The 72,089-nt window shown below is 32.0% G+C and overlaps 2 protein-coding genes and 1 long non-coding RNA gene across 3 annotated transcripts; 1 reads left to right on the forward strand and 2 right to left on the reverse strand.

Annotated features, from left to right (window-relative positions):
- Positions 1-17,705: 17,705 nt before the first annotated feature.
- On the reverse strand, positions 17,706-22,546 carry LOC143048922 (uncharacterized). Its single transcript, XM_076222783.1, has 3 exons — positions 20,610-22,546; positions 18,481-18,996; positions 17,706-17,732 (listed from the first exon to the last, which is right to left on the reverse strand). The coding sequence occupies exons 1-3, from the start codon at positions 21,990-21,992 to the stop codon at positions 17,706-17,708; spliced, it is 1,926 nt and encodes a 641-aa protein (XP_076078898.1). The 5' UTR covers positions 21,993-22,546.
- A 19,797-nt stretch (positions 22,547-42,343) lies between these two features.
- LOC143047393 (uncharacterized) lies at positions 42,344-48,038 on the reverse strand. The gene is made up of 2 exons (XR_012969542.1): positions 45,732-48,038; positions 42,344-44,174 (listed from the first exon to the last, which is right to left on the reverse strand). It is a non-coding gene; the product is annotated as an uncharacterized LOC143047393 (long non-coding RNA).
- A 15,827-nt stretch (positions 48,039-63,865) lies between these two features.
- Positions 63,866-69,489, forward strand: LOC143049467 (uncharacterized). The gene is made up of 2 exons (XM_076223085.1): positions 63,866-65,268; positions 69,486-69,489. Exons 1-2 carry the CDS (start codon positions 64,166-64,168, stop codon positions 69,487-69,489), a joined length of 1,107 nt encoding a protein of 368 aa, XP_076079200.1. The 5' UTR covers positions 63,866-64,165.
- The last annotated feature ends 2,600 nt before the right edge of the window (positions 69,490-72,089 follow it).

Below are 72,089 nucleotides of genomic sequence, written 5' to 3' on the forward strand. Positions count from 1 at the left end.
AAAGTAAAACTCTCCTGTCACACACATATGAAATAAAAATAAAAGGTCCTTGCAAAGTGTTCGTTAACGATATTGTTGTTGAAAATATAATTTTAGCTCCATTAGTCGTGTCTGTTAATAGGAATCTACCATTTGTAACAGCCATCCAATGTCCGTTACCGTGAATAACTTCACATAAATGATAAATTGTGAACTATTGTTTTGTATATGTTGCTCTTTAACAACTACCGTGGTCCTATGAATTGTCCTTGTTGTCATAACAAAAAAGAAATTATGTGATAAACAGATGAATATTATTGACGATATAAATGTTACAATCAATCATATTGGCTGATTCAAAAAGCAAATGTGCCGTCCATATCCAATATTGTTTTTTAGAATAAATGTTATTCCAGCGTTTGATGAAACTTTTATAAAAGGTATACAATAAGAATAAAGCACGTAAAACAGAAACGTTTTCTCTTTAAAAGATTCTGAATGGTGTATGGCGCTCTTTAAGACTCGCTACATGTGAAAAGAACAGACACTGATGCACCCAAATGTAGCCAACCAAAAATAATTTATGCATACACCAATTATTAGACATATTGTAATCGAATCTGTTTGAGTTAATCCAAACTGGTACAATAATTGTGCAAAGAACATAGCAAAAACCAAACACATGTTGTTTTTGCCTGGCAGGGTTCGGATACTTTTATATGCAAGAAATGTTAGAAAGGTAAACAACAAACACAAGAGTGATATACATGTACACGCCATTAAAATAAAACAAATAACATTTTCGTACGGTATTTGTTTGTCAAGTTCGGTGCATTCAAAGGAAATTAATGACTCGAAACGAACGGCACATATTCTCACTTTGAATGTTGGCATTATGTGGGTCATTTTCAAAAAATGTCGAATTTTGAAATTGAAAAAATTATTAAAAGTTACTTATTCAAACAACCCTCTACATAAGATAATCAAAACAAACAGTACTTTAAGAACAACATATTAAAAGATGCAATCTTAATGATGTCATACAAAAATATGTTGAAACATTTTTTGATCGGTGGTACATTATTTTGTCTATCCTGTTACCATTTTCAAAAGAAATTTTGGGTTATTAAGAAAAGGTTTAGATAAAATGTTAAGCTTGTTTTACGTAGACAATTAGATGGTTTTAAAGAGAATAAACTTCTATATATATTCATTCTGTAATATAATAGATTATTTGCCAATTTAACAGGTTGTACTGAAAAATGCCTCTAAAAATTGGTTTTCAAAGGTTGTAAAAATTACCACCAGTAATGCAAGTCTAAGATAGCAATTTATATTGTTCGGCATTTTTTCACCCTTTCAAATAAACCCAATATCAAGTAAATCCCTCATAAGTTAGTTTACTTTTCTCTATATTTCATTGGTAACAGGAACGTACGTTTCTGATATATTACTATATAAAAGTCTATCCTGTTACCTTTTTGTCTATCCTGTTACCGATATCAGTATTGCACCTGCGAATGCTTAATTGGGAAGAATAATACGTTATAACCTTAAGATGACTTCAAACAACGAAATATTTCATTCGTTTTGCACCTATATGTTAAGATAAAAAAAATAACGACGTGTTTGTCTACAATTGTCTATCCTGTTACTGTAACCATAGCAACAATAGTAACAGGATAGACATAACAGGATAGACAAATTTCTTCGTTTTTGATTGCTGTTGTGAAATAACTACTCCCTTTGGTGGAGTGATTACGTTTTTCTATTGTGAATTTGGTTTCCAACACGTTATTGCACTTTTTATAAGTATACTGTTGGTGTATTTAATCAAAATTGGTGGTAACAGCATAGACATGAAAAAAAGTACGCTATATTTTTTTTCACTATATGTCTTGAAATTTCTTTTCTCTACACTGTCGTTCAAGAAACGAGGCGTTTTAAATGTAAAGATTACTTTGCACTTTTGAGATCAACACTGACTGATTCAATATTCATAGGGAGAATAATTTCACGGCTGATTTAAGTAGCGGTAACAGGAAAGACATGAACCTCCTGTACGCAGATTCAATTTAGTTTGTAGATAATATGTTACATACAATGATATAGAAGCTACGATTTTTCGTTAGAGTAATATTAAACGTTCTTAAAAAGTCCCTTTTGCAGATATCAAGGCGATCGGAAAATCGCAAAAAAATCATTTGAAATGTGTTTTTCTGACACTGTACGCAGACAAATACCCCCAAAATGGGTCTTAAATGCAGTTTAATCTTATCAAAATAGATGTAAGGTGTGTTTATTATTAATGTTCTGAATCACAAATCCGACAAGCTTTCATTTAAACCATTACAACTGAAATTTCCATTAGAAATAAAAAAGTTAGCATGGGTGTACTGAAAATTCGACATTTTTTGAAAACGACCCATGTCATAATCCATTATATCCAGTTCAACTCCTAAAGACTTAATAGTCAAACGGAATGTTTTATTGTCGATATCGGTGTCATTTTCTTGCAGCTCTATTTGTTTACACAGAAGCAACCTTTTCACATGCGAATATCGTTTTAAATGATTGTGGTTGTCATCCATTGTGATACACGTGTTTGTAAGCTTACTTTGACTTTATAGTGTCGACAACAGATACATATCTTTGTTAGGCAAAACAGATAAGTTAAATGTCGTATTAAAATAGTGCACTGGTAAACTAAAATTTGTGAACGATAAGAACGAATCTTCAACTGAAGTTCTGTTAACGTAGTTTGGAAACGAAATGTTCATATTTACTGGTAAAGAGATATTCCAGGAAATCCTATTTTGACATATCAAATTGACTCTCTCTCATCGTCCATCTATACAAATTTTTATTTAACATGACTGAGTGTTAACCAGTGTTAACATCATGTAAAAAAGATATGACATCACTTTTTTCTGTACTGAGCTTTCCATTTAATGCAAAAGTAAGCATATAACCAATGTCTTTTGTCATTTCTAGTAAGGGTTTGCATCTCTCTTCTGTAAGAATTCGACCTGGATAACATTTTAAGTCTATGTAGATTTTCTGAAATAGTGAGAAGAAAAACTTTAAAAAGTGTTAATTAGAACTGAATGAAAAGAATGATAAAAATATTTCTCACGTTTTGAAAAGCCTCAATCCATACGCCATTCAACCAATGTAATTCCAGCGAGTAATTGCGAATAAATGGTCATTTTCCGGAAAAAGTGGTATGAAGTATGCATTGTTATAAAAAATAGGTCCGCAGGCAAAGCGAGACAGTTGGCACCCATAGAAATGCCGAATGTCATTTGGAAAAAGACATTCAAATGCAATAAATATATATTGAAAATTAAGTAATATATATCATTTTTTACGATTTTAGTTTCAGTGCAATTCCTGTTGAAATCAGAGTACTTTTACTTCAAAGTTCGCAGTTGGCCCCTCCTGAAATAAGATATTGTTTCACGCGTTGGTCATTTTGATATATGAAACAAAGTAAGAACCATTCTGTACTCTGCCCTAGATCGAAATAAGGCTAGTGTAATGAGAAGATCAGTCAAATGTGTTTACACTACTGTATTTAAATAGAGACTTATTTCAACAGATCTTTTGAATTCTACAGTACCTAAATGCAAAACACGAGAAATAAAATAGATAAAGAAACGAAATAAAGATTTCTAACATCTCTTTTTACTTTAAATACCAATAGATGTGTGCCCTTTTTCTAGTAGGACATGTTTGACTGCTTAATGACAACAGAATATGTTTCACTGCTTATATCAGTTTATAGCAATACATTTCTGACTGTTTATATCAAGACATGTTTGACTATTTATAGTTTCGTTGCTTTTATCAGGATTTGTTAGTCTATTTATAGTAGAAAATAATTAACTGCTTAAACAGGACATGTTTGGATGCTTGTGGTAGGACATGTGTTTGGTTGTTGTAACAGGACATAATTCTAGTATGTTAACTTGCATTTCCCAAATATTTTTAACACTTATTTTTAACGGATGTCAAAATGACAAGGTTTGACAAACAGGCAACACAAGTATTCTTAACAATGTAAGCTGACCATCTATTCAAATTTGTTGATTGACAAACTATCGTTGTGTCAAGCTTTAATGATTTCAGTTGTTTGGTTTGTAATCTCTACATTTGCATGTCTTTAACAACTATCAGTTTGCTTAGCTCTAATTTATTTTTTCGTCTTGCAAGACAGTTTTTTTACTTGACTGCATTATTTCGGATTTTTTAATTTTTGTACTATTTATAATTGAAGAAAGATCCATCAATCAATCAATCTTTAATATTCAAGTATTTTTAACATTAAAAGTGTTTACTATGTGCCATATCATGCCTTCAGTACGGAAGGTACACTTAGCTTATAACACATAGAAGTAAACAAATAAAAAAGGAAATTAACAACATTAGGTAATATTTTGTATTCTTTTGATTGTTTTTTTTATATATATTATTACAAGTTTGATCGTTTATATCAATATACAATGTTATTTCCATTGTTTTATGCAATGCAGGTCTACATATTATATTAATGCTGCAGCTGATTTAATAAGTTTATGTAAATAAATCTAAAAAAACTTCGGTTTCTTAATAGTACAATCTGAATAAAATTCGGATCTATCATAATTTTCATTCGTATAGTTCTGGACAAAATATTCAATTTCATGATGTTTTATGTATAATGTGTCTCCCCCAGTTCCACATAGTGCTGTCCAATGGTAAGGTTTATAATGGTAAATCCCAGTCACAAGTGTTTTAATTAACCGTGTCCCACATTCTTAAACATGCACATGTGATGATATAGTTACGTATAATTTCTATACCTTTTTCATTTATTGACATTACTCCACGGATTGATTTTCAGTAAACGTCATTTTTCCCCAAAAAAAATCTGCTCAAACCTTTTGCTAAAAACCATCTTAAACTTGCAACGGTGTGAGAGTTTTTGCTCTATGTTAAATGCCTTGTTGTGATTTTGAAATGAAGAACAACAGTAAAAGCGTACCGCTGTTCCCTTGATGTGAGATATATGCCCTGTGTTCTTGATCTGATTTCTTGTCATGGATTGATTCCCTATCTGCATACATCTGCATGTGCCATGTCAGCAGTATGTAGCTCACGATAAATATTTTAAATATTTTCTTTTGTTTTGTTTTGTGGTGGATATATGTATTATTGAGAGACAATTATTTCTATCCCAGTAACATGAATGTGAGGGGTGTCCTCCCGATTTTCCACATAAAGAAACAGTGAATCCCGATATCTTTACAAATGTAATCATCCATCTCCGCATTCGCGATAACTCGAATTCCAACAAAAAATAAATCCCCAAAGAAGGTACTTCCGCTTATAACAAACTGTATACACTGGGTAGATATTTAACGTTAATTCAACACTAACATAAAAATTGTTTACAGAACATGTATTATCATTGATACCCCCTCAGCATTCAGTCATAATATTTAAAACTACACATTGACAACTGCGGCGATAAGGAGAGTACCGTGACTAGATTATTCGGGTTATGCTATAAAACCGTGCACTTATAAGGGCCCGGTCAGAAGGAACATACCTGAAAGTAGTACATATTTTGAAAAAATAGTTCCTATGCATAGCTGTATCTATATAAATAGGTACAATATTTGATAACGCATGTATCAAATGAAAGCTTAAGATATGTGGGATCACTTGAGACCTTGTTGAAAGTTTATTATTGATAACAAAAACCTATGAAATTTAAATAAGAGGGCATATTTTGCCTGCTACCAAGATAGGATAATATTCCTAATTGGCCTTGAGATGAGGAACTCAGATAACGTAATTAAAAAAAATTAGTCCGCCATACAATTGTGGATGCTGTGATTTTATAAATGGACATAAGTGAACAAAAAGAACTGTTTTATAGAGCTGATGTGATGAGAGAGAAATATGTAAATTTGACCGTGACTAAATTATTAGAAAGGACAATTTTTTCATTGAATTTCATGATCATTATCTTCTTTCGGGGTCACGCAATTTGTAAAAAAAGGTATTTTCACTTGATACCCCGAAAATTTAACCAGACATGTATAAATGTTTCAGCTTCGATATGAGCCATCATACATATTCAAGTATATGATATGGACTGAACAACAGGGGAAAATGTTACCATTACCACCTTTGGAAAATCAATTAAGGATCTTGAACCAGATCAGAAGTATACCTGTTCAAGAAATAATGAACAATGAGCGAAACCAAATGCATTATATTTAGAAGTTGTTTTAAAAAATATGTAAAATGAAGCATTTTCGACCTTCGCCAAATAGCAAATAGCACATGTTGCTTAAAGAATGTTTTGATGAAAGTCGCGAATTTCTGTATTCTTCCCATTATCATGTCATTGGTCTGTATTCTTTATTTTTGTTTTAATTATTCTCTTTAAATTTCTTTATACTTAACCACCCTATTAGCCTCTATTTTTTTATATTGGGGTATAAAAGCGTATAGTATGCATTTACAGTTTAAGATGCCATAGATTAATATAACATCTGACACTACAAATTCTGTTAATAAGATATTTATTTAGGCGCTCCATATAAATAACATGATAAGAATCAATCAAGTTCATATGGACAGGTTACTCTGACATTTTTCTATAAATAGAGAATCAGGTGAAAGCTGCATGGGTTCTTATTGTAGGACATTAATCACGGCCAGGTCAAAAATGTTGCATAATTAGTAAAGGTTGAATCAAGTGCATTTGGTTACTATGCAATTATTCTACAAATAGTAAAATCACGTGAAGGCTGCGTGGAGTCTGCATGCACAAAGCGTGGTAGATATAATTCGGAACCAAATTGCGTTCGGAAATTCTCTTGACTTTTTATTACTTTAACGTATTCCCAAATCATTTATTTATTTAGAATATTGATATATAATTATTATGTCTTTCCCTAGAAAAATTATTGTAATCATTGTATAAAATTAAATACACGCAAGGATCATTAATTAACAATGATTAATAAAGAATTATATTTCTACTCTCTATACGCATCATACTTATATTTTCGTGTTCTACAATATCGATCCATCAATAAATAAATAAAATCACTACTTCTTCCAGCCGTTCCAAGCAGAATTGTTAACTATAACAGTCGTTATTACGTAAATCGTCCTTCCATACTTTTTCTTAACTATCATTTACACAGTTTATCTCTATCCAAATCACTACCGTACGGATCGGCTGAATTAATGTACAATTATTACAATACGTTGCATGTAAAATAACATTTTCCTTTATTCGTGTTAGTTTGACCCTTCGGGTGCAACTTAAAATGTAATTTTCACGTCATAATAGTATACAAGTGGTTAATATCATATCATCTAATTGCACAAATAAATGATTTCATTCATCAAATTGACATAAATTAATGTGCTAACTAAATTCGAGTTTTTGATATGACAAAAAGTAAATTATTTCGTCTGGGGTTCATTCAAAAGTTGAATTTTGACTTGAGATTGCATCTAGTAAAGACGAGTGAGCTAAGATTGGTACGTTATGTCTTTTGTCCTTTTTTTAGGTTTGCTTCTGACTAAATACAGATCTGAGGAAGAAAGACTGCCTAACTAAGTTTTTAAAGTATGCTTTTATAATGTGTTGTAACATGTGTACACCACTGTCTAATATTCGAGATAATAGGGTTGAACGCTCAAAATATCTTAAACTTTACCCATGTGTATCTGTTTATCATTAGCCAGGAACAGTTAATTCATTGGTTGTAATTAGTTGCTGTCTGTTATCTTTGTTGGTCGCCCATTGATATAGTATAAATCAGACCGTGACTTCTACTATTAACTTGTTTCGCATTTTATCATACCGGTGCATTTTATAGCCAGATTTACGGTATTTTTTAAGTGTTTGCTCATGGTTAAAGGGCGTATGGTAACTTGTTATTATTCAAATTTGAAAACTTTCCTCTTTATGAATAGTTGCCTAACCTTTAGTTAGTTTTTTGTAGTCATACCACATCTCCTTATTTTTATACCAACTTTTAAATATTTCCACGGACATTTAATTTAGATTTGACTGTATATTCTTTCGACCAAAGAAACGATTTACCGATATGTCGGCAGGTGGATATCTAGATGAGATAAAAAAAAAATATATAAATGTAATTATAGAAATACAAAAAGTAATAATGGCCAAATTATCATACGTGGACTTTTAACATCTATTTCTATGACCTTAAAATATAGGGGTTAAGTGAAATATTTTTTTAACGAGTCATCTAAACCGCTGAAGTGGTAGTCTTGGACGGTTTTCTGCACTTTGGTCGTTGACACATTTCCCGTTTCCCAAATTTATTGAATAACAAAAACAAAACCTACTAACACTTGTTAAATCTTGAAGTGTAATGCATACTCGTATTTTTTTTCTCATTTTTTTACGTTCACTTATAATCTTAGCTAAAGACTCCCACCCAAAACTGGAGGTGATTTGAGGAGCTCCGAAAGGTTAAACAGATCTTGCTGCACACCGTCGTTTTGCTTATGTAAGTTCAAACCCAGTGATAAGTCTAATTCGATAGGTCACATTCAGGGATAAGCGGACGGTAATGTTGTTACGACAATTGGAATTTTTCAACAATCTATCCATTACTGAAATAAAACATCCAAGTTTTAGACGAAATTTACGGTTTGGTGCATTCTTTTGTCTGTCTGTTTATTTTTATATATTCATTTTTAAAATAGAACAAACGCAAATATATTTTTTTCTCATTTTCTACAATTTCTAGAAATCATGGTAGGCTACAAATTGATGCATTATCAATTCCTAACGTCCTTGTATACAGTAATTTCTCTACATCCTCGCATGCTACATATATTGTTTTCGTTCATTATAAATGTTTGTTTTCATATCTAAACTATGTCAACTCCAACTGTCCTCCTCCAATTGCAACTAATAATGTTAATTTGTCATGTCAAGTTGAATAATTATCATGCTTATGGCTATTAGACAGCCGGGAATATCATTAAAGTGTATGTTATTGTGAACTTAGTTGATATCGAGGAAAAAATGTTAGAAAAAAACCCGCCTTGATGAAAAACACGCCTTAATCGTGGAATTGACATCCTTAAGTATATACCAAAAATGGGATAAAATTAAACAGGACTTACTGTATAGACAAATAGAATCAATTAAGGAATCAGAGCTATCCATGAACGAAAATAGTTCTTAAATCAAAATATTTTCAAAAATTATATAACAGCAAATTTCAATCTTGTGTTTTATTCAAATATTTATAACGCATAAACGTAGACATATGTGTGTTGTACATTTATACGCACAAGGACTTCTTCCTTCAGTTGGTATCAATTGCCACAAATTACTATCGAACTTTGATGACATTATACTATTTTTATTCCATTTAGGAAATATAGTTGGTGATTTCCCTTTCATCGAGCCTTGCATTTACCTTCATCAATAAAGCTGAAACCCAAACATTTTACTGCTCGAAAAGTATAAAACCAAAACACATGTAGAGGTATATTAGCAAAAGGAATCCAAAGAAAAAGCTAAATTCATCCAGCGCTAACTTTGTCAGAATGAGTTTATCTTTTAGTTTCTTAACAGTATCTGAATTTGTCAACGGAGAAATTAAAAAACAAATAAAGTTAATTGTATTATTGAAACGTTTCTAATCCATATTTTAAAAAAATATATACCTATATGGTCCAAATACTCATATGGTCATGTCCGTTAGGAACCAAACGAGTATATACTCATATGATCCGACCATACGCATATGGTCGGACCATATGTGTTTACACATACACATATGGTCATGACCATACGCGTATGGTCCACATACTCATATGGTCCGGAACATATGCATATGAACTGATTTTATAAGGATTTATGTATTCATCTATGATATCATCTTCTCGACCAATCTCCGGCGCAGAGTTCATATCCGTTCCATACATGCTCCGCAATACTGCACTTAATATTGAGTGTAGTGTTACAAAGTATTGAACGGAACGGAACGGATATGTGATCTCTGCGCCGGAGATTGCTTCTCGACAAGCTGTGTCATTCATCAGTTTCTTAATAGACATGTTACGAAATGGTATATACTCGACGCTGAGGTTGACAAATTAGACTTTAAATGCGGGTATCGTATCAAAACACAAAAGTGAATTAAATCGTATGCTGAAACTACATAGTAAGGATGTCCGCGTATATTTATTTCTTATAACAAACGTCCCTTCGAAATCTTTATCATGATAAATAATTTCATTATAAATATTCCTTATAGAACAAATACTTCATAATAATTATATTCCATGAAGAATTCAAATAATAACACCCATAATATTATTTCCTTTTTATATTTTCGAACAGTCATAGGAGGCGAGGGTATAGCAGAAAAGATATGAAACCCGTAAGGAAAGCCGAGACAAAAGGAGTAATGAGAGAAAGAAGCCCTCGACAACCCTTAAAAATTAAAGCAAATTGTTATTTTTTAATTTTTTTAGAACTCAATATTGACGGACAATTAATTATACTCCCGCTTAAAAAAGTGGGGGTATACTGGTTTACCTAGTCCGTCAATCCGTCCGTCCGTCCCATAATATTTTTCGTCGCATCTGTGGACGACGTGTTTTTCGACAGACTGTCAAAAATTCCAATGGGAACCAATTGTGCCCTCTTCTTGCCGACTTGTTTCTTTATTATTGTGAGGCTGACTTCTTAGGAAGAAAGATAAGAAGTTAGCAATATCCTTTAACTTTACGCTCCGCTATTTACATGATGTTCTCTCATTAAATAATACAAAATTTGGTGACTATGTTGAACGAATCTATTCCATCGAACTAGAGATAAAGGATACTACAGAAACAGTTTAGTTTGCCTCATATCTTGACGTACATCTACAAATTGACAATGAGGGTCGGTTGAAAACAAAACTTTACTACAAAATAGATGATTTCAACTTCTCAATTGTGAACTTTCCATTTCTATGTAGCAACATTCCAGCAGCGCCTGCATACGGAGTATATATTTCCCAATTGATACGGTGTTCCCGGGATTGTATTTCCTATCATGATTTTCTTGATAGAGGATTGCTGCTCACAAGGAAGCTATTAAACCAAGAAATCCAAATGGTGAAGTTGAAATCATCCCTTCGTAAATTTTACGGACGCCATCACGAGTTGGTTGATCGTTATAGAATAACCGTTTCACAGATGATATCGGATATGTTCCTTATGTCGTAACTACAGTACCCTTCCCTTTTCACGAATGTGACCTACCGAATTAGACTATTTACCGGATTTATTATAACATAAACAACACGACGGGTGCCACATGTGAAGCAGGATCTGCTTACCCTTCCGGAGCACCTGAGATCACCCCCATTTTTTTATGGGGTTCCTGTTGCTTAGTCTTTAGTTTTCTATGTTGTGTTATCTGTATGTTTGTCTTTTTATTTTTGGCCATGGAGTTGTCAGTTTGTTTTTGATCTGTGAGTTTTACTGTCCCTTTCTCAGGAACTACATTACAAGGATTTCTGAAATTCAGTTCCAGGGTTTATATGAGTCAGTTATACCGTGTGATGCGTTTTCCAATTCATCACTCAACAACTTCCTGTATTGTCAAGTATTTTGGCGGGGGTATCATCAGTGAGCAGTAGCTCGCAGTTTCACTTGTTAAAGGTGTGTTTATCCTTGATCAAAACTTTAGGACGGGTTGTACTCAATGCAGAACCGACTTATCATATAAAATAATAAATTTCAGCTTGCGGGCTGGCAGATGTACAGGCAAGAAGGAGAAGAGGGTATCCGTTTTAATTAATAAACTCCTTGCTTTAGTGCTTCACTAGTCCTTATTAGAAGTTAAACGTGGTTTTATATATAATAATCGGATAATACCTTATCTAGGAAAGAAAAAAATCCCTTATATTATTTTCATGTAAAATGTGACTGGTTCGACCCAACGAAATAACTTACAGGATCTTTGGAAAAAGACATCTCAAACATTTACATGCAAAATTTCAAAACATGCTGCATTGAAATTTCTGAGGTCTGAAATTTTCTTACCCGTTTAAACTGCCTTTCAAACTTTCCGAAAAGTACTCGCTGTCATATACACTCTAACGCATGTTTTTTCTTTGTTTATTTATTTAACTGTTACCAAGTCGTTACAAAAACAAAAACAAACATTTTTAAACTTTAATTGTGAATTCTCTTGTAAGGGTCTCTGAAAATGTGACTCGCTTTTCGCAGGTTGCACCTCATCGACTACGTGGAAGAGTGGCATAAAATACCCGAAACGTTAGCTGTACTTGACAGCAATGTTCGTGGCATTTTCAGACCAGAAAAGAAGCCTCAGGCACAATTTTAACCCAGATAGCGGCATTGCATACCTACGCAGGTTTTTTGTGGACAATAGGAATCATATCAGGTTCACACGCAGTAGTTTCCTAGGACAACATAATGATTCTCTATAGATAAATTGAGAAAACAAATTGCCTTAAAATTGACAAGCCTTGAAATTAGATTTCCTCATGATTTTGTCATTTTAGGTCAAATAAAAATAACGCATGTCGTTTTCCGATCAGTTTCTCTATTGGCGCCATTACTTAGAGCTACGTGTAGAACAAGATCAGTAAGAATATAATGTAAAAATAATCTTGCAATTATGGTATAATCGTGCAGATGTCAGATATATGTGGAATATGCTATAGGGCGCTTAAAAACTTTCCAAGTCAGTGGAAGCTTATGGAGACATCCGAAAAACAAGAATGTATCCATTGTATATGATAGCCCACTCACACTGTCATTTTCTATGTTCAGTAGACCGTGAAATTGAGGTTGAAAACTCTAATATAGCGTTCAAATTAGAAAGGGAACATCTGAACTAAGTTTCAAGTTGGTTGGACTTCAACTTCATCAAAAACTACCTTGACCAAAAACTTTTACCTGAATCTGGACAGACGGACGAATGAACGCACAGACCGAAAAACATAATGCCCCTCTACAATCGTAGATGGGAGCATAAAAAACAACCAAACTGAAGAGCTTAGTGTGGGTTGTGCATGGATCTATTGAATGTTGTTTGTTTTTCGTCCAGTGACAAATATTTCATACACTTTCAGGACGAGGTTCAGTAGTGGAGTGACAGATTGATATCGTAATTAATAGGGTAAAAAATCAAACTAGCTAATTAGCTATTTTTTTTTCAAATCTAGAACTTCATACTGAAAAAACATTGTCCCCATCTCCCACAAACACGTATACCTTTCCCATCCTATAATTACAAGCAATGATATCAGAAAATGGTTACTCTAAATTTTTGTATAATTTTTAATGAACCAAGAATTGTGTAGGATACCTGGTTAACATCACTCAAATTTATTTCTTTAATCGATAATTAGTGTTTTGACACAGTCCCCACATTTAAAGTCTAATTTGTCAACCTCAGCATCGAGTATATACCTGTTCGTAACATGTCTAGTACACTGAATCATTTCATCTTGTGAAAAAGGCGATTTTGTATATTAATTTGTGATTATACCCCACGGAACACAAACTCTATTTGACCGACTTAACTGTTAAACATACGGCTTGTTTCCCTATTGATTGAGAAGGACGATTGGCTTGTTTCCCTATTGATTGAGAATGGTTTATAAAAAAGAACTAATTTTTTTTACAAATTCCCTGAATTTAATCAAGGAATCTGTAAAAAGATCTTAATTATTTTAGTGATTTTGTGAAATACCTAGTCAAAATCAGGGATTTTATAAAATCACTTATCAGATCAGTGATTATACAAAATTCCTGATTTTACAAATTCACTGTAACATATCTACCTTCTTGTTCGATAAAATTTCAGTTTGCGAATACTCAAGTCATCTTTTGTCACATGCATGTCTGTTTCATTTTCTGTATTTCACTTTGTAATAGGGTCTAGTTATTGTCTTGTTATAATACATGTATGTAAGCAATGTCTTTATTCCATTTAAATCATTTAAAACAAAATATTTTCTGTTCTAAAGCGTTCAAATCTAGACCGTTAAATACAATAAAATTGTTTATTTTTTGTCCATACCAACGTTATATTAGGTATACATGTACGATAATACCACCAGGAAAGTATATTGAATGGGGAATACACACGGCAATGTTAAGGAAAAAACACATATATCATTGGCGTATGTTATGAATGTCTATGTTCAATCATACATCTCAAAAACATGTTTAATCCCGCCGCATTTTTGCGCCTGTCCCAAGTCCGGAGCCACTGGCCTTCGTTAGTTTTGTATGATTTTTAACTTTAGTTTCTTTTGTATATTTCGGATTTCAGTATGACGTGCATTATCACTGACCAATATACATAATTGTTAAGGGGCCAGCTCAAGCACGTCTCAGGGTGCGGTATTTTCTCGCTGTATTGAAGACCCATTTGTGGCCTTCGGCTGTTTTCTGATCTTTGGTCGGGTTGTTGTCTCTTTGACACATTCCCCATTTCCATTCTCAATTTTATTGTTGTACTTATCGTGATTTGCTTGGAATCATACATAAGAAATAGTCTTATTTTTAGCAAACAAGTCTTGTGGCTACATGTATGTAACAGCAAGGTCTCTAAGGATCATCAAATATTAAAATGGCCTTATCATGCAAAAAGTATTGAGTTGTGTAGTATCAAACATAAAATTATTTCTTTCAACTAAGAGTACTGTTTCAGCATTAAAAGACATTAAACTAATACTTTTGGACAATTCAGACAATAAAATAAAATGAATTTTTAAGATTTTTTAAATTCAGCCATGACAAAATAACGCTCTTTTTCAGCTGGTGTGCAATGATCAAGTGTACAAACAAAAAGAAAACACAAAGCAAGACATATATAAAAAAAAAACTATTGATACTGTATGCGTGACCTTTCGTTTTAACATGTAAATGCTTAAGGCTTACGTTATTTGTCCTGCTATAGTAAAGCTTAATGTATTATATCTGATGTCACTGGGTTGTGTATTTATTACAACATTTACTAACATTTTATTAAAGTATTTTGTTAAAACAACTATTTTGTCAAAATGAGATTAGATGAGATGAACACTATTTTTAGTTGTGCCTAAAGGCAGATTAAGAGGAACATTTTCTTTTTTAATAATCCCCTTGGGATTCAGATAACTATTGATAATAATATAAAAAAGAAGATATTGTATGATTGCCAATGAGACAACTGTCCACAAGAGACCAAAATGACACACACATTAACAACTATAGGTCACCGTACGGCCTTCAATAATTTCATTTTAAAATAAATTAAAACAATATATTATATGTTAATATTAGTATTTATCCGGTACAATCCTGGATCCTCCTAGTACAAATCTGGATGCTCCTTTTTTTGCTGGTAGATCTAAGAACTGTGCTTTTTACAAGATTCAAATAAGAATAAATCATAAATCAAAATTCCGCGTAGAAATCAAGCTTCTGATTTAACAAAAAGAATGTGTTGGTGGGGAGGGTGGCGGGCTTGGTCCTTCTTTATTAAAATTAGTAAAGTAGCACTATTTGGTTTGCTGGTGGGTTCTTTTTCAAATTCTCTTATCAATATTTAGGAATTTCAGCTAAAATCCATATAATGTATAAACCTATTCCTTACAATGTTGTCTCTTTAAGATAATCATCAATACCTCACGGAAAAAAGATAGTTTATTCATAAAAGTGTTTTTTTTTAACTTTCTTATTTTTTTATTATTTGAAAATATGATTCATCTTCTGTCTTTTTAAGCGGCATACTTATTTGTCCTTAAGTTTACATATTGTATTAACTAGTTCATCCTTCAAGTCATATGCAATCAGTTACATAAAACACTTATTTAAGTTGTTAACTCTTTTATATATCCCTCAGGTTCAACAATACACCATTATAACATGACATTTATAAGCCTGGGAAAATATGAAACAATTTCAAAGATAATGGCCTCAAAATGTTTAATAACTTAATTTTGATACAGAAATTTTTAAAGATTATAGTATATATGTATATATTTTTATTTATTCATACCGGTGTAATTATTACAGTTCATCCTACACATCATTTATCAATCTTGAAATGAAATATAACATGTTAAACCGTTCCTTCTTCGGGCAACATTATAATCTTAAGAAGGAAGATATATGCTTTTGATTTTATAATATCCATGTAGTATCTTTAAAACCAAGTCTACTCTTAATAAGTATTAGTTCCTGAGTTCAATTTACAAATATATAAACAATCATAGGTCACTGTACGACCTTCAACAATGAGTAAAACACACAGTACAGTCAGCTGTAATAGGGGATGACATGAAAAATGTCACACTATTCGAACGATTACATGACGGCCTTATTTACACAATATAATTTTTAAACACAAATATGACAGACATGAACCAACGACGAACACTAATTTACAGGCTCCTGACTTGTGACAGAAACATACAAAAATGAAGCGGGGTTAAACACGCATTTGACCGCTGAACCAATCACCTAATCTTGACTGCGATGTAACAGTAAAACATTAGTACAAACTGATAACAAAATTCATTTAAACATGATTAAGATATTCATGTGCTCCGGAAAGGTCAATAATTCTAGTTCCTCCAAGGACACCCGTCATGTTACTGGTGTACGAATACGTTATAAATTGATATTTGTTGATAAGGCACCAAACAATAGCGAATCGGTACATGTCTCTTGTCTTACTCAAGGTCATCACAAATTCACGAACCATTACTACATGTAAATATCCTTACTGCAAACTCTACGAAATATGAAAGTTTCCCATGCAGACACACGGTTTTCGACACAAAGAATAGATAAAACTTAGACCGGAAGAAAGAACACCGTACCTGCACGCATTGTTTTCTATATAAATACAACTCTTCAAATAAAGAGTAACTACAAAAACTTCGTAAAACTTCAGCTGATCTCTAAATATGAATAATAGCATAACTATAGTAAGAGGAATGCATTTTATAAAAAAAAATAGTATAATTTCATATTTATGAAAGAATTGGTATATAACTAAAAATTATTGTTTGTTCATAATAATAAAGTTATGCAAGAGAATGTCATTTTATTTTTGTGGTAACCAAAGAACATAGGACATGAAAAAATCTAGTATAATATAATTACTCGTAATGTATTTTATCTAGAAATCTAATCAAATGAGTTAAAACTATAAAAAAAATCATTCTCACAGGTATTTCTTGGACAAATTTTAATTCCGTCTTCGTTTCTCAAGATGCGCATTCACAATGTCATCACATGATGTGCTTTGTCCAATGAGAGGCATTCCGAACAAGTATATTCCTTTAATGTATCACCGAGGCATACGTCCACTCAGCTCGAACTAATCGTATGTAAAGAAGAACCTTTTAATTCATAACTTCTTGTACGCCTAGTCAATTTACACAATGTGCTTAAAATGTTTCCATTTTTATATAAAAGTAAAACTCTCCTGTTACACACATATGAAATAAAAATAAAAAGTCCTTGCAAAGTGTTCGTTAACGATATTATTGTTGAAAATATCATTTTTGCTTCATTAGACGTATCTGGTAAATAGGAATCAACCACTTGTAACAGCCATCCAATGCCCGTGACCGTGAATAACTTCACATAAATGATAAATTGTGAACGATTGTTGTGTATATTTTGCTCTTTAGCAACTACTGTGGTCCTATGAATTGTCCTTGCTGTCACAACAAAAAAGAAAATATTTGATAAGCAAACAATTATTATTGGCGATATAAATGTTACAATCAATCCTATTGGCTGATTCAAAAAGCAAATATGTCCTCCATATCCAATGTTGTTTTTGAGAATGAACGTTACACAAGCGTTTGATGAAACTATTATAAAAGGTATACAATAAGAATAAATCACGTAAAACAGAAAAGTTCTCTTTTTAAAAGTTTCTGAATGAAGTATGGCGGTCTTGAAGACGCGATACATGTGAAAAGAACAGACACTGATACATCCAAATGTAGCCAACCAAAAATAATGCATGCATACACCAATTATTTGACATATCATAATAGAATCAGTTTGATTTAATCCAAACTGGTACAATATTTGTGCACAAAACATAGCAAAGACCAAACACATGTTGTTTTTGCCAGGCAGGGTTCGAAGACTTTTATATGCAAGAAATGTAAGAAAAGTAAACAACAAACATACAAGTGATATACATGTACACGCCATTAAAATAAAACCAATAAAATTTTGGTAAGTTATTGGTTTGTCAAGTTCGGTATGTTTTAAGGAAATTATTGACTCGAACTGATCGGCACAAATTCTCACTTTGGATGTCGGCAACATTTCATAATCCATTACAGCTAATTCAACTCCTAAAGACTTAATAGTCAAACGGAATGTTTTATTGTCAATATCGATGTCATTTTCTAGAAGCTCTATTTGTTTACACAGAAGCAACCTTTTTACATGCGAATATCGCTTTAAATGTTTGTGGTTGTCATCCGTTGTAATACACGTGTTTGTAAATTTACTTTGACTTTCTAGTGTCGACAACAGATACATGTCTTCGTTAGGAAAAACGGATAAGTTAAACGTCGTGTTAAAATAGTGTACTGGTAAACTAAACTTTGAGGACGATAAAAACGAATCTTCTACAGAGGTTCTATTTACGTAGTTTGGATATGAAATGTTCATGTTTACTAGTAAAGAGATATTGGTGCTATTCCAGAAAATCCTATTTTGGCATATTAAAATTGACTTTTTCAAAGTCCATCTATACCAATCTTTATTAAACATGGCAATGAGTAAACTATTGTTCACATCATCTAAGAACGGTATGACATCTCCTATTTCTGTATTGAGATTTCCATTTAATACAAAAGTAAGCATATAACCAATGTCTTTTGTCATTTCTAGTAATGGTTTGCATCCTTCCCCTGTAAGAATTCGACCAGGATAACATTTTAAGTCTATGCAGATTTTCTGAAATAGTGAGAAAAAAACTTAAAATGTGATAGTTAGAAGTGAATGAAAATAATAAAAACATTTTTTCTCACGTTTTGAAAAGCCTCAATATATACGCCGTTCAACCGATGTATTTCCAACGAATAATTGCGAAAACATAGCCAACATCTAGTCATTGTTCATAAAAGTGCCTCATAATAATAAAGTAACAAGTCGACAAGCAGAGGGATACATTTGGTTCCCATAAGAATGCCGATTATCAATTGAAAAAAAAACGTAATTCAAATGTAAAAAATATATATTGAAAATTAAGTAACATATCATTTTGTATATTTCAGCTTCAGTGAAATTCCTGCTGGAATCAGAGTTAATTTTCACAGTTTTATTTGTTCCTTTCTTAAACAAGATTTTTATCTGCTTTTGACATTATGTTTTATATAACAAAGTTGGAACAACTTTTTCACTCTGCTCTTGAATGAAAAATGCTAGTGTAAAGAGAAGAAGAGTCAAATGTTTTATACTACTGTAAGAGAAAGAGACTTAGATTGTAGGTATTTTAACATATCTTCTGATTTTTGCAGTACCAAAAAACGAAACATGAGAAACAAAATAAATAAATAAATGCAACTCGATTCGTTACATCTTTTTTACTTTAAATACCGAACAGTCTTGTTGACTGTTTTTAGCAGGACATGTTTTACTATTAATACCAAACCATATTTTACTATTAATAGCAAATCTTGTTTGACTGTGTGTAGCAGGACATGTTGACTGCTTAAAGTAGGACATGTTTGACTAGTACTGCTCAATAATATCAAGACATGCTTGTCTGTTTATAACAGGACATGTCTGCCTGTTTATATCAGGACATGTTTGATGTTTGACTTTATAGAAGGAATTTATTGACTGTCTATATTAAGACACGTTTGACTGTTCATATCAGGATATGTTTGTCTTTTTATAGCAGAGCATATTTGACTGCTTATAACAGGCAATGTTGGACTGCTTGTAGAAGAATATGTTTTGCTGCTTATAACAGAACATAATACTAGTATTTTAACTTGCTTTGATACAAAATGTGTTTACAGCCTTATCCTTTTGGTCAATGATGGATAGTTGCATTGGCAATAATACAAATTCGTCTTATTGTATATTGAGTTATAACCATATATATGAAAAACTGCTTCCTTCTAGAAAATTGAGGTCCCAAAACTCTGAAACTAACTTCTTTAAAACTACCAAATCGAATGATTGGTTGAATTTATAAGACATTTAAACCTAAGATTGGAAACAAAATCGAAGATCCTTAAAAAAGTTCTTGAGTTATTGTAAGATAAATGAGAAAATTTTCAAAAAGAAGTTAGTCTTCAGAGAACCTGACATTGTTTACAGTTTTGGAAAGGATTCTTTACGCATACTTGAGTTATCGCAAGTTTTGCTATGATTGAAAAAGAGACAGACAGATTGCCGGACAACAATATATCGTAATACCTTACTCTTTGAAAGACATATAAAGAGTATTTCCTGAAGAAACTAAGTCACCAAATTACAGCAAAGATTTTTTTGAAACTCCTGTAATTCACCAAGTATAAAACTTAAGTAAAATATCGAATCTATTAAAACAGTCTTACCTCAAATGGGTTGTAAATTTGATTCTGCAAACAGTTTCCTTCTATATCTGACTCTGTAGTTGCGATTTCATAGTCAGTAAATTTAAAAATGCTTCGGAATCTGGGAATAAACGGCTCCATTTCATTTATATCCACCTCACAATCACCTAAACAAGAAGTACTATTGTTATTTGGCAAATCATAAATTTCAACATTTTTTCTATTACATTCTTTACAAAATATATTTTTGTAAGGAGAATGATATTCCACTGCAGGCATATTTAAACAGTTTTCCTCAATGTTGCTATTGTATTCACCCCATTCACCCGTATTGTTACATGAAGTATACACAATATTTTCCCGATCACTGGGATTGCACATGGAACAAAATTTATTTTCTGTACCATATGGTACTTTATAATTATTACATGCTGATGCTATATCAGGATCAAATGAATTCCAATTCCCAGTCATATTACACATGGTAAATGAATTATAAGAACAAACTGTTGCAGAACTTGGTGGTTTATAAAGAAATCGACATCCATTATTGAGAGCAAATGCAATAATATCTTGCAGAGAAAAATGATAGAAAATTGGAATAAAAACTTTGCATCTAAGCTTAAAATCCCACAATACCATTTCGTTTTCGTAGTTTTGAATCACTTCCAGATTTTCGTTGCAAAAAGCGCAATATATATTTTTGAAGTCAATAGGAGTATTATTAATCAACATTTGAGCTGGCAGAAAACTTATCAAGTCATCGTGAACAGTTTTCTGTTTTGTTTTCTGACAAAGGTTTTTAATTGTTGAGTTTTCAAACCTTTCACATCCTTCGTATACAAGAAAATGGTTATATTCATGATACTTTTGGTCGGTGCATATTGATTTTTTTCTAATAAAACTGTCAACACAACAACTGCCGTTTCCCCATTCATTATAGAATTGTACAGCGCAATAGTCATCACAGTTACAATCTTGAAGAGAGTTGAATAAGGAGTAATTTGTACAAAAGTTTGTTTTTCCTGTAAGAGCGAAATATTTTTTCATGAGATTTGCCATTTTGAAACTGCTGAGGTAGTGTTCACTCTCTAGATCCGAGTTCGATAAAGATATTAAACGTTTATCTGAAGTAACGGTGCTTCTCTTTAAATCGTCTTTATTGAATATATTTTGTATGTTGACACTTTTTACTTTAAAGTTATACCCAAACGGTTCATTCCATGCTAGATTACCATTATCTTCTACGTTAACATCTGCTCCATAAAACGTCGGTAAATTACCTTCATCACTGAAATTCTTGTTGCAAAGGTAACAAAAGATGTTTTTAAATTTTCCTGTTATAGATGAGGACTTTTCTTTCTCACAAGCAATTTGTAAATTTGCGTCATATTGCTCCCACATCCCAGTAGCGTTACATGTAGATATTAGATGTCCCGTATCACTAGGTGGGTTGCATAAATAACAAAAGACATTTTTAAAACGGAAATATGTATGATCATATGACTAACAGGCAACATCTATATCATGATCATAGATTTGCCATGTTCCAGAAATGTTACAGGATGATATTCTATCCAAATCAATGGTATTTGAATCTGGAACACATATGCGTTTACTAACTTTGTCATTAGGTTCAAATGCAATGGAGCAGTTTTCATCTATGGCTTTCTGAATAATTTCATTGTATGATACTAAATAATTGAAATCTTCGAAACGATGATAATCACATTCTAGTTTTAAATTCCATAGTATCAGGTTTTCTACGCTTTCATTGTGACATTTTAGACAATGAATATTCCTATATATTAGTCCTGTTTTGCTGGACGAAACTGGTTTATTCTGAATTTGTTGTTCTTTAAGATCACTCACATTGCATAGACTTTTCTCGATTACTGTAGCATCTTGAGGACAGCTACTTATCATCAATACGGGAGGACAATTAACTGCATTTAATTTAGTGTCCATATGATTGTTTCTATCAAAACTGTACGTACCGTATTTATAGAGTGGACCGAAGTACCAGTCAGGACTTTCTACTATGCTAGTCTTTTCACACGTTGGCTTCAACGAAAAAAACAAGTCTGGACAACAATTTCCGGATTGAATACACCCTACTTGACAACTGCATTTGGGACAATGCGTATTATAAGTTGTCTGCAAATGATTTAAGTAGTTAGTTCCTTGCTTTTTGATATTGCAAATTTGACTACCACACACAGATATATACTCGTCTAAAATATGTGTCAAATTAAAGGCATAACTTGTGCGAGAAATGATCAAAATCACTAGACATCCAACCATTACGAACAAAACCTTAGAAGTTTTAAAATCCATCTGAAAGAAAATATAGTTATATATTAGATGTACAATATTTTTCTTAATTTTTAAAGTTTATGATACATAATGAACCTAATTTAGTCGGTAACAACCCCTATATATCCTTTTGATCTAGATTTTTTTTAACTAGAAATCATAGAATGGTTTATTGTCTTGCTATGTTTCAGAATACATAAAGAAATTTGAGGATTCGTGACGAACACCAATTTATAGCTCACCACTTAACTATCCCATTGACATTGAAATTAACGTTAGGTGAGAATCGAGGTACCACACAACAAGCTCCTTCATACCACATTTAGATACTAGAATATAGTCCTCTAGCATGTGTATTTACTACTTGTTATGTATTCTCTCTGGTGACATATTATACTTGATTCAAATTAGAGATGATGTTTGCATATATGTAGCAGTTTACACTTTAACATATTGCTTATCGTTTGAGGTTTATTCTTGGTTTGTATATCACAATCTATTTATGAGTTTTGAATATACTTATATCTCTTATTTACTTATAACTAGACAGAAAGATAGTTTGATCATTGTACGAACCATAATCTTACCTCCTATACATTTCTAGGAATATCCTTGGTTAAGAGTGAACACGTTGGAACCGTATATATTTGATATAAGCTCAGTGGGCGTGTTGTATTGTAACTACACGGACAGTGTACATGGTTTATTTTATATACACGGTCAGAATTAGTGTTACGTTCCTTTAAAAAAGTGTTGTTATCTCATTAACAATCATTATAAACATACATAATTATAAGTGCTTTTAGAAGAAGAAAAAACATGTCTGTGAGCCAGAAGCTGACTTTCTCATCGTAAATAATTGAATGTTATGTTTAATGTTGTGTTAACATTGAGGTATCAACATTAACAACTACGTCTAAATCACCCATATAAAGGCGGTCGGTAAGATCAATCCGTTACACATTGTCTTAGTGTCCTAATACGATGTCTACATGGTCGGTGGATTCCAAATGGGACTCGAGCTTCGCTTGCTCTCGCCCCATATGGATTTTATTGATCCTGTATACATCGTATAATGTCACTATCTCATTGCGTAACTAATAATATGTCATATAAATAGACAATGCAACGATGGAGTTGTCCTTTATTGAACTATTTGGATCGTTATTTATCTTATATCATTTACTTATAAAAATTATTTGAATAAACTCATTATAGATACCAGGATTTAGTTTTATGCCAGACGTTAGTTTCGTCTATATAAGACTCATCAGTGACGCTCGAATCCAAAAAAAGTAAAAAAGGCCAAATAAAGTTCGAAGTAATAATTATTTTATTGGATGTCAAAATTACACCAAATAATTTAAAATACAAGACACACATTGCCCAAATATTTTAAACAATTATTTTATCGGATTTCAAAATTACAGCAGATAATTTAAAATACTAGACACAAATTGCCCAAATGTTTTAAACAATTATTATATCGTTTATGAAAATTACAGCAAATAATTTGAAATACTAGACACACATTGCCAAAATGTTTTAAACAATTATTTTATCGGATGTCAAAATTACACCAGATAATTTAAAATACTAGACACTAATTGCCCAAATGTTTTAAACAATTATTATATCGTTTGTCAAAATTATAGGGTTTGACAAACAGGCAAAACAGGTATTCTAAACAATGCATGTTGCCCATATATTTAAATTGATGGATTGACAGATGTTGGTTTCGCTAAAATTTTATACAGTAGTTTAAGTTGTTTGGTTTGTCGTCTATACATTCGCGTGTCTTTAGCAAATAGTAGTTTGCTTAGAATTGTCTTGTCTATAATGCCGTCTTGTAATATATCTTTTCTATTATTCTTTCGAATTTGTAGTGTCTGTACTTTTTACGATGCAAAGTAGATCTATTTATAATTCAATCTGTACTCTTAAAGTATTTTTTTCACTACAGTCTGTAATATAATGTGTCATCTCACGCCTTCAGTAAGAAATGTGCACTAAGTTTACTACACATAAAAGCAAACAATGGGATAAGGCTAAATTATGCGTCAAATTTCAAATACTAGCTCTGTCTGATGAGCAGAGCAGCGAAACTTTAAAGACTGGCTGACATAAATTAAACAACAGTAGGTTTTTTGTGTATATTATACTCACATTTTCGTGTCTCACAAAATCACGTCGAAAACAAAAACTAAAATGTTACAAATTTATCCAGCCTTTTCAAGTAGATTTGTTCGGTATAAAATGCGTTCGTACGAAACGCCGTCTTTCTCTATTTTTGTTTTCTTAATTATTAATCATATAGTTGATCTTCATCTAAATCACTGCTGATCAACGGAATTCATTGTCAATGATTACACACTATGCATATAAAATCACATTTCTTTTTATTCGTGGTATTTTGTCCCTTCAGGTACAATTGTGAATGTAATTTTCTCGCCATAATTTTATAAACGTGGTTATTAACAGGTCATCTAACTGCATTATATACATTGTTTCATTCATCAAATTGACATAGAATTAATGTGCTTACCATGTTCGCGTTCTCGATATCACGGCCGACACTCGGCTAACCGAGAGATTGGTCGGTTAATCTATATTGAGTATGCGGCTATATCGGCGGTTGGTCTGTTAATCAGGTTGGCTAAATTCTGTTAATCAGGTGTTATCGAGAAAATCATTGAAAGTTCAGCATGTTTCATTGTATAACTTTCTAAATATATTTTCATCACAAAAAGTATTCATGTCTAACAAAACAATTCAATGTACTGAATTCAGTGGTGTAATTATTATTTTTCTAGCTCTATAAAATGAAAAGGCGGGTTACTCATCAATAAATTTATACACATTTTACACACATAAAATATACACAAAATGACACATTGGTTAAATTTACTTGCATTCAATATTTTGAACATCGAAAAAAAAGGCATTATGTTTGTTAACCATATTGATATCATTGTGTGAAAAATCTACACGAAAATCTGTATTTTGGTGACATAAATCAATCTTTATCTAAAACCTGGTCTGTTAATAGGTCGGATGTATAAAACCCGGTCTGTTAATTGATCTGTTAAGAGTTATGAACGGCAATAAAAGTATTATTGTATTGCTATATGGGGTGTTAGTATTGGATCAAATGAACAGGCTCACGACGAGCGGCTAAAATATACGAAAACAACACATGAGCAATGAAACATAACATGTACGGAAACAACACATGAAATTGAAAATTGATATGATGGTTTCAAAAAGTGTAATATTAAAGTAATATTAATTTCATCCAAGAATGATCGCATATATCATGTTGATTCTGTTTAATTGTCATGAATGACACAAATTTGTCATCTACATTGGTAATCAGTATATAAATCAGAGATAAACGACGTAATAAAACTAAACATCAGTAAGTAAAATATATTGGGATGACAAAATATGAAAAATAAAGAAAGAATAATGATAAATAAAATGTAGGAAAAAATGACATAACAATTTAAAGAATACAGAAATAAACAATACCCCCAATCCGGACCGTCATGGTATACACGAGAATCTGGATGGAAACGCAGAATATAGAATAATATATAAGGACAGTAGAGAGTGATACATTGCTAAAAACGAGAGAAAAATAATACTTGTTTAAGAATAAACACATGAAACACCGATGGCTGTTGAAAAAGTAACGGATTGCGATGTACTTATATTGGTAACAAATTCTAGAAGTTTACATGCGGACAACTATGGTGGCAGTTTATTGCCATTTTGCGTTTTAGCGCTTTAGCGCTTTCGCCTTACATATTCTATATGGCGAAAACGCGAAATTGCGAAGTCGAAAACGCGAAAACGCGAAACCGATTTCTCATTTTCGACTTCGCGTTTTCGACTTCGCAATTTCGCCTTTTCGCGATTTCGCGTTTTTGCCCTATAGAATATGAAAGGCGAAATCGCGAAAACGCGAAATGGACTTCACCGTTCACCATAGACAACTGTAGTTCTCCTCTGCACTTCTGTAGAAAGGAACTAAACGGAATAAAATGAAATGAAACTTAAAATAACCAAATGTAGCTGCATTCGCTCCTTTCCGTTTTCTTCTTTAGAGTGATTTGTAAACAACATATGATTAAGTAATAGAAGAAAGGAACCAATTGGATGATGCTGACGAATTAGGGTTTAACGTCCAGTGACAAATATCATGTTCATATTTGAACGAGAACACGTTATATGTACCCTGTAATGGATTAGAAAGACACTTTCAGTCGGAATTGAGAACGTGCTACTTCGAACAGACACAAAAATTAAGGCTGATTGAAAACGTCAATAAAAAACTCATGCATATTCCAGAGGCCAATCCATATTACGCTATATTGAAGTGACACACCCTTCAATAAAATGCAAAGAAAGACAAAATAAAATGCTCTTTCTAGGATACTGTGGCACCGTATTTTCATTTTTTTACTGAAAAACATCTAATTCTTAACTTTTTCAAGGGGAAAATATAAAGGTAGCAAAATTATTGTCGTGGCTAAAAAATTCTTAACTGACACAATTTCAATTGTCCAACCCATTAAGAGACTTTTTTCTCATAATTTTCACTAAAACGTGGCATTATTCACGTTATTTGACAATTATGAAATATTGACTAATGTCAATTTATTTTTTAGAACCACAGTACTATTTTTTGTCCTTTAAATTATATCTAAATTTGTTTGTTTCGCCTTTTATTAAAAAAAACTGATATACGTATAAGCATAAATACTACATACTTGCGCGACGCCTTTTAGTTTTACTGAAAACTGCGCAGACTAAGAAATGTTTTTACAAGTGCAAAATGTTCTATGATAGACATCATTTTGTCAGACACTTTTCTTTTTTTTGATTTGGTTCTTATAACATGCCAAAAATCTGTATATTTAATAGAGTTTAACATTAAATGAAACGTTTTACTCTTAACAGACGTATAACCAACCCGATTAACAGACCAGTTGCCCATATAGCCGCATACTCAATATAGATTAACCGACCAATCTCTCGGTTAGCCGAGTGTCGCCCGTGGATATGGACAATATTAAATATTTTAGTCTGGTGGAACGTGTTTATTTATAAGTAGAATTTGGGTTTCAGATAACGCTCACTCGACAAAAAGCTTCATATATCTGATATTTCAGAAAATCAATTTGCAGACACCGCCCCCCCCCCCCCCCCCCCCAAGCGAAAGATACTAAAGAGACATTCAAACTCATAAGTCGAGAATAAACTGACAACGCCTAGGCAAAACAAAAGGTAAAAAGACAAAACAACAACTGATTTTTACCACATCTCCTTATTTTTAAATAAGGGCTTTCATACTTGTTCATGTAAAAAAAAATTATTTGAAGAGACCGATTTATTTTTATTTGTGAGATAATAATTTTATTTTTATTTGTGAGATAATAATTTTATTTTTATTTGTGAGATAATAATTTTATTTTTATTTGTTAGATAATAATTTTATTTTCATTCATTTAAATATTAATCTATTTTGTTTACTTCTACAAATTTACGTCTACACTTCTCGAATGTTTGGAAGTAAAAGTATACCGCAAATATTGTTTCCTGATCTAAATAATATTTTGTTGTTCGAGTTTAAACTTTTATCTAAAGAAAATAACAAAGAAGTCTACTACACACAGATGTCAAGCAACTTTGAAGGGTTATAGCCTTTTTTTGTTTATACTGAATCATCAGCACAAATATAAAATCATCATATATATCATGCTTGAAATAGTGAACGCCAGACGCGCGTGTCATTTACAAAAGACTCATCAGTGAATCTCGAATCAATAAAGTTAAAACGACTAAAAAAGTACAAAGTTGAAGAGCATTGAGGAACCAGAATTCCGAAACGTTTTACCAAATACAGCTCAAGTTATCTATTCCTGAGCAAGTAAAACATTAGTATTTCGGCACATTTAAAGTTTGGTTAACAGTTAATTGATAATTTTGCCCATACCAATGATATTGTATGTCAACACAGAAGTGCCGACTACTAGGCTGCTGATGAGAAAGTTAGCCAGAGTGATTGAAATTTAGAGCCGATCATATCAGTATAAAATGTACCAACAAAACGTTTCTTGGAGTAGAATAAAAAATAATATGAAGTAGTAAACACAAATCTTTATACTCTTATGATGCGTTCAATAGTTGTTAGATTCTATGAATAATGTTGTGTGCATTCATACCATCAAATAATGTGAATAGATATAAAACAAACATGGCGATGCTACATTCTGGCTAGATGTCAAAGTCTGATATTTTCAATTTTCACGTCCTATCGAAAATCTAAAAACACATAATTAAACACATCATAGATATCATACTTAAAATTTTGTACGCTGGCCTACTAAATGCTTATCCACCTTCAAAACAGAAATACTAAAATGGCCAAATATTTTAACTAAACGTTTATTCGAGTAGAATATAAAATTATGTGCAGTAATAAAAATAACTCTTTTTACTCGCATGATACTTTCGAAAGTTGGTATGTTGCATGACTGACGTTGTGAGGCAGGATTATCGGAAAATTGAACAAATTGCAGATAAACATTTTACTATAGTTTTGTTAATGTTTAAATATTCATCCTTTAAGGTCATATAGAACCTGATACTTCAAACACGTACATGAATTGACTCTTTTACATTTGCTTTAGGTGCAATTATATATCATAATAACATCATGAACATGACATTTGTAAGCCTTGGAAAATTGCTCATACAGGGAGTGAATATAGAACGACTTCGTTTTGATAACGTAGTTCCTCGTTTAATTAAGATGGTAACCTTTATTCAATTTTATGATATTTTAAACAGATAACTGTTATTACAACTAGACACTTATACCTACACTGGTTCAATATAGAGGGATCGTATCAAAATGTTGTTATATACTAAATGAATGACAACAATGTAAGACGTGGTAAAAATGTCATTACTTAGTTTAAACACTGACACATCTTATGGATCAACCAATTCCTGATGGTGTCAATAACATTTACGAAATCTCATTTCTAATATTTCCTCCTCATAAATTTGTTGAAGCAGTATGAACGTGAGGAGCACACTTCTGTAAGTGAAGTTCGTATAGTGCGCACATGCTCGCGCACATGCACGACAATAACGTATCAACTGAGATATACAAACACCATACGATGGGAAGGGTGTGTTTCTGTTGCGAATTAGGAAGTTGAAATCGTCATGTGTGTCAAAGATTTAAGTTTAATTTAAACTGTTCAAAGATTTTTGAAGTTACAGTCCGAAAACAGGAAAATTATAATTTTTAATCAATAAAACCCGATAGATCGAAAAAACAAAATTCAAAAAGGAGCTCACATCAACAGATATAAACAATTAACTAAAGTATCGTATAAACTGCTCAAAGAATTTTTGGAGTAACTGTTCGAAAAGTAAAACTCCCTGGTAAATAAATAAAACTCGGAAAGTATAATCTAAAACTTATAAAAATCGATAGGGAGCTCACGTCAATATATATAAACAATTCACCACAAAATATAATGTAAATTAGTTAAAGCATTTTTGATTCAATGTCCAACATGTTGACGATGAATGGACAGATAAACGGATGGACGGACAACGGTATACCATCATATTTCCCGTAAACTGGTGTGTAAAACAAGCGTGACGATACTACGTTGTAGCTAGATGTCAAGGGCTTTTGTTTTCAAATATCATGTTTTGTCTGAATTGTAAAAAAAATTATACTGCAGTAGAGTTAACGAAAAACGAATTAATTCAGACAAATATTTAACTATAATTTGATTATTGTTTACATGTTCAACCGTTTTATGTAAAATAAAACATTTCACTTCAAAACATCGTTAAATTATCTCCGCCATCGTCAAAGGATCCCCGCCAATGTTTTGTTATCTTCTGCCATCGTCAAATGATTCCAGCCATTGTGAAAATACTGCACTTTGATTGAAATTTGAAGTAAAAAATTGTTTTCGTTTCACCAGTCGCCCTTCAGTTTTCATAGTAATTATAATCAATTGAATGTTATTGCATAACCCTGTTATTATATAATCCAGAGTCCTCCTGAATGATGTTTCAAAACTCTCAGGAATACCTGACAAAAATATGCTAATCACTTTTTAAGAAAGTTCGAAACAACTCACAGTAAAAAACTAAATTAAGAAAGACGATTATTTGTATCATCTAATTATTTTGTAGCAATAAGAGGATGTACTTAGAAGAGCTTTTTTGAATATGTGTCAAATTTTCGGACTTCTTGGTGTTTTTCAATACAAAACAAGGTAAAATATTTTGCCCCATAACACCCATTTATTTTATCATTTAGGACTAAATAGCTCATGAAAGGTCATTTACCAAAATTTTAGAAGATTCTCAATTTTCTTTCTTTTGCTTTGGGACCCAAATAATACCAATACAGACATAAGGTAGAAGTCCGCGTCAGCCTTTTCCCGCCATATTTTAAATCTCAAATATCTCGAAAAGGAGGTCCATGACCTATTAATATTTCTAGCTTATTTGTATTATTAAAGAATGCTCTACCAGTTTATAGTATCAATTTTATATTCTTGATTTATTAATTTTCACCTAGCCTCACCTAAGTACATCCTTAAGGATTATTAATAACCGTAAAACAGAACATAACTTCATTCCGAAACAATTATCTATCATAATGACTCGCTTTGATAAATGGGATTTTTGACAGTGAGACAACCGATCCCCATATTTGAGTCAAAACACAATATAAAACTGGCTAAAAACCGAACTGTTGTCCGTTGCCCTTACTATCTGCTCTCGCAAAAAAAGTCCTTTTAAGCCAGTGGTATTTGTTGCAGTGATCCATTTTAATCTTTATGTTATTTTAAATGAGCATCAATAACAATTAAAATCATTTGATCAATAAATGGTCAAGCGAAGTCAATATGTACTTGATGGATGCTCCCATTGTTGAAGTGGTTACTGTTAAAAATTATGATGCTAGTGCATTTGACATATGGAACAGCTTCTTGGTAGCAATTTTATCCCACACTCAATCCTAGGCTATCGTACAAAGCTACTCGCCCATAATTTCATTTTCACTGACCTTTAGAGCGCAGAATGTAACGGTAGTAAGAATTCCCAAATGTTAACTAACTTGGTGAATCACGAGTTCATCTATTCGGTTGAAGTCTTTATCATCATTGGCAGTCCTACCTTTTTGTGCATATTTATAAACTCTTGACAAAATATTTTATGTTATATGTTTATCCACTTGAAAACAACGCATATCTCTGCAATCAAGTTCCTGAAGTGGAAGAAAAATCACACAAGCGGCAAATGGTCCGTGACCATTGAAAATGTATGACCATAGAGATAAGTGTGAATCTTTTTGCAAGCTGACGATTATTTCTGTAGCTTCGTTGTTTATTTTACAATATACAAGACACAACATAGAAGACTAAGCAACATGAACACCACCAAGCATTTTTAAATTTACTGACTATGAAATCGCAACTACAGAGTCAGATATAGAAGGAAACTGTTTGCAGAATCAAATTTACAACCCATTTGAGGTAAGACTGTTTTAATAGATTCGATATTTTACTTAAGTTTTATACTTGGTGAATTACAGGAGTTTCAAAAAAATCTTTGCTGTAATTTGGTGACATAGTTTCGTCAGGAAATACTCTTTATATGTCTTTCAAAGAGTAAGGTATTACGATATATTGTTGTCCGGCAATCTGTCTGTCTCTTTTTCAATCATAGCAAAACTTGCGATAACTCAAGTATGCGTAAAGAATCCTTTCCAAAACTGTAAACAATGTCAGGTTCTCTGAAGACTAACTTCTTTTTGAAAATTTTCTCATTTATCTTACAATAACTCAAGAACTTTTTTAAGGATCTTCGATTTTTTTTCCAATCTTAGGTTTAAATGTCTTATAAATTCAACCAATCATTCGATTTGGTAGTTTTAAAGAAGTTAGTTTCAGAGTTTTGGGACCTCAATTTTCTAGAAGGAAGCAGTTTTTCATATATATGGTTATAACTCAATATACAATAAGACGAATTTGTATTATTGCCAATGCAACTATCCATCATTGACCAAAAGGATAAGGCTGTAAACACATTTTGTATCAAAGCAAGTTAAAATACTAGTATTATGTTCTGTTATAAGCAGCAAAACATATTCTTCTACAAGCAGTCCAACATTGCCTGTTATAAGCAGTCAAATATGCTCTGCTATAAAAAGACAAACATATCCTGATATGAACAGTCAAACGTGTCTTAATATAGACAGTCAATAAATTCCTTCTATAAAGTCAAACATCAAACATGTCCTGATATAAACAGGCAGACATGTCCTGTTATAAACAGACAAGCATGTCTTGATATTATTGAGCAGTACTAGTCAAACATATCCTACTTTAAGCAGTCAACATGTCCTGCTACAAACAGTCAAACATCAAACATGTCCTGATATAAACAGTCAGACATGTCCTGTTATAAACAGACAAGCATGTCTTGATATTATTGAGCAGTACTAGTCAAACATGTCCTACTTTAAGCAGTCAACATGTCCTGCTACACACAGTCAAACAAGATTTGCTATTAATAGTAAAATATGGTTTGGTATTAATAGTAAAACATGTCCTGCTAAAAACAGTCAACAAGACTGTTCGGTATTTAAAGTAAAAAAGATGTAACGAATCGAGTTGCATTTATTTATTTATTTTGTTTCCCATGTTTCGTTTTTTGGTACTGCAAAAATCAGAAGATATGTTAAAATACCTACAATCTAAGTCTCTTTCTCTTACAGTAGTATAAAACATTTGACTCTTCTTCTCTTTACACTAGCATTTTTCATTCAAGAGCAGAGTGAAAAAGTTGTTCCAACTTTGTTATATAAAACATAATGTCAAAAGCAGATAAAAATCTTGTTTAAGAAAGGAACAAATAAAACTGTGAAAATTAACTCTGATTCCAGCAGGAATTTCACTGAAGCTGAAATATACAAAATGATATGTTACTTAATTTTCAATATATATTTTTTACATTTGAATTACGTTTTTTTTTCAATTGATAATCGGCATTCTTATGGGAACCAAATGTATCCCTCTGCTTGTCGACTTGTTACTTTATTATTATGAGGCACTTTTATGAACAATGACTAGATGTTGGCTATGTTTTCGCAATTATTCGTTGGAAATACATCGGTTGAACGGCGTATATATTGAGGCTTTTCAAAACGTGAGAAAAAATGTTTTTATTATTTTCATTCACTTCTAACTATTACATTTTAAGTTTTTTTCTCACTATTTCAGAAAATCTGCATAGACTTAAAATGTTATCCTGGTCGAATTCTTACAGGGGAAGGATGCAAACCATTACTAGAAATGACAAAAGACATTGGTTATATGCTTACTTTTGTATTAAATGGAAATCTCAATACAGAAATAGGAGATGTCATACCGTTCTTAGATGATGTGAACAATAGTTTACTCATTGCCATGTTTAATAAAGATTGGTATAGATGGACTTTGAAAAAGTCAATTTTAATATGCCAAAATAGGATTTTCTGGAATAGCACCAATATCTCTTTACTAGTAAACATGAACATTTCATATCCAAACTACGTAAATAGAACCTCTGTAGAAGATTCGTTTTTATCGTCCTCAAAGTTTAGTTTACCAGTACACTATTTTAACACGACGTTTAACTTATCCGTTTTTCCTAACGAAGACATGTATCTGTTGTCGACACTAGAAAGTCAAAGTAAATTTACAAACACGTGTATTACAACGGATGACAACCACAAACATTTAAAACGATATTCGCATGTAAAAAGGTTGCTTCTGTGTAAACAAATAGAGCTTCCAGAAAATGACATCGATATTGACAATAAAACATTCCGTTTGACTATTAAGTCTTTAGGAGTTGAATTAGCTGTAATGGATTATGAAATGTTGCCGACATCCAAAGTGAGAATTTGTGCCGATCAGTTCGAGTCAATAATTTCCTTAAAACATACCGAACTTGACAAACCAATAACTTACCAAAATTTTATTGGTTTTATTTTAATGGCGTGTACATGTATATCACTTGTATGTTTGTTGTTTACTTTTCTTACATTTCTTGCATATAAAAGTCTTCGAACCCTGCCTGGCAAAAACAACATGTGTTTGGTCTTTGCTATGTTTTGTGCACAAATATTGTACCAGTTTGGATTAAATCAAACTGATTCTATTATGATATGTCAAATAATTGGTGTATGCATGCATTATTTTTGGTTGGCTACATTTGGATGTATCAGTGTCTGTTCTTTTCACATGTATCGCGTCTTCAAGACCGCCATACTTCATTCAGAAACTTTTAAAAAGAGAACTTTTCTGTTTTACGTGATTTATTCTTATTGTATACCTTTTATAATAGTTTCATCAAACGCTTGTGTAACGTTCATTCTCAAAAACAACATTGGATATGGAGGACATATTTGCTTTTTGAATCAGCCAATAGGATTGATTGTAACATTTATATCGCCAATAATAATTGTTTGCTTATCAGACAGATGTTGGTTTCGCTAAATTTTATACAGTAGTTTAAGTTGTTTGGTTTGTCGTCTATACATTCGCGTGTCTTTAGCAAATAGTAGTTTGCTTAGAATTGTCTAGTCTATAATGCCGTCTTGTAATATATCTTTTCTATTATTCTTCCGAATTTGTAGTGTCTGTACTTTTTACGATGCAAAATAGATCTATTTATAATTAAATCTGTACTCTTAAAGTATTTTTTACACTACAGTCTGTAATATAATGTGTCATCTCACGCCTTCAGTAAGAAAGGTGCACTAAGTTTACTAAAAAGCAAACAATGGGAAAAGGCTAAATTATGCGTCAAATTTCAAATACTTGCTCTGTCTGATGAGCAGAGCAGCGAAACTTTAAAGACAGGCTGACATAAATTAAACAACAGTAGGTTTTTTGTGCATATTATACTCACATTTACGTGTCTCACAAAATCACGTCGAAAACAAAAACTAAAATGTTACAACTTCATCCAGCCTTTTCAAGTAGATTTGTTCGGTATAAAATGCGTTCGCACGAAACGCCGTCTTTCTCTGTTTTTGTTTTCTTAATTATTAATCATATAGTTGATCTTCATCTAAATCACTGCTGATCAACGGAATTCATTGTCAATGATTACACACTATGCATATAAAATGCATATAAAATCACATTACTTTTTATTCGTGGTATTTTGTCCCTTCAGGTACAACTGTGAAAGTAATTTTGACGCCATAATTTTATAAACGTGGTTAGTAACAGGTCATCTAACTGCATTATATACATTGTTTCATTCATCAAATTGACATAGAATTAATGTGCTTAACATGTTCGCGTTCTCGATATGGACAATATCAAATATTTTAGTCTGGTGGAACGTGTTTATTTATAAGTAGAACTTGGGTTTCAGATAACGCTCACTCGACAAAAAGCTTCATATATCTGATATTTCACAAAATCAATTTGCAGACACCCATTTGCGCGTGTCATTTACAAAAGACTCATAAGTGAATCTCGAATCAATAAAGTTAAAACGACTAAAAAAGTACAAAGTTGAAGAGCATTGAGGAACCAGAATTCCGAAACGTTTTGCCAAATACAGCTCAGGTTATCTATTCCTGGGCAAGTAAAACATTAGTATTTCGGCACATTTAAAATTTGGTTAACAGTTAATTGATAAATTTGCCCATACCAATGATACTTTATGTCAACACAGAAGTGCCGACTACTAGGCTGCTGATAAGAAAGTCAGCCAGAGTGATTGAAATTTAGAGCCGATCATATCAGTATAAAATGTACCAACAAAACGTTTCTTGGAGAAGAATAAAAAATAATATGAAGTAGTAAAAACAAATCTTTATACTCTTATGATGCGTTCAATAGTTGTTAGATTCTATGAATGATGTTGTGTGCATTCATACCATCAAATAATGTGAATAGATATAAAACAAACATGGCGATGCTACATTCTGGCTAGATGTCAAAGTCTGATATTTTCAATTTTCACGTCCTATCGAAAATCTAAAAACACATAATTAAACACATCATAGATATCATACTTAAAATTTTGTACGCTGGCCTACTAAACGCTTATCCACATTCAAAACAGAAATACTAAAATGGCCAAATATTTTAACTAAATGTTTATTCGAGTAGAATATAAAATTATGTGCAGTAATAAAAACAACTCTTTTTACTCGTATGATACTTTCGAAAGTTGTTATGTTGCATGACTGATGTTGTGAGGCAGGATTATCGGAAAATTGAACAAATTGCAGATAAACATTTTACTATAGTTTTGTTAATGTTTAAATATTCATCCTTTAAGGTCATATAGAACCTGATACTTCAAACACGTACATGAATTGACTCTTTTACATTTGCTTTAGGTGCAATTATATATCATAATAACATCATGAACATGACATTTCTAAGCCTGGGAAAATTGCCTCAAATAGGATAGTTTCAAATAAGTCAACAATTTGAATTGATACCGACATTTTTTAATGTTAATATTTATAGGGAGAGAAATAGTATAACTTGTTCAAGTGGAACTCGTAAAGGCTTTTATAAAAAATTAAAATCTAGAACTGAAATGGGAGTGAATATAGAAAGACTTCGTTTTGATAACGTAGTTCCTCGTTTAATTAGGATGGTAACCTAGATTCAATTTTATAATATTTTAAACAGATAACTGTTATTACAACTAGACACTTATACCTACACTGGTTCAATATAGAGGGATCGTATCAAAATGTTGTTATATACTAAATGAATGACAACAATGTAAGACGTGGTAAAAAATGTTAGTTTAGACACTGACACATCTTATGGATCAACCAATTCCTGATGGTGTCAATAAAATTTACGAAATCTCATTTCTAATCCTTCCTCCTCATAAGTTTGTTGAAGCAGTATCAACGTGAGGAGCACACTTCTGTAAGGGAAGTCCGTATAGTGCGCACATGCACGAGCATAACGTATCAACTGAGATATACAAACACCATATGATGGGAAGGGTATGTTTCTGTTGCGACTTGGGAAGTTGAAATCGTCATGTGTGTCATAGATTTAAGTGTTTTATTTAAACTGTTCAAAGATTTTTGAAGTTACAGTCCGAAAACAGAAAAATTATAATTTTTAATCAATAAAACCCGATAGTTCGAAAAACAAAAAATCAAAAGGGAGCTCACATCATCAGATATAAACAATTAACCAAAGTATCGCATAAACTGCTCAAAGAATTTTTGGAGTAACTGTCCTAAAACTAAACCAAACTCTCTTGTAAATAGATAAAACTCGGAAAGTATAATCTCAAACTTATAAAAATCGATAGGGAGCTCACGTCAATACATATAAACAATTCACCACAAAATATAATGTATTGAGTCAATGTCCAACATGTTGACGACAGATGAACAGATAAACGGACGGACGGACAACGGTATACCATCATATTTCCCGTAAACTGGTGTGTAAAACAAGTGTGACGGTACTACGTTGTAGCTATGCTTTTGTTTTCGAATATCACGTTTTCCCTGAATTGTAAAAAAAAATTATATAAAGCAGTAGAGTTAACGAAAAACGAATTAATTTAGACAAATGTTTAACTATGATTTGATTACTATTTACATGTTCACCCATTTTACGTAAAATAAAACATTTCACTTCTAAACATCGTTAAATTATCTCTGCAATCGTCAAAGGATCCCCGCCAATGTTTCGTTATCTTCTGCCATCGTCAAATGATTCCAGCCATTGTGAAAATACTGCACTTTGATTGAAATGTTAAGTAAAAAATTGTTTCGTTTCACTAGTCGCCCTTCAGTTTTCATAGTAATTATAATCAATTGAATGACATTGCATAACCCTGTTATTATAAAATCCAGAGAGGTTTTTGAATATGTGTCAAATTTTCGGACTCCATACAAAACAAGGTAAAATATTTTGCCCCATAACACCCATTTTTCATTTACCAAAATTTTGAGTCAAAACACAATTTAAAACTTGCTAAAAAACGAACTGTTGTCCTTTGCGCTTACTATCTGCTCTCGCAAAAAAAGTCCTTTTAAGCCAGTGGTATTTGTTGAAGTGATCCATTTTAATCTTCATGTTATTTTAAATGAGAATAACAATTAAAATCATTTGATCAATAAATGGTAAAGCGAAGTCAATATGTACTTGATGGATGCTCCCATTGTTGAAGTGGTGACTGTTAAAATATATGCTGCTACTGCATTTGACATCTGGAACAGCTTCTTGGTAGAAATTTTATCCCACACTCAATCCTGGGCTACCGTACAAAGCTACTCACCCATAATTTCATTTTCACTGACCTTTGGAGCGCAGAATGTAACGGTAGTAAGCATTCCCAAATGTTTACTAACTTGGTGAATCACGAGTTCATCTATTCGGTTGAAGTCTTTATCATCATTGGCAGTCCTACCTTTTTGTGCATATTTATAAACTCTTGACAAAATATTTTATGTTATATGTTTATCCACTTGAAAACAACGCATATCTCTGCAATCAAGTTCCTGAAGTGGAAGAAATTCCTTTTTCATTATTGAAAAATCACACAAGCGGCAAATGGTCCGTGATCATTGAAAATGTATGACCATAGAGATAAGTGTGATTCTTTTGCAAGCTGACAATTATTTCTGTAGCTTCGTTGTTTATATTTTACAATACACAAGACACAACATAGAAGACTAGGCAACATGAACCACACCAAAAATTGGGGGTGATCCCTGGTGCTCAGGAAGGGTTAGAAGATCATGCTCGATATGTTGTTATCTTCATTTTCCTTACTGTGGATTCAATTATTTTCGCGGGTATCAATTTTCGTGGTTTGCTTAAAACTTGCATATTCGTGGATATTTTATTTCGTGGTTTTGCCAATCTCTGTGTACAAAGCCTATTGAAAATATGCTATTCGTTGATCATTTGAAATCGTGGTTCACCTGTACCCACGAAACCCACCAAAATTGGTATCCAACAAATAATAATGAATCCACAGTATGTGATCACAAACCCGATAAATAGTATAATTCGTGCAAGGGGAATGGGATTGTAGTTACAATATAAGAAACATATTCGATGTCATCTGTGAAACGTATATTCTGTAAAGGTCAATCAACTCGTGATGGCGTCCGTAAAATTTACGAAGGGACGATTGCATCTTCAACATTTGTAAAATTGTAAATAAAGGCAACAGTAGTATACCGCTGTTCAAACTCATAAATCCATGGACAAAAAAACAAAATCGGGGTAACAAACTAAAACTGAGGGAAACGCATAAATATAAGAGGAGAACAACGACACAACACTACAATGTAACTAACACACACAGAAACGGACCAAGCATCAGACAAAATCCCACGAGAATAACAAATATAACATCAAAACCAAATACATGAATTTGGGATAGACAAGTACCGTGACACGTCTTATCGCAATGTCAATTTACAGAAAAAAATAAGAGAAAACAAACGACGCAACGTTAAATTGTAACACACACAGAAACGAACTATAATATAACAATGGCCATATTCCTGACTTGGTACAGGACATATTTAAAGGAAAAAATGGTGGGTTGAACCGGGTTTTGTGGCATGCCAAACCTCGCACTTTAATGGCAATGTTAAATATAACATAGAAATGACAACATAATATTACAGGACTACAATTCAAATAAATAGGAAAACGTATTAGACAAAGAAACATATGATTATTAATAACAAAAAGCATCAGGTTTAAAATTTAATACGCCAAAAACGCGCCTCGTCTACACAAGACAAGTAATCTATTAAGTCTTGGTTTAATAAACTACTTGTAAGCAGCAACTCTCTATCATCAGCTTCAAGTAGATCATTATCTTTTACCTAGAAATGAGGGTTCTGAATTCTTTTACCTAGACTTGAGGATTGAAAATCTGTAATCGCGCCATAACTTTGCCAAGAATCACAACATTTTCGACCGGTTATAACCATGCCATCTTATATACATTGACAGGAGTAAAAAACCTAATAGTACTCCTGTCAACCCTTGGAGTATTTGGTCAATTGTCCTCTGCCATATTGCAGTTGCAGACGCTTTTCTTAATACCATTCGGTTGTACTGACAAAGTCATCTATGTCCATTCATAGTCAAATACAATGAATTTTCATTAATATTTAGCTGAAAAACGCCTTTCTTAAATTAATTATCGAAAACATTTCACCTCGATGTAAAAAACAAAACTATCCTCAATTCAAGGTAGAAGAAAACGATCCGTGTGAAGCTGATGATTAATTGTGGCTTTAATATCGCCACAAATGATCACTTCTACATACTTCTTTACATCGTGTTGCCCATTCACTAGTTGACAACTCTAAGATAAAACTTTTGTCATATTAACATATTTTCTGTGTTTAGGATCTGCAATCAATTTTATCAATTAGAAGATCAGAAGTTTAACTAGATATAAAACCACGTTCAACCCACTAGTTTTCTTTAGAAATTGCCTATATTAAGTCAGTAATATGGCAGTTGCTTTTCAATTGATTTGTTGATTGATAGCATTTGATTTTGACAGTTTTTATAATGGACTCCCTTCTTTTTGAATTTGTCTAAGAGTTCGTTTTTTTAGGGAATCGGTACATGTCTCTTGTCTTATTCAAGGTCATCACAAATTCACGAACCATTACTACATGTAAATTTCCTTACTGCAAACTCTACGAAATATAAAAGTTTCCCATGCAGACACATAGTTTTCGACACCAGGAATAGATAAGACGAAGACTGAAAAAAAGAACACCGTACCTGCACGCATTGTTTTCTTTATAAATACAACTCTTAAAATAAAGAATAACTACACAACCTTCGTAAAACTTCAGCTGATCTCTTAATATGAATAATAGCATAACTATAGTAAGAGGATTCATTTTATAAACAAAAAATAGTGTAATTTCATATTTATAAAGTAATTGGTATATAACTAAAAATTATTGTTGGTTCATAATAATTATAAAATTATGCAGGAGAATGTCATTTTATTTTTGTGGTAACCAAAAAACATAGGACATGAAGAAAATCTAGAATAATATAATAACTCGTAATTATAGATTATCGTTGATCATCTCAACGAGATTGATTTTCTCGCTTGAGCTGGTACAGCGAAAGTGAGAAAAGCAATCGAGTTGAGATGACCAATTATAATCTGTTTATCGCTATTTTACCTATGACGACGTTGTCAATTTCATGTCAATTTCGTTAGCAACGCCACGTGGCCTCCTTAGTTTCTAGCGATAATTTTTCCATCTCAAGCGAGAAGCATGATATGAAAATTATCACAAAAAAAGATCAAAGGAAAAATGCACAAAATAGCGATAATGTATTTTATCTAGAAATCTAACCAAATGAGTTAAAACTATAAAAAAAAATCATTCTCTCAAATACTTCTTGGACAAATTTCAATTCTGTCTTCGTTTCTCAAGATGCGCATTCCCAATGTCATCACATGATGTGCTTTGTCCAATGAGAGGCATTCCGAACAAGTATCTTCCTTAAATGTATCACCGAGGCAAAAGTTTACTCAGCTCGAACTAATCGTTTGTAAAGAAGAACCTTTTAATTCATAACTTCTTGTACGCCTAGTCAATTTACACAATGTGCTTAAAATATTTCCCTTTTTATATAAAAGTAAAACTCTTCTGTTACACACATATGAAATAAAAATAAAAAGTCCTTGCAAAGTGTTTGTTAACGATATTATTGTTGAAAATATAATTTTTGCTTCATTAGACGTATCTGGTAAATAGGAATCAACCACTTGTAACAGCCATCCAATGCCCGTGACCGTGAATAACTTCACATAAATGATAAATTGTGAACGATTGTTGTGTATATGTTGCTCTTGAGCAACTACTGTGGTCCTATGAATTGTCCTTGTTGTCACAACAAAAAAGAAAATATTTGATAAGCAAATAATTATTATTGGCGATATAAATGTTGCAATCAATCCTATTGGCTGATTCAAAAAGCAAATATGTCCTCCATATCCAATGTTGTTTTTGAGAATGAACGTTACACAAGCGTTTGATGAAACTATTATAAAAGGTATACAATAAGAATAAATCACGTAAAACAGAAAAGTTCTCTCTTTAAAAGTTTCTGAATGAAGTATGGTGGTCTTGAAGACGCGATACATGTGAAAAGAACAGACACTGATACATCCAAATGTAGCCAACCAAAAATAATGCATGCATACACCAATTATTTGACATATCATAATAGAATCAGTTTGATTTAATCCAAATTGGTACAATAATTGTGAACAAAACATAGCAAAGACCAAACACATGTTGTTTTTGCCAGGCAGGGTTCGAAGACTTTTATATGCAAGAAATGTGAGAAAAGTAAACAACAAACATACAAGTGATATACATGTACACGCCATTAAAATAAAACCAATAAAATTTTGGTAAGTAATTGGTTTGTCAAGTTCGGTATGTTTTAAGGAAATTATTGACTCGAACTGATCGGCACAAATTCTCACTTTGGATGTCGGCAACATTTCATAATCCATTACAGTTAATTCAACTCCTAAAGACTTAATAGTCAAACGGAATGTTTTATTGTCGATATCGATGTCATTTTCTGGAAGCTCTATTTGTTTACACAGAAGCAACCTTTTTACATGCGAATATCGTTTTAAATGTTTGTGGTTGTCATCCGTTGTAATACACGTGTTTATAAATTTGCTTTGACTTTCTAGTGTCGACAACAGATACATGTCTTCGTTAGGAAAAACGGATAAGTTAAACGTCGTGTTAAAATAGTGTACTGGTAAACTAAACTTTGAGGACGATAAAAACGAATCTTCTACAGAGGTTCTATTTACGTAGTGTGGATACGAAATGTTCATGATTACTAGTAAAGAGATATTGGTGCTATTCCAGAAAATCCTATTTTGGCATATCAAAATTGACTTTTTCAAAGTCCGTCTATACCAATCTTTATTAAACATGGCAATGCGTAAACTATTGTTAACATCATCTAAGAACGATATGACATCTCCTATTTCTGTATTGCGATTTCCATTTAATACAAAAGTAAGCATATAACCAATGTCTCTTGTCATTTCTAGTAATGGTTTGCATCCTTCCCCTGTAAGAATTCGACCAGGATAACATTTTAAGTCTATGCAGATTTTCTGAAATAGTAGAAAAAAACTTAAAATGTGATAGTTAGAAGTGAATAAAAATAATAAAAACATTTTTTCTCACGTTTTGAAAAGCCTCAATTTATACGCCATTCAACCGATGTATTTCCAACGAGTAATTGCGAAAACATAGCCAACATCTAGTCATTGTTCCTAAAAGTGCCTCATAATAAATAAAGTAACAAGTCGACATGCAGAGGGACACATTTGGTTCCTATAAGAATGCCGATTGTCAATTGGAAAAAGAAACGTCATTCAAATGTAAAAAATATATATTGAAAATTAAGTAACATATCATTTTGTATATTTCAGCTTCAGTGAAATTCCTGCTGTTATTTTTCAAAGTTTTATTTGTTCCTTTCTTAAACAATTTTTTCACTCTGCTCTAGAATGAAAAATGCTAGTGTAAAGAGAAAAGCAGTCAAATGTTTTATACTACTGTATTAAGAAAGAGACTTAGATTGTAGGTATTTTTACAGATCTTATGAATTTTGCAGTACCAAAAAACGAAACATGGGAAATAAAATAGATAAAGAAATGCAACTCGATTCGTTACATCTTTTTTACTTTAATTACCGAACAGTCTTGTTGACTGTTTTTAGCAGGACATGTTTTACTATTAATACAAAACTATGTTTTACTATTAATAGCAAACCGTGTTTGACTGTTTGGAGCAGGACATGTTCAAGGTTAAAGTAGGACATGTTTGACTAGTACTGCTCAATAATATCAAGACATGCTGGTCTGTTTGTAACAGGACATGTCTGACTGTTTATATCAGGACATGTTTGATGTTTGACTGTTTATAGAAGGAATTTATTGACTGTCTATATTAAGACACGTTTGACTGTTCATATCAGGATATGTTATAGCAGAACATATTTGACTGCTTATAATAGGCAATATTGGACTGCTTGTAGAAGAAGATGTTTTGCTGCTTATAACAGAACATAATACTAGTATTTTACTTGCTTTGCTTTGATATAAAATGTATTTACAGCCTTGTCCTTTTGGTCAATGATGGATAGTTGCATTGGCAATAATACAAATTCGTCTGATTGTATATTGAGTTATAACCATACCTATGGAAAACTCCTTCCTTCTAGAAAATTGAGGTCCCACAACTCTGAAATAAACTTCGTTAAAACTACCAAATTGAATGATAGGTTGTCTTTATAAGATATTTAAACCTAAGATTGTCTAAAAAAAAAATCGTAGGATCCGTAAAAAAGTTCTTGCGTTATTGTAAGATAAATGAGAAAATTTTCAAAAAGAAGTTAGTCCGCAGAGAACCTGACATTGTTTAAAGTTTTGGAAAGGATTCTTTACGCATTCTTGAGTTATCGCAAGTTTTGCTATGATTGAAAAACAGACAGACAGATTGCCGGACAACAATATATCGTAATACCTTACTCTTTGAAAGACATATAAAGAGTATTTCCTGAAGAAACTAAGTCACCAAATTACAGCAAAAATTTTTTTGAAACTCCTGTAATTCACCAAGTATAAAACTTAAGTAAAATATCGAATCTATTAAAACAATCTTACCTCAAATGGGTTGTAAATTTGATTCTGCAAACAGTTTCCTTCTATATCTGACTCTGTAGTTGCGATTTTATAGTCAGTAAATTTAAAAATGCTTCGGAATCTGGGAATAAACGTCTCCAATTCATTTATATCAAACTCACAATCACCTAAACAAGAAGTACTATTGTTATTTGGCAAATCATAAATTTCAACATTTTTTCTATTACATTCTTTACAAAATATATTTTTGTAAGGAGAATGATATTCCACTGCAGGCATATTTAAACAGTTTTCCTCAATGTTGCTATTGTATTCACCCCATTCACCCGTATTGTTACATGAAGTATACACAATATTTTCCCGAACACTGGGATTGCACATGGAACAAAATTTATTTTCTGTACCATATGGTACTTTATAATTATTACATGCTGATGCTATATCAGGATCAAATGAATTCCAATTCCCAGTCATATTACACATAGTAAATGAATGATAAGAACAAACTGTTGCAGAACTTGGTGGTTTATAAAGAAATCGACATCCATTATTGAGAGCAAATGCAATAATATCTTGCAGAGAAAAATGATAGAAAATTGGAATAAAAACTTTGCATCTAAGCTTAAAATCCCACAATACCATTTCGTTTTCGTAGTTTTGAATCACTTCCAGATTTTCATTGCAAAAAGCGCAATATATATTTTTGAAGTCAATAGGAGTATTATTAATCAACATTTGAGCTGGCAGAAAACTTATCAAGTCATCGTGGACAGTTTTCTGTTTTGTTTTCTGACAAAGGTTTTTAATTGTTGAGTTTCCAAACCTTTCACATCCTTCGTATACAAGAAAACGGTTATATTCATGATACTTTTGGTCGGTGCATATTGATTTTTTTCTAATAAAACTGTCAACACAATAACTGCCGTTTCCCCGTTCATTATAGAATTGTACAGCGCAATAGTCATCACAGTTACAATCTTGAAGAGAGTTGAATAAGGAGTAATTTGTACAAAAGTTCGTTTTTCCTGTAAGAGCGAAATATTTTTTCATGAGATTGGCCATTTTGAAACTGCTGAGGTAGTGTTCACTCTCTAGATCCGAGTTCGATAAAGATATTAAACGTTTATCTGAAGTAACGGTGCTTCTCTTTAAATCGTCTTTATTGAATATATTTCGTATGTTGACACTTTTTACTTTAAAGTTATACCCAAACGGTTCATTCGATGCTAGATTACCATTATCTTCTACGTTAACATCTGCTCCATAAAACGGTAAATTACCTTCATCACTGAAATTCTTGTTGCAAAGGTAACAAAAGATGTTTTTAAATTTTCCTGTTATAGATGAGGACTTTTCTTTCTCACAAGCAATTTGTAAATTTGCGTCATATTGCTCCCACATCCCAGTAGCGTTACATGTAGATATTAGATGTCCCGTATCACTAGGTGGGTTGCATAAATAACAAAAGACATTTTTAAAACTGAAATATGTATGATCATATGACTGACAGGCAACATCTATATCATGATCATAGATTTGCCATGTTCCAGAAACATTACAGGATGATATTCTATCCAAATCAATGGTATTTGAATCTGGAACACATATGCGTTTACTAACTTTGTCATTAGGTTCAAATGCAATGGAGCATTTTTCATCTATGGCTTTCTGAATAATTTCATTGTATGATACTAAATAATTGAAATCTTCGAAACGATCATAATCACATTCTAGTTTTAAATTCCATAGTATCAGGTTTTCTACGCTTTCATTGTGACATTTTAGACAATGAATATTCCTATATATTAGTCCTGTTTTGCTGGACGAAACTGGTTTATTCTGAATTTGTTGTTCTTTAAGATCACTCACATTGCATAGACTTTTCTCGATTACTGTAGCATCTTGAGGACAGCTACTTATCATCAATACGGGAGGACAATTAACTGCATTTAATTTAGTGTCCATATGATTGTTTATATCAAAACTGTACGTACCGTATTTATAGAGTGGAGTGAAGTACCAGTCAGGACTTTCTACTATGCTAGTCTTTACACACGTTGGCTTCAACGAAAAAAACAAGTCTGGACAACAATTTCCGGATTGAATACACCCTACTTGACAACTGCATTTGGGACAATGCGTATTATAAGTTGTCTGCAAATGATTTAAGTAGTTAGTTCCTTGTTTTTTGATATTGCAAATTTGACTACCACACACAGATATATACTCGTCTAAAATATGTGTCAAGTTAAAGGCATAACTTGTGCGAGAAGTGATCAAAATCACTAGACATCCAACCATTACGTACAAAACCTTAGAAGTTTTAAAATCCATCTGAAAGAAAATATAGGTATATATTAGATGTACAATATTTTTCTTAATTTTTAAAGTTAATGATACATAATGAACCTAATTTAGTCGATAACAACCCCTATATATCCTTTTGATCTAGATTTTTTTTACTAGAAATCATAGAATGGTTTATTGTCTTGCTATATTTGAGAATACATAAAGAAATTTGAGGATTCGTGACGAACACCAATTTATAGCTCACCACTTAACTATCCCATTGACATTGAAATTAACGTTAGGTGAGGATCGAGGTACCACACAACAAGCTCCTTCATACCACATTAAGATACCAGAATATAGTCCTCTAGCATGTTTATTTACTACTTGTTATATATTCTCTCTAGTGACATATTATACTTGATTCAAATTAGAGATGATGTTTGCATATATGTAGCAATTTACACTTTAACATATTGCTTATCGTTTGAGGTTTATTCTTGGTTTGTATATCACAATCTATTTATGAGTTTTGAATATACTTTTATCTCTTATTTACTTATAACTAGACAGAAACATAGTTTGATCATTGTACGAACCATAATCTTACCTCCTATACATTTCGAGGAATATCCTTGGTTAAGAGTGAACACGTTGGAACCGTATATATTTGAAATAAGCTTAGTGGGCGTGTTTTATTGTAACTACACGGTCAGTGTACATGGTTTATTTTATATACACGGTCAGAATTAGTGTTACGTTCCTTTAAAAAAGTGTTGTTATCTCATTAACAATCATTATAAACATACATAATTATAAGTGCTTTTAGAAGAAGAAAAAACATGTTTGTGAGCCAGAAGCTGACTTTCTCATCGTAAATAATTGAATGTTATGTTTATTGTTGTGTTAACATTGAAATATCAACATTAACAACTACGTCTAAATCACCAATATAAAGGCAGTCGGTAAGATCAATCCGTTACACATTGTCTTAGTGTCCTAATACGATGTCTACATGGTCGGTGGATTCCAAATGGGACTCGAGCTTCGCTTGCTCTCGCCCCATATGGATTTTATTGATCCTGTATACATCGTATTTTATCACTATCTCATTGCGTAACTAATAATATGTCATATAAATAGACGCCAATGCAACGATGGAGTTGTCCTTTATTAAACTATTTGGATCGTTATTTATCTTATATCATTTACTTATAAAAATTATGTGAATAAACTATCATAGATACCAGGATTTTTTATGCCAGACGCGCGTTTCGTCAATAAAAGACTCATCAGTGACGCTCGAATCCAAAAAAGTAAAAAAGGCAAAATAAAGTACGAAGTAACAATTATTTTATCGGATGTCAAAATTACACCAAATAATTCAAAATACTAGACACACATTGCCCAAATATTTTAAACAATTATTTTATCGGATTTCAAAATTACAGCAGATAATTTAAAATACTAGACACAAATTGCCCAAATGTTTTAAACAATTATTATATCGTTTGTCAAAATTATAGGGTTTGACAAACAGGCAAAACAGGTATTCTAAACAATGCATGTTGACCATCTATTCAAATTGATGGATTGACAGATGTTGGTTTCGCTAAAATTTTATACAGTAGTTTAAGTTGTTTGGTTTGTCGTCTATACATTCGCGTGTCTTTATCAAATAGTAGTTTGCTTAGATTTATGTAGTCTATAATGCCGTCTTGTAATATATCCTTTGTATTATTCTTCCGAATTTGTAGTGTCTGTACTTTTTACGATGTAAAGTAGATCTATTAATAATTCAATCTCTACTCTTAAAGTATTTTTTACACTACAGTCTGTAATATGATGTGTCATCTCACGCCTTCAGCACGAAAGGTGCACTAAGTTTGCTACACATAAAAGCAAACAATTGGAAAAGGCTAAATTATGCGTCAAATTTCAAATACTAGCTCTGTCTGATGAGCAGAGCAGCGAAACTTTAAAGATAGGCTGACATAAATTAAACAACAGTAGGTTTTTGTGTATATTATACTCACATTTTCGTGTCTCACAAAATCACGTCGAAAACAAAAACTAAATGTTCTCCAGACTTTTCCAGCAGATTTGTTCGGTTTTGGTACGAAACGCCGACTTTCTCTATTTTTGTTTTCTTAATTTTTAATCACATAGTTATTCTTCATCTAAATCACTGCTGATCAATTCATTGTCAATGATTACACACTATGCATATAAAATCACATTACTTTTTATTCGTGGTATTTTGTCCCTTCAGGTACAACTGTGAATGTTATTTTGACGCCATAATTTTATAAACGTGGTTATTATCAGGTCATCTAACTGCAAATATACATTGTTTCATTCATCAAATTGACATAGAATTAATGTGCTCACCATATGGACAATATTAAATATTTTAGTCTGGGGGAACGTGTTTATTTATAAGTTGAATTTGGGTATCAGATAACACTCACTCGACAAAAAGCTTCATACATCTGATATTTCACAAAATCAATTTGTAGACAACCTGATAATCAGTACTTAGTAAAGACGAGCCAGCTAAGTTTGGTATTTTGTGTCTTTTCTAATTTGCGTTTGTGTTTTGCACCGATCTGATGCGTCAAACCCTCCCCCACCCCACCCCACCCCCCACCCCTCAAAAAAGCGAAAGATACTAAAGAGACATTCAAACTCATAAGTCGAGAATAAACTGACAACGCCTAGGAAAAACAAAAGATAAAAAGACAAACAACAACTGATTTTTACCACATCTCCTTATTTTTAAATAAGGGCTTCCATACTTGTTCATGAAAAAAAATATTTTGAATAGACCGATTTATTTGTATTTGTGAGATAATAATTTTATTTTCATTGATTTAAATATTTATCTATTTTGTTTACTTCAACAAAGTTACGTCTACACTTCTCGAGTGTTTGGAAGTAAAAGCATACTTCAAATATTGTTTCCTGATCTAAGTAATATTTTGTTGTTCGAGTTAAAACTTTAATCTAAAGAAAATAACAAAGAAGTCTACTATTCACAGATGTCAAGCAATTTTGTAGGATTATAGCCTTTCTTTTTTTATACTGAATTATCAGCACAAATATAAACTCATCATATATATCATGCTTGAAATTGTGAACGCCAGACGCGCGTGTCGTCTACAAAGGACTCATCAGTGAATCTCGAATCAATAAAGTTAAAACGACTAAAAAAAGTACAAAGTTGAAGAGCATTGAGGAACCAGAATTCCGAAACGTTTTGCCAAATACAGCTAAGGTTATCTATTCCTAGGTAAGTAAAACATTAGTATTTCGGCAAATTTAAAGCTTGGTTAACAGTTAATTGATAATTTTGCCCATACCAATGATATTTTATGTCAACACAGAAGTGCCGACTACTGTGCTGCTGATAAGAAAGTCAGCCATAGTGATTGAAATTTAGAGCCAATCATATTAGTATAAAATGTACTAACAAAACGTTTCTTGGAGTAGAATAAAAAATAATATGAAGTAGTAAAAACAAATCTTTATACTCGTATGATGCGTTCAATAGTTGTTAGATTCTATGAATGATGTTGTGTGCATTCATACCATCAAATAATGTGAACAGATATAAAACAAACATGGCGATGCTACATTATTGCTAGATGTCAAAGTCTAATATTTTCAATTTTCACGTCCTATCGAAAATCTAAAAACACACAATTAAACACATCATAGATATCATGTTTAAAATTTTGTACGTTGGATACACATTCGAATCATAAATATTAAAATGGCCATATATTTTAACTAAACGTTTATTCGAGTAGAATATAAAATTATGTGCAGTAATAAAAACAACTCTTTTTACTCGTATGATACTTCCGAAAGTTGTTAGGTTGCATGACTGACGTTGTCAGGCAGGATTATCGGACAATTGAACAAATTGCAGATAAACATTTTACTATAGTTTTGTTAATGTAAAAATATTCATCCTTTAAGGTTATAGAACCTGTTACTTCAAACACGTATATGAATTGTCTCTTTTACATTTGCTTTAGGTGCAATTATACATCATTATAATATGACATTTGTAAGCCTGGGAAAATTGCCTCTAATAGGATAGTTTCAAATAAGTCAACAATTTAAATTGATACCGACATTTTTTAACGTTAATATTTATAGGGAGATAAATACCTGTTAATTCAAGTGGAACTCGTAAAGATTTTTATAGAAAATAAAATCCAGAGCTGAAATGGGAGTGAATATAGAACGACTTCGTTTTGATAACGTAGTTCCTCGTTTAATTAAGATGGTTACCTAGATTCAATTTTATAATATTTTGAACAGATAACTGTTATTACAACTAGACACTTATACCTTTACCGGTACAATATACAGGGATCGTATCAAAATGTCGTTATATACTAAATGAATGACAACAATGTAAGACGTGGTAAAAATGTCATTAGTTAGTTTAGACACTGTTACATCTTATGGATCAACCAATTCCTGATGGTGTCCATAAAATTTACGAAATCTCATTTCATAATCTTTCCTCCTCATAAATTTGTTGAAGCAGTATCAACGTGAGGAGCACATTCCTGTAAATGAAGTCCGTATAGTGCGCACATGCACGAGCATAACGTATCAACTGAGATATACAAACACCATACGAAGGGAAGGGTATGTTTCCGTTGCGAATTGTGAAGTTGAAATCGTCACGTCTGTCATAGATTTAAGTGTAATTTAAACTGTTCAAAGATTTTTGAAGTTACTGTCCGAAAACAGGAAAATTACAATTTTTAATCAATAAAACCCGATAGTTCGAAAAACAAAAATTCAAAAGAGAGCTCACATCAACAAATATAAACAATGAACCAAAGTATCGCATAAACTGCTCAAATAATTTTTGGAGTAACTGCCCGAAAACTAAACCAAACTCCCTTGTAAATAGATAAAACTCAGAAAGTATAATCTAAAACTTATAAAAATTGATAGGAAGCTCACGTCAATACATATAAACAATTTACCACACAATATAATGTATTGAGTCAATGTTTAACATGTTGACGATAGATAGACAGATAAACGGACGGACGGACAACGGTATACCATGATATTTCCCGTAAACTGGTGTGTAAAACAAGCGTGACGACACTACGTTGTAGCTAGGCTTTTGTTTTCGAATATCACGTTTTCTCTGAATTGTAAAAAAATATAAAGCTGTAGAGTTAACGAAAAACGAATTAATTCAGACAAATATTTAACTATGATTTGATTACTATTTACATGTTCACCCATTTTACGTAAAATAAAACATTTCACTTCAAAACATCGTTAAATTATCTCCGCAATCGTCAAAGGATCCCCGCCAATGTTTTGTTATCTTCTGCCATCGTCAAATGATTCCAGCCATTTGAAAATACTGCATTTTGATTGAAATTTGAAGTAAAAAATTGTTTTCGTTTCACTAGTCGCCCTTCAGTTTTCATAGTAATTATAATCAATTGAATGATATTGCATAACCCTGTTATTATATAATCCAGAGTCCTCCTGATTGATGTTTCAAAACATTTGGGAATACCTGATTAAAGTTTGCTAATCACTTTTAAAGAAAGTTCGAAACAACTGACAGTGAAAAACTAAATTAAGAAAGACGATTAATTGTATCATCTAATTATTTTGTAGCAATTTAAGGATGTACTTAGAAGAGGTTTTTGAATATATGTCAAATTTTCGGACTCCTTGGTGTTTTTCCATACAAAACAAGGTAAAATATTTTGCCCCATAACACCCATTTTTTTCCATTTAGGACTAAATAGCTCATGAAAGGTCATTTACCAAAATTTTAGAAGATTCTCAATTTTCTTTCTTTTGCTTTGGGACCCAAATAATACCGCTACAGACATGAGGTAAAAGTCCGAGTCAGCCTTTTCCCGCCATATTTTAAATCTCAAATATCTCGAAAAGGAGGTTCATGACCTATTGATATTTTTAGCTTATTTTTATTCTTAAAGAATGCTCTACCAGCTTATAGTTTCAATTTTATATTCTTGATTTATTAAGTTTCACCTAACCTCACCTAAGTACATCCTTTAGGATTATTTATAACCGTAAAACAGAACATAACTTCATTCCTAAACAATTATCTATCATAATGACTCGCTTTAATAAATGGGAGTTTTGACAGTGAGAAAATCGATCCCCATATTTGAGCCAAAACCCAATCTAAAACTTGCTAAAAAACACACTGTTGTCCGTTGCACTTTCTATCTGCTCTCGCAAAAAAAGTCCTTTCAAGCCAGTGGTATTTGTTGAAGTGATCCATTTAATCTTCATGTTATTTTAAAAGAGCACCAATAACAATTAAAGTCATTTGATCAATAAATGGTCAAGCGAAGTCAATATGTACTTGATGGATGCTCCCATTGTTGAAGTGGTGATTGTTAAAAATTATGCTGCTAGTGCATTTGACATCTGGAACAGCTTCTTGGTAGCAATTGTATCCCACAATCAATCTTGGGCTACCGTACAAAGCTACTCGCCTATAATTTCATTTTCACTGACCTTTTGAGCGCAGAATGTAAATGTAGTAAGTATTCCTAAATGTTAACTAACTTGGTGAATCAAGAGTTCATTTATTCGGTTGAAGTCTTTATCATCATTGACAGTCCAAACTTTTTGTGCATACATATTCATAAACTCTTGACAAAATATTTTATATTATATGTTTATCAACTTGAAAACAACGCATATCTCTGCAATCAAGTTCCTGAAGTGAAAGAAATTCCTTTTTTTATTATTGAAAAATGACACCAGCGGCAAATGGTTCGTGAGCATTGAAAATGTATGACCATAAAGATAAGTGTGAATCTTTTGCAAGCTGACGATTATTTCTGTAGCTTCGTTGTTTATTTTACAATACACAAGACACAACATAGAATACTAGGCAACATGAACGACATCAAAAACTGGGGGTGATCCCTGGTGCTCAGGAAGGGTTAGCAGATCATGCTCGATATGTTGCTATCTTCATTTTGCTTACTGTGGATTCATTTATTTTCGCGGGTATTAATTTCCGTGGATTGCTTAACACTTGGGTGCATTTTACATAGATAAATAGAATCGTATAATATAAGCAAAATGAGGATGCTAAATTTGATGTATGCCTTTTTGTGCTTCTTCGTTATATTTGTTGTTTTTATAGTGATTAAGATGATAATACCATGTTGACTGCTGTACCCCTATTTTTGACATTATTACCCATTGTGTCTGTTTGTTTTGTTCACGCATTGGTGACAATATAATGGAATTTGATGCGACTGCCATACAAGTGAGAGGTTTAGCTAGCTATAAAACCAGGTCCAATCCACCATTTTCTACATTAGAAAATGCCTGTACCAAGTCAGGAATATGACAGTGGTTATCCATTCGTTTTATGTGTTTGAACTTTTGATTTTGCCATTTGATTGGGACTTTCCTTTTTAAATTTTCCTTGGAGTTCAGTATTTTTGGGATTTCACTTTTTGCATATTCGTGGATATTTTATTTCGTGGTTTTGCCAATCTCTGTATACAAAGCCTAATGAAAATATGCTATTCGTTGAACATTTAAAATCGTGGTTCACCTGTACCCACGAAACCCACGAAAATTAGAATCCAAGGAATAATAATGAATCCACAGTATGTGATTACAAACCCGATAAATAGTATAATTCGTGTAAAGGGAATGGTATTGCAGTTACAATATAAGAAACATATTCGATGTCATCTGTGAAACAGATATTCTGTAACGGTCAATCAACTCGTGATGGCGTCCTTAAAATTTACGATTGCATCTTCAACATTTGTAAGTGTTGGTTTAATAGATTACTTGTAAGCAGCAACTCTCTATCATCAGCTTCAAGTAGATCATTATCTTTTACCTAGAAATGAGGGTTCTGAATTCTTTTACCTAGACTTGAGGATTGTAAATCTATAATCGCTCCATAACTTTGCCAAGTTTCACAACATTTTCTACCGGTTATAACCATGCCATCTTATATACATTGACAGGAGTACAAAACCCAATAGTACTCCTGTCAACCCTTGGAGTATTTGGTCAATTGTCCTCTGCCATATTGCAGTTTGCAGACGCTTTTCTTAATACCATTCGGTTGTACTGACAAAGTCCTCTATGTCCATTCATAGTCAAATACTATGAATTTCCATTCATTTCTAGCTGAAAAACGCCTTTCTTAAATTAATTATCGAAAACATTTCACCTCGATGTAAAAAACAAAACTATCCTCAATTCAAGGTAGAAGAAAACGATCCGTGTAAAGCTGATGATTAATTGTGGCTTTAATATCGCCACAAATGATCACTCCTACATACTTCTTTACAACGTGTTGCCCATTCACTAGTTGACAACTTTAAGATAAAACTTTTGTCACATTAACCTATTTTCTGTGTTTGGGATTTGCAATCAATTTTATCAATCAGAAGATCAGAAGTTTAGCTAGATATACGATAAAACCACGTTCAACCCACTAGTTTTCTTTAGAAATTGTCTATACTTAGGCAGCAATATGGCACTTGCTTTTCAATTGATTTGTTGATTGATAGCATTTGATTTTGACAGTTTTTATAATGGACTCCCTCTTTTTGAATTTGTCTAAGAGTTCGATTTTTTTTTTTTTTTTATTATAATGTTTTTTGGTCCATGCCATGCCATGATTATTTACGCGTGTTTTTATTCCAATCGGTTATTTTATTAACTTTTAAATTTTATATCAACTAAGTCTACATCTATACGCATTTCATGACAGTCCCCGGATGTCGTCTTGTAGCCATGGGCATGGTACACATGTGTATTGCCTATTAGTTGTAGATAATTGTTTAACTTGACATGACAAATTAGCATTGTTATTTGCGATTGTAGGACAGCTGGCGTTGACATCATGTGAATATGAAAACAAAAAAAGATATAATATATGAAAACTACATATGAAGATTGTGGTGATGTAGAGAAACTAGCTTATACAAAAATATTTAACAGACGTTAAGCAATTATTTATGCATAAGACTTAGTTGATATAACTTACAATCATTTCTAGAATATGTCTGTACCATGTCAAGAGTATGACAGATGTTATCCTTTCGTTTGTTGTGTTTGAGCTTTTGGTTTTGTCATTTTATTAGGAACTTTCCGTTTTGAATTTTCCTCGTTCAGTTTTTTTCAGAGATTTTACTTTTTTCCAGAAATTATAGACTTTTTTTTAAAGAAATGCATTTTGTTTTTTTTTTCTCAAAAAACCAAATATCTGCATTATATAAAATTAAAAGTCTCTATTATTTAAAATTAAGCATTTTTAACCAAACTGAACAACAGACAAACAAATGCACAAAACAGAGTTAATTTCGTATATACAGTTTAAATGTTTTGGTATAGTAACTAGGTACCTTTGATAACTATAGTAATGGACAAATTGTTATAACATTAAATGTAAATTTTTAACCATTTTTTCTGTCAAAATGAACCCCTAATTTACAATATTGAGCACCCCTTGACGAGAGAATAACTTTTGAATCTTAAAGTTTCAGAGGTTGAATACTAATTAGCCTTAGTATCCCATACATCATTGATATTATTGTTGTTGATAAGCGCTGTACCATTGTACGGAGTCGAGTGCACAATTATATGTATCAAATAATAGATTTGCCTTAATATTACTTTGAATATGAGTGAACGTGTAAACAGAATACGAATAAGAATTACACTTTAAGTTTTAACAACTGTTAGTAGTGCGAAGATTTTGTTGTAATCCAACACACTTACGCGGCTGAGATTTATTTAACCCATGCATTTAATGGCCATGGAACAAATGTTAACAATCCATATATGATAATTTAACCATTTTTAATTTTTTTAATTCTAAAATTTCATTTTTTTTTTTTATGTCATCTAGTTATCATGTAGTATGATAAACGGTACTAATTTGTCTGCAAAAGATGCTCATTCCGACAAGCAATGTATCTTAATGCTTGGGACCAAAATATTTAAATTCCAAATTTTATTAAAAGGATGAAGAGCTATAAACAAAACGGACATAAAAGTATATCCGAGCAATGAATCAGAGCTTTGCATGAAGGAGATACACTCATTTATTTTAAAAAAAAAATTAAAAAATTGTTACAGCAAATTTTAATAACACAAACTTCGTATTTTCATGCCAATCTCTTCAGTGTTGCTCGAGGCCAAAATATTTGGAATTCCAAAGCTTATTAAAAGGATGAAGAACTATAAACAAAAAAGGACAAACAAATAATTACCAAAGCCGGACAAGGATCAGAACTTTGCATGAAGGAAATACATTCATTTATTTAAAAAAAATGTAACAGCAAATTTTAATAACACAAACTTCGTATTTTCATGTCAGTACAGAAGAACTTGCTACTGGGATAGTGATACCCTTGTTACAATCAGTTCACAAGCAGAGGCAACGATTCAGTGGTAGTTCTAACATAAACGGTACCAATGTGTCTGCGCTAGATGCGCATTTTGACCATCAATGTCTCTTCAGTGTTGCTCGAGGCCAAACTATTTGAAATTCCAAAGCTTATTTTAAAAAGTAAAATCACAAAAATACTGAACTCAGAGATAAATGCAATCGGAAAGTCCATAATCACATGGCAAAATTAAATGACAAAACACATCAAAGACGAATGGACAAAAACTGTCATATTCATGACTTGGTACAGGCATTTTCAAAAGTAGGAAATGGTGGATTAAACCTTTATTAAAAGATTAAAATGATGAAGACCTATAAACAAAAAAGGACAAAAAAATAATAACCAAAGCCAGGCCAGGAATCAGACATTTGCATGAAGGAGATACATTCCTTTATTTCCAAAATTTATACATTAGATAAGTCGTTTCTTTTGTCACAGATAATATACAGTCAAAATTATATTAAATCGCCTTGGAAACATTTTATATTTGATATGAAAATAAAGAGAAGTGGTATGAGTACAAAGCTATTATAAAGATTAGACAACTATTCATAAAGACGAACGTTCAAAGATTTGAATAATTATAGGTCATCGTACGACCTTAAACAATGAGCAAAAACTTTACCGTACAGCTACCTAAGCAATGCAACAGTATGATAAAACGCGGAAATCAATTGTGAAAGTAATGTTGTTCTGATTTAAGCTGCACTTATGGGCGAAAAAACAAAGATGACATACAACAACCACGACAACCATTGAAAAAGAGATTCCTGGCTATTGATAAACAGATAAAGCATGGGACTAAGTTTAAAATGATTTGAGCAATCAACTGTGTTATCCTTAATATTATACGGTGGTGCCACATGTAAGAATACATACCATAAAAAATCGGTGGTGCTAGGCTTTCGTCCTGAGATCAATTAAAGACGTAATTATATGAACATGTTAGGTTATGTGCTTATTTTTTCTTTGCATGAAAGTATGGCTGCATGGTAACACTTATTTCTTATGAGTAAGCAAATAAGGATTTTTTTAAGGCCAGCTATTAATAAAAGTCTATTGGCAATGAAACTACCTCTGCCTCATTATTTGTTTTTGAAAAAAAAACAGAATAATTTTTTTCTGGTTTGCATATCTACAAATAGTTGATTTGGATTGATTTGTTAGCATTTTTTCCCTTGAGTTATAAATCGATATACCTTGATGCCGAAACTGTTTTTGTAACCTTCATTGTGATCTATTCATGGGCGTACAAATGCATGGGAACAACGGGTTCAAGCAGATTAAGATTGAAAAGATTAATATAGGACAGCTATTTCTATTTTAATGAATAATTATAAACAGGAAGAATGCTTATTTACAGCTTGGAACCATTCGTCTAAACTCGGCTGATTCCGTACCCTCATCTAACGGATAGAAGGAGAGTAGAGGATTCTACCGAGGATTGCCGAATGAGCTTGGAACATGAAACTTTTTACAATAAAATCAAATTCAGTGAAGTGTTATGCATGAGCTTGGCGCATTAATGTCATGGTACAACTTGACGTCATGCGAATGAAAACTCTGAAGATCAAGATTATTCAGGTTTTTGTATGCCTCAAATTTAAACATAACCTATAAGAATGCAATTTTTGAGGTAGATGTTATTTCATTCTAAATTATATTGCATGAATCGAACATTAAATGATTTCAGAAAGCCATGATGGCGCTAACTCATTAGTTACGAAATGTCAATTGTGCATTTGATGGTAAATGGTAGCCAATGTACCAAAACTTGTAAATATAAATTGCAAATGTTTTGTCACAACTTTTGGGAATTTCGGGTCATGAATGCTCTTCAACTTTGTACTTGTTTGACTCTCTGACTGTTTTGATCTGAGTGTCACTGATGAGTCTAATTTTGACGAAATTAAATTATACGCCTGGTACGTACATTGATACTTATAAGGTTAAGAATTATTACGATTAAACACATTTTTTTTCTAGAGGTCACTGATGTTTAGACTGGGGAGAATAATTCACAAACTCAAAGAAAGTCCGAAGGTTAGACGATTATTCATGAAACTTGTATTCAGTTTGTGAATTAATGTCCACGTTTGCACATCAATAACCTCTAGAAAAAATAATCCTTAAATAAAGTTAGTCACTTTCAGTTATTTATCCTGCAACAGATTACACAGTTCAGTTTTATGTTATGTGACAATACTTTTTTTTTTAATCACTCTTTGAAAAAAGTTATTCCAAAAATATGTCCCTTACATAAAAGTCAAAGAATTTGGATACCTCACTATTGAAAGTATTGGCTGCGATGTATTCCCATTTCCTGGCCTTTAAGCTAAAAAGCAATTAATAAAAAGACAAAAGGCACAAATTACCGATCTAAGCTCACTCGGCTTTACTTAATGCAAACTCTAGCTAAATTCACTCTAAGAATTGAACCGCAGACAAAATCATTTAATGCTCTCCATATCGAGAACTCGAACCCAGAAATCACATTATTTTTATGTCAGTTTGATAAATGAATTAACGTATTTGTGCAGTTAAGTGATATGATATTAACCACGTTTATACAATTATGGCGTCAAAATTACATTTACAGTTGCACCTGAAGGTATAAACTTATACGAATAAAGGATAATGTGATTGTATATGCAACTTATTGTAATAATTGTACATTTATTTAGCTGACCAGCACTGTAGTGATTTGTATAGAGATAAACTGTGTACATGATAGTTAGGAAAAAGTATGAATTGTAAACAGTTCTGGTTTGAAAGACTGGAGGAAGTTTATGATGTGATATTATTGAACACGAAAATGTAAGTATGATGCCTATAAAGAAATATAAACAGTTTTTTTTTATTAAGCCAATTAAGGGCCCTTGTGTATATTATATTTCATACAATGATTACACTATTTTTACTATGACAATGAAATTATAATATTAAAAGACAATAACAATCAAAACCAAGGAGTAAACCAAGACTCCAAAAACCAAAGGACATTTACATCAAGATTTATAAATAATAAATAAGAAACAACACGAACTCCACTAAAAACCGGGAGTGAAATCAGGTGCTCCGGAAGGGTAAGCATTTCCTGCACCATATACGGCACCCTTCATGTTACTTCTTTGTACAGATCAGTAATGATGCAAGGTTATTATACACAATATCCAATGTTATTAATTTCTTGTTAGGTTTTCTTTAAATCTGCAGTGCTTAATAGACAAAGTTGACATTTAAACTTTGACAAAAAAAATCTTTGTTTACTTTTGTAAGTTACAAATAAACTCATCATAGATACCAGGACTAAATTTAGTATATACGCCAGACGCGCGTTTCGTCTACAAAAGACTCACAAGTGACGCTCGAATCCAAAAAAGTTAAAAAGGCTAAATAAAGTACGAAGTTGAAGAGCATTGAGGACCAAAATTCCTAAAAGTTTTGCAAAATACAGCTAGGGTAATCTATGCCTGAGGTAGAAAAGCCTTAGTTTTTCAAAAAATTCAAAAATTTGTAAACAGTAAATTTATAAATATAACAATATCAATGACAGTTCATGTCAGCACAACAAGTGCTGACTACTTGAATTGGCTTGTGATACCATCGAGGAAATAAATCTCCACCAGCAGTGGCATCGACCCAGTGGTACCTGAGTGTACCTTCCGTACTGAAGGCATGAGATGACAAATAATTAACACTTGAAAAAGAATATACTTGAATATTTAAGATCGAATGATTGATAAGGCCTTTTTTGTTTGGTCGACGACAAACATTGAACATGCTCGAAACATTCATAGTGCATTCTTGGCCAAAACTAGTCGTGTAGGAAAGTCGTAATGAGGACGTAGTAAAATCGAGATGGACGTAGATGCAACGTATTGGAAACGCAGTGCAATCGGAGAAGCTCATTGAAAATATTCCGATGCAACTGCACTACGATTTCGCTGCGAATATTCCGATATCACTACGTCAGTATTATGTTTCTACTACGATATTGATACGATTATACTACGATGAGGAAGACAATAATACGCTACTACTACGATTTGTCGTTCTCAATACAACTTCACTACGATAAAACTACGTCCTAACCAAGATATTTGTAGGCAGTTATTTTGTCGATACCACTTCTTAAGCACCACGACATCAAAGTGATTTTTGACATTTGGCGGCATGTTTTCTAAAGGGAGCTTGTATGTACAATGAGACTGTGAAACTGTCAATATCTGAGACATGTTGAGATTATACTTAAAACATAAATCAACTATAATTATGTGTGTTAATTAGATACTAGCAACAGGACTGTTTTAAAAGAACGTAACTCTACTTCTAGCAGCGTATTAAAAAAATATTTCCCCTGAATGTGTATTTGAAAAATAACACGCAATCTGAGTTATTATTAATTTAAGATTCACCCATAGTTGCTTTTTACAAATGATATTCCTAAAAGTGTACAGGAGGTAGGATTATGGTTCATGATCAAACCATTTGTTTTTATAGTTATTAGGATATAAAACACAAAACGGGGATAAAATAAATGTTCAATACTTATAAATTCATTATGATATACTTATACGTGTATACCAGGTAACCTGCTACATAAATGCTTAAATAATCTACCATGTGAGTCCACATGTCACGAGAAGGGGCTAGGAAAAGATAAGAAGCCAAAATCTAATGTAATCTTGGTATCTATGATGAGTTTATTTACAACCACCGGGTCGATGCGACTGCTGGTGGAGATTTATTTCCCCGAGGGTATCCCCATCCCAGCAGTCAGCACTTCTATGTTGACTTGAATTATCATTGATATGTTCATAATAATAAATTAACTGTTAACAAAACTTTGAATTGTTGAAATGCTAAGGCTTTTCTACCTCAGGAATAGATTACCTTAGCTGTATTTGGCAAAACTTTTAGGAATTTTTGGTCTTCAATGCTCTTTAACTTCAGACTTTATTTGGCCTTTTAAAAAATAAAAATTTCGGATGTATAGTTTACATGTTATAGAAATGTAATATAAACTATTTTGTCCTGTGATACTTAAATTTCCCCCCTAGTATTAACTTCTATGTCAATGGAGTAGTTTAATAGTCATCTTTGAATTAGTGTTCCCTACAAATCTTCAATTTTCTTAATGTATCCTCAAAAATCGCAAGAAATTGACCATTCTGGAGAAACTAACTAGATTTATATATCAAAATGTTTCATAATGGTATAAATGGTGGAATATTGTTCATTATGTATCGTCAACTTTCAAAATTTAGAAACATATTGTGAGTATAATATCTTACTGTATTTTCTTTCAGATGGAATTTAAAACTCCTAAGGTTTTCTTTGTAATGGTTGTGTGTCTAGTGGTATTGATCACTTCTCGCACAAGTTATGCCTTTAATTTGACACATATATTAGACGAGTATATATCTGTTTGTGGTAGTCAAATTTGCAACATTGAAAAGCATAGCATAAACTACTTAAATCTTATTTCATATAACTTATAAGACACATTGTCCGAAATGCAGTTGTCAAGTAGGATGTGCTCAAGACGGAAATTGTTGTCCAGACTTGTTTTTCTCATTGAAATTAACGTGTGTCAAGACCAGTATCGTAGAAAGTCCTTACTGGTATAGTCCATATAAAGTAGTGAAAAGTAAATTAAATGCACATAATTGTCCTCCTGTATTGATGGTAAATAGCTGTCCTAAAGATGCTACAACAATCCAGAAAAGTCTTTGCAATGTCAGTGATCTTCAGGATCAACAAATTGAGAACATACCAGTTTCGTCCAACAAAACAGGACTTATTTATAGAAACATTCATTGCCTAAAATGTCACAAAGAAAGCGTAGAAGACTTAATACTATGGAGTTTAAATCTAGAATGTGAATATGATCGTTTCGAAGATTACAATTATTTAGCATCATACAATGACATTATTGAGAAAGCAAAGAATGAAAACTGTTCCATTGCATTTGAACCTAATGACAAAATCAGTAAACGAAAATGTGTTCCAGATTCAAAAACCACCGCTTTGGATAAGATATCATCCTGTAACATTTCTGGAACTTGGCAAAACTATGATCATGATATAGATGTTGCCTGTCAGTCATATGATCATGCATATTTTAGCTTTAAAAATGTGTTTTGTTATTTATGCAACCCACCTAGTGATACGGGGGATCTTATATCTACATGTAACACCACTGGGGTTTGGGAGCAATATAACGACAACTTACAAATAGCTTGCGGGAAGGAAAAGTCTTCAGTTATAACTGGAAAATTTAAAAACATCTTTTGTTACCTTTGCAACAAGAATAATAGTGTCGAAGGTAATTTCCCGACTTTTTATGGCGCAGATGTTAAGGTAGATTATCTTGATTATATAGGATCAAATGAACCTTTTGAGTATAGATTTAAAGTCAAAAGTGTCAACATACGAAGCATATTTGGTCAAGAAGATTTAAAGAAAAGCACAGTTACTTCAAAAACACATTTGATATCTTTATCAGACTCAGAAATTGTGACTGAACACTACCGCAGTAGTTTGAAAACGACCAATTTAATGAAAAAATATTTCGCTCTTACAGGGAAAACAAGCTTTTGTACAAATTATTCCTTGTTCAACTCTATTCAAGATTGTAACTGTGATGACTATTGCGCTGTACGATTTTATAGTGAATGGGAACATGGACGTTGTTGTGTTGATAGTTTTATCGGGAAAAAATCAATATGCACCGACCAAACGTATCATGAAGATAACCAGTTTCTTGTATACGAAGGATGTGAAAGGTTTGGAAACTCAACAATTAAAAACCTTTGTCAGAAAACAAAACAGAAAACTGTCCACGATGACTTGATAAGTTTTCTGCCAGCTCAAATGTTGATTAATAATACTCCTATTGACTTCAAAAATATATATTGCGCTTTTTGCAATACAAATCAGGAAGTGATACGAAACTACGAAAACGAAATAGTATTATGGGGTTTTAAGCTTAGATGCAAAGTTTTTATCCCAATTTTCTATCATTTTTCTGTGCAAGATATCATTGCCTTTGCACTCAATAATAGATGTAGGTTTCTTTATATACCAACAAGTTCTGCAAGAGTGTGTTCTAAAAATACATATACCACATGCAATATGACTGGGAATTGGAATTTATTTGATCCTGATATAGTCTCAGCATGTAATGATTATAAATTACCATATGGTACAGAAAATGAATTTTGTTACATGTGCAATCCAAGTGTTCGGGAAAATATTTTGTATTATTCATGTAATCAGACGGGTGAATGGGATGAATATGATATGAGCATTGAAGAAAACTGTTTGAACATGCCTGCAGTTGAATATTATTCCCCTTACAAAAATATATTTTGTGGAGAATGTAATGGTAGACATTTTTTTATAGAAGATATGCCAAGAAACCAGAGTACTTCTAGTTTAAATGATAATATATGGCATAGCAATGAAAAGATATTTATTCCGAGATTCCAAAGCATTTTTAAATTTACTGACTATAAAATTGCAAGTGCAGAGTCAGATATAGAAGGGAACTGTTTGCAGAATCAAATTTACAACCCATTAGAGGTAAAATTGTTTACATGGATTCTATATTTTACATGAGTTTATTTAGTGAATTACAGGAGTTTCAAAATTATGAGCTTTAATTGTGTGTCTCAGTTTGTTCAGTAATTAATCTGTATATGTCTGTTAACGAGTGATTTATACCAACATATATTGTTGTTTCGCTGACTGTCAATCTGTCTCTCTGATTCTCCATCATAACAGGACGTGTGATAGCTCATGTGTGCAAGTCAGGAGCCTCTGGCCTTTGTTAGTCTTGTATGATTTTAAATTTTAGTTTCTTGTGTATAATTCGGAGTTTAGTATGACGTCCATTATCACTGTACTATTATGCATATTTTAGGGGCCAGCTGAAGGACACCTACGGGTGCGGGAATCCTCGCTACATTGAAGACCCACTGGTTGCCTTCGGCTGTTGTTTGCTCTATGGTCGGGTGGTTGTCGCTTTGACATATTCACCATTTCCTTTCTCAATTTTATAAAGAATCCTTTCTTAAACTCTAAGGATTGTCAAGTTATCTGCAGACTATTTTTTTTTTTTTTGGACATTTCTCGCATTTTTCATACAAAATCTTTTGATGGATCCTACGATTTTTTTGTATAGTTTTATGTTTAAATATCCCATATAGAAAACAATATCCGTCGATTTTGATAATGTTTTAAATTTAGTTAGTAGATTTCCTAGAATGAAGCAGTTTTGAAGATGGAAGGTTATAACTTATTATAAAATACGATGAAATAGTACAATTGACAATTCGGCAACTGTCCATCATAGACCAAAATGATAAGGCTGTTAACACATTTAATATATATGCAAATTAACATACTAGTTTTATGTCCTGTTACAAAAAACCAGACACATGTCATACTACAAGCAGTCAAACATGTCAGGTTTAAACAGTTACACATTATCTACTATGAACATTCAAACATGTCCTGATGAAAGCAACCAATCTATAAACAGTCAAACATGTCCTGATTTAAACAGACATAAATGTACTCCTATAAACTGATAAAATAAGTAAAACATATTATGTTGCCATTAAGCAGTCAAACATGTCATGCTAGAAAAAGGGAACAAAATTTATTGGTAATTAATGTGAAATAAGATGTAGAAATCTTTATTTGCATTTCTTTATCTATTTTATCTCTCATGTTTCGTATTTAGGTACTGCAAAATTCAAAAGATCTCTTAAAGTACCTACAATCAGCATCATCAAAGTCTCTATCTAAATACAGCAGTATAAAACCATTTGACTCGTTATAAAAGCCTTGTTTCGATCTAGGGCAGGGTAAAATAATTGATCCAATTTTCTTTCATATAACAGAATGACCAACGCATCTAACAATATCTTGTTTCAGAAGGGGACAAATAAACTTTGAAAAAACTCATTTTACCTTATTTTCATTTTATATTTTTTACATCTTAATGCCTTTTTTCCAAATGACAATCGGCATTTCTGTGGGAAGCAACTGTATACCTCTGCCTGATGACTTGTTTTTTTTTTTAAATATGAGGCATACTTCATACCGCATTTTTAGGAAAAATGAACAGACGTTGGGTAAATTTTAGCAATAACTCGTTAGAAATACCTCGGTGGAATTGCGTATGGATTGAGGTTTTTCAAAACGTGAGAAAATCTTTTATTCTTTTCCTTAACTTCTATTATCTCTTTTTAAGTTTTTCCTCTCACTGTTTCAGAAAATCTGCATAGACTTAAAATGTTATCCTGGTCGAATTCTTACAGAAGAAGGATGCAAACCATTACTAGAAATGACAAAAGACATTGGTTATATGCTATCTCTTGAATTAAATGGAAAATTCAACACAGAAATAGTTGATGTCATATCTTTCTTACATGATGTGAACATTAGTCTACGCATTGCCATGTTAAATAAAGATTGGTATAGATGGACTTCAAGAAAGTCAATTTTAATATGCCAAAATAGGATTTTCTTGAATAGCACCAATATCTCTTTACTAGTAAACATGAACATTTCGTATCTCAACTACGTCAATAGAACTTCAGTAGAAGATTCGTTTTTATCGTTCACAAAGTTTAGTTTACCAGTACACTATTTTAACACCACGTTTAACTTATCCGTTTTGCTAAACGAAGGAATGTATCTGTTGTCGACACTAGAAAGTCAAAGTAAATTTACAAACACGTGTATTACCACGGATGACAACCACAACTATTTAAAACGATATTCACATGTGAAAAGGTTGCTTCTGTGTAAACAAGTAGAGCTCCCAGAATATGACACCGAAATCGAGAATGAAACATTCCGACTGACTATTAAGTCTTTAGGAGTTAAACTGGATATAATGGATTATAAAATAATTCCAACATTCAAAGTGAGAATATGTGCCGATCAGTTCGAGTCATTAATTTTCTTAAAACGCACCGAACTTGACAAGCCAATAAATTACCAAAATTTTATTGGTTTTATTTTAATGGCGTGTACATGTATATCACTCATATGTTTATTGTTTACCTTTTTCACATTTCTTGCATATAAAAGTCTTCGAACCCTGCCAGGCAAAAACAACATGTGTTTGGTCTTTGCTATGTTCTGTGCACAATTATTGTACCAGTTTGGATTAAATCAAACAGATTCGATTATTATATGTCAAATAATTGGTGTATGCATACATTATTTTTGGTTGGCTACATTTGGGTGCATCAGTATCTGTTCTTTTCACATGTATCGCGTCTTCAAGAGAACCATACTTCATTCAGACACGTTTAAAGAAAAAACTGTTCTGTTTTACGTGCTTTATTCTTATTGCATACCTTTCATAATAGTTTCGACAAACGTTGGTGTAACGTACATTCTAGAAAACAACATTGGATATGGAGGGCACATTTGCTTTTTGAATCAGCCAATAGGATTAACTGTTACATTTATATCTCCAATAATATTCATTTGATTATCAAATATTTTCTTTTTTGTTGTGACAACAAGGACAATTCATAGAACTACAGTAGTTGCTAAAGAGCAACATATAAATAACAATCGTTCACAATTTATCATTTATGTGAAGTTATTCACGGTCACAGGCATTGGATGGCTGTTACAAGTGGTTGATTCCTATCTACCAGATACTTCTAATGAATCAAAAATTATATTTTCAACAATAATATCGTTAATGAATTCTTTGCAAGGACTTTTTATTTTTATTTCATATGTGTGTAACAGGAGAGTTTTACTTTTATATAAAAAAGGAAATATTTTAGGCACATCGTGTAAATTTACTCGGCGTTCAAAAAGTTATGCATTAGAAGGTTCATCTTTACATACGATGAGTTCGACACTGTGATTTTTCATCTTACTTAACGAACACGGAATTGTTCGTCCAAGAATTAGCTGGGAGACTGATTTTTCATAGTTTTAATTCATTTGATTATATTGATAGATAAACATACAAGTAATTATATCATACTAGATTTTATTCATAATTATTTATAATTATTATGAACTTACAATTATACTTAAAATCCAATTATTTCATAAATATGAAATGACACTATTGATTTTTTTTATGTTTTTCGGTGAGTGCGTTCATCCGTCCGTCTGTCTGTTTGTCCCACTTCATTTTATAGATTTTGGCTAAAGTTTTTGGTTAGGGTAGTTTTTGATGAAGTTGAAGTCTAACCAACTTGAAACTTAGATCATTATGTTCCCTATGATATGATCTATCTAACTTAAATGCTAACATAGAGTTTTGGATTGATGCATATATATGAGGTCAAATTAACACACAAAAAAACGAGAGTACTTGAAGTTACTGAAAGTTAGTCAAAAGACAAAAAACAATTAATGATAAAAAAATAATGCATCATATACTTGAATCAATTAAACACATCCCATGTATTAAGTGTTTGACGCCTTTAACCTTATAATAGATATGTACCAAATAGTTATCAAAGGTACCAGGATTATAATTTAGAACGCCAAACGCGCGTTTGTCTACATAAGACTCATCAGTGACGCTCATATCAAAATATTAATAAAGCCAAACAAGTACTAAGTTGAAGAGCATTGAAGATCCAAAATTCCAAAATGTAGTGCCAAATACGGCTAAAGTTATCTATGTGTTATATAATAAGCAATCTCTAAATAGAAAATAAACGTAGATGTGTTAAACATTCAAAAAAGATACAAATTGAGTTATGTTTTAATTTTTTTTATGACAAAGTCGATGTAAGTGCCAATATAAGCAATACATAAAGATATCATTACACTAATATAACATTTACTAATATGGTTGTTATATTTGTTAATAATTGTTTGGCTTTCTCACTGCTTGTTCTAAGCGTCACTAATGAGACTTGTGTAAACCAAACGCTCGTCTGGGGTATTTAATTATAAGCCTGGTACCTTTGATAAATAGTAAAAGCTTCGATGAGTTCACACGGATCACATAGTGCTTTCTCCGCATTTTGTACAATATTACCGTAAAATTTATGATCTAAAATACTGTTTTTTATAAGTCAAATTTACTACTCAAATCTTTGTAACTATGAACGAATTTAGTAAATGTTATAAGTAAGTTATAGTAACAAAATCCCTTATTTTGATAATAATTTGACAGTGATGTAACGATTACGTTCGTTACAAACCTTGACATCTGTATACACAAGAGGCATATAACGAACGAATCGGGATATACTAACAACGTATTGTGGACCCAAAGGAACATCACCGTCTAAAAAAGGAAAATTAACAATAGAGAAGGAAAAATCGTCTATTTTGTCGTAAATGTTAGCATGGGGTTTCCCTTTAGAAATTGAAATGTCAAAAATCTTGATAAGGACAAGTAATGCTGTTTGTGTCAGGTTCATTCCAAATAAGTTTCTTTGATGAAATTTCGGTAGTATATTTAGAGAACTCTACTAGATTTATTAACGAAAAATATTATCAAGATAAAGTAACTTATTGTTGAAAATGTCAAACAAATGTAATAATGACGTGTTTTACATTGGATAAAATAAAACCTAAAGCAAATATCTTCCTATTTGATATTTATTTAGTGGAAAATGAAAACAAGAAAGAAAAATTGTTATGTCGCCCGAAGTAAAAAGATTGTTATATCTGTTTGTTTATTATATTACTATTATATTTGTTTACAAGATTCATAGATAATGTGTAGGATGTACTGTAGTACTAGTACGAAGAAAAATTAGTGTACAACAATTGAATTGTTAAATATTTTGAGGCAATTTTCTCTGTATTTGTAACATACTTTACACGGTTCATAAATGTCATGTTAAAAAAAGCTCTTTTGTCATCCTTTAGTAAATAGTAAAAAGGTAAACAGCTGACGTACGTTTTTCAATTAACAGGATTATATGACTTGAAGGATAATCGCGTTCATATGTATAAACTTATGAATTTCGTATGCATATGACCTTAAATGTAACCCTTTAGGTGGAAGGTTACGCAATTATTCAGCTAGTAAAACGAAAATAATGTCAGCATATGAAAGTAAAACGATAATGAGCCATTTGGATCTTCTTAAAATCATTCTTATACAGATGAAGACGACGGTAAACATACTATGTAACCTTCAATATGAAATCAAACAGACCAGAAAAATCAAATTGCGCGTGATCGGTACCAATTATGTTTTTATTTATGTTTATATCGAGGCAGTCTTTGGAGGTCATCGCAATGGTTAATAAGTTGTCGTATAGAGATTAATACACACGAAATCCGGATACATATTAATGAGTCCATGTATTCTCAATTGTTTCTTGTAGACTTTTTGGTATGTTATAAATAAGTTTTAGAACTTGAGTCAAATCAGTGAACATGATTATGACTGCTAATGCCTTTAAAAAATGAATTATTATATAGAAAGAATGGGGAATACAATATATACTTAACCGGTAAAACCAGTTGCTGGCACAGTAGTTTTTTTACCACTCCATTAGCTTGTATTGATATTGGTTACGGATTGGGAAAGTTACGCTGCAAAATAAAATAAAAACAGTTGACTTTTAGAGGTCAGTTTACA

The sequence above is a fragment of the Mytilus galloprovincialis genome, chromosome 10 (genome assembly GCF_965363235.1).
Source record: "Mytilus galloprovincialis chromosome 10, xbMytGall1.hap1.1, whole genome shotgun sequence".
NCBI classification, from domain to species: domain Eukaryota; kingdom Metazoa; phylum Mollusca; class Bivalvia; order Mytilida; family Mytilidae; genus Mytilus; species Mytilus galloprovincialis.

Bases quoted from the DNA above. Each gene is read 5' to 3' on its own strand.
- LOC143048922 (XM_076222783.1), bottom strand. From the start codon at position 21,992: ATGTGGGAGCAATATGACGCAAATTTACAAATTGCTTGTGAGAAAGAA. The intron at 18,997-20,609 runs GTAAGACTGTTT...TCACTATTTCAG, and splicing joins AAATTTACAACCCATTTGAG to AAAATCTGCATAGACTTAAA. The intron at 17,733-18,480 runs GTAAAAAGGTTG...TTGTTGTGACAG, and splicing joins ATTTAAAGCGATATTCGCAT to CAAGGACAATTCATAGGACC.
- LOC143049467 (XM_076223085.1), top strand. From the start codon at position 64,166: ATGGTAAATAGCTGTCCTAAAGATGCTACAACAATCCAGAAAAGTCTT.